The sequence below is a fragment of the Apium graveolens genome, chromosome 1 (assembly GCF_009905375.1).
Source record: "Apium graveolens cultivar Ventura chromosome 1, ASM990537v1, whole genome shotgun sequence".
Classification (NCBI taxonomy): Eukaryota; Viridiplantae; Streptophyta; class Magnoliopsida; order Apiales; family Apiaceae; genus Apium; species Apium graveolens.
Window position 1 is genome coordinate 153,430,588 of NC_133647.1, and position 72,089 is coordinate 153,502,676.

General features: G+C 36.0%; 1 protein-coding gene and 1 non-coding gene across 5 annotated transcripts; both read right to left on the reverse strand.

Annotated features, from left to right (window-relative positions):
• Positions 1–44,430: 44,430 nt before the first annotated feature.
• Positions 44,431–54,377, reverse strand: LOC141668369 (ATPase family AAA domain-containing protein At1g05910). Of its 4 annotated transcripts, none has more exons than XM_074475231.1 (11): positions 54,198–54,377; positions 53,064–53,323; positions 52,407–52,508; positions 50,226–52,061; positions 49,955–50,143; positions 49,644–49,786; positions 47,822–48,067; positions 46,832–47,018; positions 46,283–46,348; positions 45,938–46,187; positions 44,431–44,985 (listed from the first exon to the last, which is right to left on the reverse strand). In XM_074475231.1, the coding sequence occupies exons 2-11, from the start codon at positions 53,274–53,276 to the stop codon at positions 44,609–44,611; spliced, it is 3,609 nt and encodes a 1,202-aa protein (XP_074331332.1). In that variant the 5' UTR covers positions 53,277–53,323; positions 54,198–54,377; the 3' UTR covers positions 44,431–44,608. The 4 variants fall into 4 exon arrangements, with proteins under 4 accessions (XP_074331332.1, XP_074331341.1, XP_074331348.1 ...); XM_074475240.1 differs by having other exon boundaries at positions 54,193–54,377; XM_074475247.1 differs by having other exon boundaries at positions 54,235–54,371.
• Positions 54,378–67,620: 13,243 nt separating this feature from the next.
• Positions 67,621–67,727, reverse strand: LOC141679771 (small nucleolar RNA R71). The gene has a single exon (XR_012558180.1). It is a non-coding gene; the product is annotated as a small nucleolar RNA R71 (small nucleolar RNA).
• Between the last annotated feature and the right edge of the window lie 4,362 nt (positions 67,728–72,089).

Here is a 72,089-nt window from a genome sequence, read left to right on the forward strand (position 1 = left end):
TGGGAAGCGTCATGCGTCTTCCCGTTGATGTTGTAGCTGTTATAGCTGCAGAGGTAGATCTATTGTAGATCAGACCATCTACTTTTGAGAATCAATTATGTATAATTATAACTTGTGGCAGATAATGGCAATTAACTGTAAATTTATCAAGTAATCATTTTGGGTTGTAATAACTTTTAAATTGTGGATTCAAAGACTTGTACTTATTTAAATTTCATCTCTGAGACTATAACGGGTTGTGGTGTGTGTTAGTGTGGGGTCACAGCATAAGGTTAGTTGTTATTAATTAAGTGAAGTGATATTGTGGAAAGAAAGACCGTGACGACCCGGATCCCCGACCCCGGATCTGGGGGTGTTATAGAAATGGTATCAGAGCTAAGCGTTATAAACCTCAGAGATGATGGGACGTTAAGATAATAAGTTCACTAAGATAATAAGAACTCTTGCCAAGTTCATAGTCGGGCTACCTAATGTAGTACTGACAGTTAAAACCCTTATGGGAACCCTTATAAATATCGTGATAGGAGCGTAGTTCGTTATCGTATATGGTAGCGGGACTCCGAACCCTGAGGTTGAGGAGCAACATCGCGATGATATTTTATTACTAATTGGAGATCGGATTGTGGATCCGATAGAGTGTCCTAATGCAGGACCGGATGATGTTGATATTGAGGATTTAGCGTTTGAGGATGTTGTCCTAGAAGGGATAGTTGTTGAGGAGGATCCCATGGAGGATCCTGACAGGATTGGATAAAGGACCACTGATGAATTGATGACCATGGTTTGGTCGACTACCAGAGGTAGGATTGGCCGGTCACTACCGGAGGTTCGTTCAAGTTGTAAAGATAGTAGCCCCTTTAACGCGGCTTACTCGTAAGACTGAGAAGTTTGAATGGACAGAGAAATGCGAGAACAGCTTTCAAGAACTGAAGCAGAGGTTGGTGATGGCCCTTATGCTGGCGTTGCCGGATGGAAAAAGAGATTTTGTGAAGTATAGTGACGCTTCGCACAAGGGCTTAGGGTGCGTGCTTATGCAGCACGGTAAGGTAATCGCGTACATGTCAAGACAATTAAGGTAATATGAAATTCGATATCCCCGCTCATGAGCTTAGGCTCGTGGCAATAGTTTACCCTAAAGATTGGAGGCACTACTTGTATGGAGAGAAGTGCGAGAATTACCTAAGCCATAAGTGCTCTAGTACATTTTCACGTAGAAAGAGCTCAACATATGCCAGAGGAGGCAGTTAGAGCTAATCAAGAATAATGATTGGGAGATTCTTTATCATTCGTGGAAAGCCAATATGGTGGCTGATGCCCTTAGTAAAAAGGAGAGACTCAAGATGATAATGTCTTTTGGAGAGTTTATAAGAGATTTTGAGAAAATGGAAATAGAAGTGAAGGTAACCGGAGCCGGTACCGAAAAGCTGTTTGAGATTGCAATACAGCCCGAATTATTGGAAAAGATCATATTGTGCCAGAAAAAGTTATGAATGAAGGCAGAGAGCCAACAATTAGATAAAAGATTAATATCGAGAAAGATGATAAGGGAATAATGAGGTATTCCTATAGAATTTGGGTTCCGAAAGTTCAAGAGCGTAAGGATGAGAACTTAGATGAGAGCCATAGTTTAAGGAATAAGATTTAGAGCAAACCCTGAACGTGATAGTCAGGGAGGTCGCCATCAAGATAGAAGGAACCCATGACATAATGGAGTGGAAAATGAGGATTTTAAATTAAAAGATGACCCCAATTATGGGGAGTAGGATGAAACATTTCATACTAAGGAAACAGAAAGTCGAGTAAGGAAAGGAGACCCGAGACGGTACTCCTATACGGCAATTCATGGACCTGTCTAAAAAGAACTTAGACTATTATCCCCAACCACCACCCTGAGGAGACAGTGCGGTGAGAAATTCTTTCAGGACCTTTAAGTCGCTAAGCTCTCTGAGTTCTAAGGAACAAGCTGACCCAGCCGAGGCAAGAGCCTGGCTAAAGGAAATATAGGAATCATTTAAGATTCAAAATGATTGATGAACCACAAAAGACTGTTTTTGTCACGTACCCTCCTAAGAGAGAGACCACCCGTTGGTGACAGGACAAGAAAGGCAATAGAGTTTGAGGAATGATAAGGAAGTTGGGTATGAGGAAACCCTAAAGACTCGTAGTAATAGAAATAGAAAAGTATGTAATCGTCAGGATGAGGGTGATTCACCATGAGTTAAAATTGATGGTTGAGGGCATAAGAGATACATATATATTATCCCCTGTAAGTTGGGAGGATTCGAAGAAACCTTGAGATAGTTCGAAGGATAAATAATGAGACGCGGATAGACTGAGGAGACAAGAAAGTAAGAAATTAAGAAAATTGGATGAAGGAAGTGACCTTCAAGAAGGTGAAGTGTAAGACCGGTGGCTTGATACCCAGGAAGGGAGACGCCAGGTATGAAAGATATCCCAACATTGAGATGACTGTTGAGATAAACAACAAAAGTAAATAAGGATTTATTAAGAAGAAGTTCACGTTGAACATGACCAATATCTTCCAGAACATCCATGTTATCATTACCAAATCAGGAAAGAAAAGCGGATGACCATTGTTATCTTTTGGAGGCCATATGGATTGACCTCAATTTGAATAAGGATGCTATTATGAAGTTAGGTATAGACTATCGAGGTGGGAATGATGAATAAGATAATCTATCAAGGATATATGACTTGATTTATCCATGGAAGGATGCATGTACCTTTTAAAGGTAGAATTAAGAATAGAACATCGGTAACTTAAAATGAATCCTAGGGGAATGCATAAAGGTTGGCATTTCACCCTTAATAGGGACAGTATGAGTTTTGACAGGATGAATTGGAAAGGATTAAGGTAATAACAACCTTTAAGAATCAGTGGAGAATTTTTCAGAAGTATATAGACAATGGTTCTAGTAGTAGTAAATGGTATTTTGATATGCCCTGTATCTAAGGAATACAGGAGGAACGATTCAAGGATAACCCTAGAGGTTTTACAAGGAGAAAGGTAATATTCAAAATTTTCAAGAATAGAAATGTTGATAAAGGAAATATGACGTAATTATATTGATGCCAAGTGAGGCACGTGTTAAACCACGAGAAGGTATGGATCGAACCAGTAATGGTCGAAATTGTTCAGGGCAATTAGGACTTAAGATAGAAGATGCTCCAAGTATAATTGAGAGTCAGTCATGACAGTGATTAACCTCTAAAGACTGAGGCAATAACTTATGGAAAAATGGTGATTTTTTTTTTACTCATCAGATTTTAAGGAAAACATCTTCACATAAGCTGTGATTGAAATGAGGTAGAAAATTATTTGGAGGTGGTTAAAATGACATTGACTATAAGGAAATTGTACTATCAGGAAAGGCCAAAGAGGTGGCCGAAACTTTAAAGGTAAGTGGATAATTATAGGCGCGTGTGCCAAAAGAATACAGTGATGATGGTTAAAAAATGTGAAGGTTGAATTATGGTTTGGAAGATTGACATTCCTTCTGATGACTGTGCAATACCCAACCGTAATAGTAGTTGGTAAAGGTTTAATTTGTGTAATCGCCATGAACGGGCTATCTATCTTAGAAGGTCCTATCTTGAGATAAGCCAGGACCATGTTTCAAAAAGGACCAAACAAACCTTTGAGTTAAGTCTTCTATTGAAGGCATATGATTAAGAATGGTATTAACCTGCTATCGTTGCTTTGATTGAAACTCTTCTGCATTTTTATCTGCTTCATGTCATGTATGTATGTCAGGATCAGGAGTGTTCTTCATGAATCAGGAATGGTGATTATGTTACCTCCTTAGAAGGATTTGATACGAGATGTATGGACTCTGTATGGTTAGCTATTAAGACATCAGGGAAAATGAATGACTACAGTGGGTCAGTGGTGGACCATAGTAAGGCAGCAATGATTCTGCGAGTAGTGAGCTGATTACAACCATAAGAGTTGTATTGGAATGGGTGTTGAGATTGAGTACCACTAATCAGGTCGTGGTAGTGTATAAGTTATCATTGATAGACTAATTAAGTAGAGTATCTACCTGTTGAATAATTATTCTTTCTTATCAATAGAGAGTCGTATTATTATACGAGGAAGGTTGCGGTGCAAGCATAGAATTCTAGTAACGATGATGTATAGAATGAGATCCCAGATTCGATTTTCGATGTCGAGGGAGTTTCAAAGGTGATTATGTATAAGCTCGAGGAAGAGTGTGGGTCTATAGAATGATGGACGGGATAGCGAAAATATTTAGGCATGGGAAATACGAGGCTATAATGCTTAATGTTGATTTAAATACGTATATGTTTTGTTCTCCTATGACAAACCTCTATAGTTCAGAGGTAGGTTCCAAGCCAGATATTTTGTGGCAGTATATTTTTTTTTTCATATATACAATTCTCTTCAGTTCGTTCTTTTCTCTTCTTTTCATTTCATGTAAGCTGAGAAGAACAACCCTTCCAGAAGGGGAGGTATTGCCGAATGACTATCTATCTTTGTGATAGAAGCCTAGTAGGATACCACATGTTGTTTAATTGCTTGTCAAGTACTAAAGGCTGGCCACCTTCTATACTAACTATGCGATATAACAAGTGTTCATGATCATAGTGATCTCTCAACAAATTCCTTTACTTCTATTTGATTGATCAAATTTTGGAAAATAGAAACAACTGAAAAAGGAGTAATAAAGTGGTGGTAGTATGCGGAATGGGAACACATTCGTGATACTAAGGTTGACGTGGTTATTAAAAGGTTATAGAACGCTAACGAGCAAAAGTATAACCAGTATAATATTAGGAACGGAAGGTAGTAGCGATTACGAACTGGAAAAGAAGGGGTATTGAGAAGCAAAAGCTCTAATGCTAAAAGCTATAATGAGAGTCTGTGCAATAGACTTGAAAGAAATTGGAATGATCACTTAACACGGATTGAGTTTTCTTACGACAATAGATCATATGTCAGTATTGAGATATCGCCTTATGAGATCCTTGAGGGAAGACAATATCGATCTCCCTTATGTTAGGATGAAGTTGTAGAGCGCAAGATGCTCGGACCCGCAGTAGTCCAAAGGACCAGGGATATAATAGATCTAATCAGAGGACGGCAAGTAGTAGCCCAAGATGGACATGATAAATATGTTGATTTGACACGAAAGGACAAAGAATAGGAAGTAGGGGACCTAGTGTTGTTATAGGTATTCCCTTGGAAAGGAAGGATGAGGTTCGGAAAGAAATGAAAGCTAAGTCCACGAATTGTTGGACCCTTGGATATATTAAGACATATTGGGAAGTTATCATATGAGCTAGCCCTAACCCCGAACATGTAACAAGTTCGTAACGTGTTTCACGTATCAATGTTAAGGAAGTGTAATTCAGATGCCAGATAAATAGGGGCATATGAGCGCATAGACATGCAACCCGACGTAACCTATATGGAGCAACCAGGAAGGGTTATAGAGTGAAAAGGAACAAGTGCTTAGGGGAAGGATTATCAAACTAGGCAGAGTTTGGTGGCAGGACCATAATGTGGGAAAATTGACTTGAGAGTTAGAAAGTGCAAGATTAAGAAGGTATCCCTATTCATTTCTATCTGATTCCGGGACGGAATCCTTTAAGGAGGGGAGACTGTAATAACCCCAATTTTTGAGAAATTTTGAAACCCTTATGAATAGTGTTTTTGCTGAACGAGAAAACTTTTCATGCCACACTATGTAGGGGTTCTGTTATGGATATTCTGAGATTTTATTAGTACTCTATATGGTATATAAGTGTATGTAAAGATCGTCAGAATCCAATTCCGAACACTTTGATTTTTCCCGGAAATCCACTAGATACGGGAAGAATTGAGAAAAAGGTAACAGGATAAAAAAGGATTTAAATTAAAGGATTATAGGAGAGGATGATAAAAGGAATATAATATATTGAGAAAGGTTAAGGGAACCTAAGTAATAAGATCCCGGGTATGATCCCTCAAACGATAAACGAGAACGAAAGATAAGCGAACCGTAAAACAAATAAGTGACCAAGAGACAAGCTTGTACAAGAAGCCAGGGATTGTGACATCATCAAACCACAAGGTGTGGACAAGTGGGAGCATTATGACATGTGCAAGGTGACATAGGCATGACAAAAAAGGAAGGAATTGTTGGATGATTGTAAACCACACAAAGTTCAAGGTTAGAAGGGTAATTAACCAAAAACAAAACCAAAACAACCTAGCTAGCCAAAACAAATCAAAGCAAACACAAAATTTTTCATTCTTCAAGCATTGCTCTCGGCTTTTCATCTTTTTTAAAGGAAGAAAAATCAAAAATCAAGTTCCAAGCATTGTTAAATCACAAGGTAATTATCTAAGCTTCCTTGTACATAGATATGGATATGCTATAAGTTTAAGCTCCTAATTCCTTCACAATCTCTTCCAATAAATCAAGGAAGAAGATGGTGAATAGTAACCTTCAAGAAATAACTTTAGTTTTCTTGAATTTTTATGAAAGATTAAGGTTATACAAGCAAGGATCAAGGTTCTTTAGGCATTCAAAGTTCTTGTGTTGTGTTAAAAAGCTTCAAGGAAGGTATAATCTCTTAACCAAGCTTTGTTATTGAATGTTAAGAGCATAATATGAGTATTGTAGTTCATGAGAGGCTTGATGGTTGTGTATGTAGAGATTAGTGAGTTTTGGGATGTTGTTGGATTGGTAAATGTTGTTGTTTTGATTAAAAGAACTTAAGTATGATTAAAGTTAAGCTTAGGCATAAGTATGAATGATTAAATTGAATTGGTTGGGGTTGTTATGATGTGATAAGGATGGATGTTGGTTGTATGTTGGATTTGAGGTTGATTTGGGATGGTTTTGAATGGTTTAAAATATTGGAAATCGCGTAAACATAGCCGTCGTAACGTCCGATTTTCTTTAGACTGTTTTTGTGCATAACATTAGGACCCGAGAACCCCTGCTAAATTATGACAATTGCCATGTCTAGATAGCTCATGTTACGAGCTTCGTTTTGATATGTAGTTCGTTCGATTCCGATGCACGGTTTAGGAGAAATGACCGTTTCAAGTAACGGCGTTTCGCGAACGAAACTTTTCCCCTCGCCTTACTTTGAAACATAGGTTAAAGACCAAAAAGGGTTAATTAATGTATGAAACATTTATGGTAAGTGTGTTAGGCAGTTGGTAAGACACTCGCGAAGGAATCGCCTTAAAACTCGTAAAGGTTAAATTATTAAAAATGGTGGAGCCGAGGGTACCCGGGTGACTTAAGCGAATCAGTGAGCGCAAAACAAGCGTTAGAGTCTAAGTTAGTTAAAGTATAGATTTACAAGTGATTTTGGTTTAATTCCAACTTACTTGTTGTTTATAGGTTACCAGACTCGTCCGGAGCCTTTTATCACCCCAAGTCGCTCAGGCAAGTTTTCTACCCGTTATAACTGTTGTGGTGATGAATATATGTATTTGCATTATCTGGTGATAGATGCATGTTGGTTAATTAGCAAATGTTGTTATATATTGAAGCATGCTGCTATGGTATATATATATGCATGCCTTATGACTTATGACTCCTTTATTTTATTATTGAATATTATTTCGAATATTCATCCGAGGACTTATGACTCCTTTTATTTTATATTAAATGAATATTATTTTGAATATTCATTCGAGGGCTTATGACTCAGTTTATATTGTTTAATGAATATTTTTGAATATTCATTTGAGGATCTATGACTCCGATTATTTGCTGAGATTTGTTCTTTATTTTATTAAAGAATAAGGTGTAAATAATCAAACTTATTTTCGATTATTCAAATAAAGATAGTACTTTCATATGAGTATATCTTTGGTTATTTAATACTCGTTTCAAGTATAAGTTTTAATACTTTTACTTCAATTATTTTTATAAAGATTATTCTTTATGGGAATATTATTTAAATAATAATATTCAGTTATTTTCTAAATATTCTGGGGACTGATTTACTTCATTAAATCAGCTTTACTCCAAACACTCTATAAAGTGTTTTCGAGTCTTCAAAATGATTTTTAAAAGATAAAGCGGATCCCAAAACTCATTTTTATATTTAAGATCTTCCTTTTAAGGGGATTTAAATACTCGCTCAAAACCTGAGGGATCCGGCTCTGTGGTGTGTTTTATATTCGCAACAAGGTTGCTGTTTTGTTAAATGAATCGATTACTTACCCAACACTCGGGAAGTAAAATTCTTGGAACAAGTTAATCCATTAACAGGCATCGCCTGGGAAATATCGGTGAGTTCTCCTTTCCAAATAGATACGACTTCTTGGTGGAGCCGTATCAACAAGTTTCTACTTGGGGAAAGTGGGGACGAGCTTTACGTTTCAGAGTCATGGATTTCATCTGAACTAGGAGTGGCGTAAGTGGCCGAGTAGCGCCGGCCCAGCCTTATTATATTGGCCCAAATGGCCTGGAAGTTCCGCTAAGGCGGTCCATTCCTTAGGAGTTCAGTGTTCGGTTGACAAGTAAATCCGACAGGTTCTCCTCTACATGTAGAAAATGGTGGGGTTGTACTACTACGACTGATCATCGTAAGTGGTCTTCCTGGTGTGGCAAACTCCCGTAATGAGTTCATCATCCAATTGGATAATTTCTGCAACACTACCCAGAGCACTTCGATAGAAAGGCTACGGTTGGGCGATTGTTGAGTGTTGGCAGGGTCAAGTTTTCAAAATGATGTTTACATCAAATGAAGTATCTCGTAACTTCATTTTATTTTGATGATATTTTAAAAGATTTAATCTATTCAAATCTGGTCTTGTAGTCTCATCTATGTGATGAACTTTTGAACTAATTATAACTTGAACGGTGGTAGTTCAAGTAGTATTTGGAAAAGATATAAGTATATTGGAGTATCTTGTAACTTCATCTTTTAAACTTAAATCTAGTAAATGATTATCTTATGCATGACAAAGATTTTCAGAAAAATGTTGAGACAAGGTTAGATATATGAGATCACCTTGCAACGATATTTTTATACAGTTATACACTGGAACTCTGTGTGTATTATGCATGGAAGAGGACTTCCCATATTTTGAAAAGTATATATATATATATATATACTGAATATTTTGCGACTTCATCGCATTAAGATATCAACTTGGTTCATTTCTTTTGACCAAGACTTTCATGAGTGCTATGAGAAGGCTCATATATTGTTAATCATTATTCATATTATTTTGGTGGGCTTGCTGCTCACCCTTGCTTTATTTCTTCATCACACAACAACAGTTAGGAAAGATGGCCAGACTCCAGCAGACCCAGCGCAAGCGCGTGGGAAGCGTCCCGCGTCTTCCCGTTGATGTTGTAGCTGCTATAGCTGCAGAGGTAGATCTATTGTAGATCAGACCATCTACTTTTGAGAATCAATTATGTATAATTATAACTTGTGACAGATAATGGCAATTAACTGTAAATTTATCAAGTAATCATTTTGGGTTGTAATAACTTTTAAATTGTGGATTCAAAGACTTGTACTTATTTAAATTTCATCTCTGAGACTATAACGGGTTGTGGTGTGTGTTAGTGTGGGGTCACAGCATAAGGTTAGTTGTTATTAATTAAGTGAAGTGATATTGTGGAAAGAAAGACCGTGACGACCCGGATCCCCGACCCCGGATCTGGGGGTGTTATAGTTGATACACTAAAGGAACATGCTGATAAGCTAGATCTACAGATCAAGCTTGACAAGAACAGATATATCAGACCTACTCTTGAGAAAATTGAAGCCATTGAGAAGATTCAAGAGAAGCAACAGGCTCAAATTGCTAAGGTCCTGGCTAACCAAGTTTCTCAGAAAGCTCAATTGGAAGAAATCCAATCTTCAGTAGAACTTCTTCTTTCTCTCTTACTTACTGATGATGCCAAAAAGGGGGAGAAGGTAGTTAAGTCCAAATAATCACCTACTCAAATACTGAAGATAAAGGATGATAAAGGTGATGACCAGGGAAACTCTGATAAGAGTAGAGGTCAAGGAAAAGTTCAAGGAAAATCTTCTACACAGAACAAGTCAAGTTCTGATGCTGTGAATGCTAAAAGTCTGAAGTCAAGTTCTGATAAGCAAAGCCTGATGTCAGGTTCTGATATTCTAATTCAGTCAGGATCTAAAGACTCCCAAAAGTTTTTACAAACTCTGAAGCTAAAAGGGAAGCAGACTACTGTTTATTACAAAAATCCTAAAATCCAGACACTTGATGAGGAGATAGCTAGAAGATTATTTCTGAAACAAAATCCAGGAATGGATTTGGAAACTCTCAAGGAGGAAGAAGCTAGATTTGTAGCTGAGAAAAAAAATCTTAAGTCTAAAGCTTCTGATGCAAAGAAACCTCCAAGGCCTAAGGAAAAACGCATTGTGATCAGGGAAAAGTCAAATTCTGAGACTTCAAAGTCCAAGACTAGATCACAAACTAAGATTGATCCTAAGTCAAAAGGAAAAGAAAAGGTTGGTGAACCTTTTAAGATTGAGAAAAAGATAAGTTCTTCCATTCCAGTCTATCAAACTACAATGCATGATGATGATTTGATAGAAGATGAAATTGTTCAAATTCTGAAGAGAAGAAAGATAATTGAAGAATCTAAACCAACCTCTGACACTGCTCAAGTTGTTCAGAATGAAGAACAATAAGTTACAGAAAGATGACAATTGCTGATAAGAAGAAGCTGTTATGGAAGAAAGCTACTCCAGTTAAACCAAATCCAATCTTATGATAAATCAACTCGCAACATTTGGGTTGAGATCCAAGCAACCTAGAGATAAAGCTGGATTAGGTTTCGATGAAGAGAAGATACAAACAGGAGTAGAAGTTACTCTAAGAGATCCTTTCATATTGACAGACAAACCATATGAACAAATCAAACAAAAGCTGTAACGCCCTCCAGACCCGGGGTATAAGTCTGGGGGTTACTAGCTAATCACCAAACCTGTACAAATTGATTAACAATTAATAAAGAAATGCAACTAAGCCCCTTTAATACTAACCAGGATCTTTTTAGGTTGAAGTATGAAAACAAGAACCACTAACTACTTTATTACAAACCAAATTCAAAATCTCCCAAACTCTTTTTATTACAAACCATTTGTCTAATCAAATTTAAACTAAGTTCATCTTTTATTCAAACACACACACTATCTAACAACACTCCACCTGTTCGGGCAACTCAAATCTTTCTTCCTGGATCGGGATCACCACTTTAGGTATGAGAGGATCCCGAGGCTTGACCCGCTTCTTTACCACTAGAGTCCTGATGGGTTTCATATTCCTTCTTAACTTAAAACAATAAGGTGAATAACAACAAAAATGGTGAGCCAAAAATTGCTCAACAAGTCCACAAAATATACACAGTGTTAAAGTATTTAAAATGAAACCGTAATCCCGGGTATATCTGCAAAGATATAACCCCACGAGAATAGAAAGAAGGCCATTACTGGCGAGTACAAATGAACTAAACTGGACACAAGTTCGCATCTATATTCTGCTGATCAGTCATAATATAATGCAGATCTATATCTCAATATATAGATCCAGTCGGGTACCCAGGAACTACGGCCCATGTCGAGGCATCAGTCATATCCCGGTCCTCAGGAAAAAGACACACTCAATCCCCAAAATATCATTATTCAGTCCATCGCTTAGCAACCGGAATAATCGGTATGCTTTGATATATTCTAATCACCAGAATATATCAATCTCAATGTATCACCAATGGAATATGAATCAAGAATCCAAAGAAATGGAGAAATCAAGAATCGAAATGAAATATGAACAAAGGAATAGCAAGTGCGTATCAGTGATTAAGAACAAAAATCGAAAGAGTGCAAATGTGATAAGCATCTGAAGAAATATCACTATTTTGAAAGTAGAATAGGGGAAAAACTTGCCTTCTGCACGACTCACTGCAAATATGTCACCTTCGTCTATTACCGACTCAACCTGCCTTGCTGGCTTAGCTTCTGTTAGAGAAATAGACTGATTTAGTCATTTCATGCTTCAATTGCATCTTGAATCGACTTCACACCGTTCCTAATATCTACCAATGCGCTTATGACAGACTCATGTATTACATATTAGCAAGTAAGACTCAATTAACCACATAATACACACAAGCACATAAGCACATAATCATTTTTATATTTAAAATAATTTTTAGAACCAAAATCGACTCGTTGATCGCTCAACCGATCGTTATCTGACTCGTTTCCTATTTTTTCAGAATTTTTTGGACTCGTCTCGGCACGCATTTCGACTAATAATCAAACAAGTAACAAAGTCAACTAATTTCTAGAAGAAATTAAGCTTTAATATTATTTTTAATGAAAAGAATTCATTTTTCTGAGTAAAAGGGCTTTTGTTTCGCTCGAATCGGACTAACGGTCTAATTATTATCAATTAAACACTGATAATTCAATTTATTATTCATTATAAATAATTATTACTAATTTTTAAAACCTAAAATAATTTTTAAATAATTATTTAAGAAAAATCAGAAGTAAAAGTGATTTTTCTATAATTTTTGGAATTAAAATAAATTTATTATGATTTATTGAAAATTATTTGATTAATTATCAAAATAATTAATCATTTTTAAATAATTAATAAATAATTAATAACTAATAAATAATTAAGAAAATAATTCAATCTGATTTTTAGAAAATAATTCAGAATTAATTATAATATAAATCAATTAATTAAATAATTAATTAATCAATTTATAAAATCAATAAATCTGATTTTTAAAATTAATAAAATTAAATTTAAAATCCAGAAACATTTGTCAGAAACCAGACATCTGAAAAAACAGATCAAAACCGGGTATTTTATACGGGTTAAACGGGTCAAAATCCGGGTCGTGAAGAACACGCCGGATTTTGCCCAGAATCCGGTCACCGGTGCAGATTACGGTGAGCCATTTTCAGGCCAAAAACGGAACCGTTTGGTTCATTTTTCGCAGGGTTTCAATCCCAAATCACTTCACCAATCTGATTCAGACCACAACATACTAAAAACATCTCAGAATCTTCATCTCCGATCAAAACCGACTTCAACTCCGGCCAAAATCCTATCTTTTGATTCTGTAAATCAAACTCAACGTTCTATAGTGCAAATCAAAGCTAAGAACACATACAATCAAAGCCCTAACCTTTCAGAAACCAAAGATTCACAGAAATCATCGAGTTGTAATTTGAAAATTCGGTATAAACCCTAGAAATCATGAATCGCTATACAAACATCGTTTGTTCAATTAAACACCATGAATCGACTATAAATCATCTAAAAAAACTATATCAATCATCAAAACATCAAAATAACCCTGAAATCAAAAAATCCTAATTCGAACATAAACCCTATATTTTGAAAATCAAAAATGATGCATTAAAATATGAAATTGATATCAAAAACCGAAAGAAAAGATCAAAACCTTCGATTTGGTTACTGGAATCACACGATTTGATGAAGAAATCAGCTGGAAATCACAGTTTGATTCTCGACCCGATTCAAGTTCTTCCCGACCCGATTTGCAGAGAAAATATTTTAATTTCTGATTTTTAGTTTATAATTAATAATAATTAAATAAAAATTAGGCTATTTATAGTAGTAAAATTAATACCCCTAAATAAAATTAAGGCCCTAATTCTACACTTTTTAAAATTAATAGGCCCCTAATTTTATAATTTTTGAGTATTAAAATTTAATTTATAAATATTTTATATATGCAATATATATGCCAAAATTTCTCAAAATTGTGAATATTGCAAAAATGCAAAGAAATAATATAAATTAAAATCCTATAATTTTATAAAAAATAAAATATGATTTTTGTGGGTTTTTAACACCCAATGGGGCCCGGAAAAGTCATTTTTCGTAAAACGAGAAAATTTATAAAATGCTTAGATGTTCAGAATAATGCGATGGTAAAAGTCGTTTGATGAAAAATAAGGCCCATTATTTTATTTGAAATACTGGCTTTAAAATCATGGTTTGGGTCGTAAAACGTTTGAAATGAAAGCGATTAATGCAAAATAAAATATCAGAAAAATATCTTACAAATACCGGAATGACACAGAACACACACATAGCACGTAACAATTAGGGTTTGACAGATAAGTACACATAAATGACATATTAATACACATAATTTATTATAAATATGATATAATACAGACGTAGATTTCCCAGACGTTACATCCTTCCCCTTTAATAGGATTCTGTCCTCAGAATCTTACTATGGATACAAATGTGGATATTTCTCTAACATCTCACTCTCAAGTTCCCAGGTTGATTCTTCAACCATAGGATTTCTCCACAACACTCGCACTAAAAATACAAACTTATTTCTCAATATTTTCTCTCGCCGATATAAAATTTTTACCGGTTGTTCTACAAAAGACAAATCTGGTTGGATATCTATCGGTTCATACTCGATTATATGTCTAGAATCAGGATTATATCGCTTAAGCATCGACACGTGAAACACATTGTGAATATGTTGCATATGAGGCGGTAAAGCTAATTCGTACGCAACTTTTCCCACTTTCTTCAAAATTTCAAACGGTCCGACGTATCGTGGTTTCAATTTACCCTTGTTACCAAATCTGGTCAATCCTTTACATGGCGATATTTTGATAATACGTGTACCTTCTCGATAATCCATATCCTTCCTTGCTTGGGTTGCATATTTGTGTTGCCTGTTTTGTGCTGCTTCTAATCATTTTCGAATAAGTTCAATCTTTTCTTTAGTTTGCTGGATTAATTCTAGACCCAAAATCTTGTGTTCTCCAATTTCATCCCAATGTACTGGTGATCTGCACTTTCTTCCGTATAATGCTTCGTACGGTGGCATTCCAATGCTGGCGTGATAGCTGTTATTGTTGGAAAATTCCACCAAAGGTAAATGCTCATCCCAACTGCCTTCAAAATTAATCGCACAAACTCGTAGCATGTCTTCAATTATTTGGATAGTTCTTTCACTTTGCCCATCGGTTTGCGGATGATAAGCGGTACTCATGTTTAATTGTGTTCCAAGACATTCTTGAAATTGTCTCCAAAATCTTGAGTTGAAACGGGGATCTCGATCCGACACGATAGATATTGGAACTCCATGTCGCATCACAATTTCCTTAAGATACATGTGCACTAGCTTGTCGAGCGAAAATCTTTCGTTAATCGGTAGAAAATGTGCTGACTTCGTGAGTCTATCAATAATCACCCATATCGCATCATGATTTACTTTAGTCCTTGGTAGTCCTACCACAAAGTCCATTGCTAAATGTTCCCATTTCCATTCTAGAATGTCTAACGGTTGTAATAATCCGCTCGGACGTTGATGTTCCGCTTTGTCTCTCTAGCATGTGTAGCATTTACTCACCCATTCTGCTATTTCCTTCTTCATATTCGGCCACCAAAAGTTTTTCTTCAGATCGCGATACATTTTTGTACTCCCTGGATGAATGGAATACTTCAAACTGTGCGCATCTCGCAATATTTCTTCTTTTAGTTCTGCCACCTTAGGGATCCAGATTCTCGATGTGAAATGTAAAATTCCTTCATTATCCTTTTGAGTTGTGATTTCTTCTCCCGTTAAGTCGTCATCCTGATTCATCTTTTCTTCTTGACAGCGGCGAATTTTCTATAACAACTCTGGTTGAAAAGTTATAGCGTAGATAGCTTTTGTAGATTCGTTGGGAACACGAATTGCGATTTCCAACTTGTCAAATTCCTGAGCTAGTTCTTCGCATGAAGTTAACAAATTCAATCTTTTTTTCCGGCTCAGCGCATCGGCCACAACATTTGCTTTCCATGGATGATAATTGATCATAACATCGTAATCCTTTATCAATTCTAGCCATCGACGTTGTCTCATGTTCAGTTCCTTCTGCGTAAAGATATACTTCAAACTTTTATGATATGTGTAGATTTCGCACTTTTCACCGTAGAGGTAGTGTCTCCAAAATTTCAACGCAAATACGACCGCTGCTAATTCCAGGTCATGCGTAGGATACTTCTGCTCATGAGGTTTAAGCTGTCTCGAGGCATATGCAATGACGTTATCATGCTGCATCAATACACATCCTAGTCCACAATACGAAGCGTCGCTGTAAATGACAAAATTTCTATGCTCGTCTGGAAATACCAGTACCGGTGCGGTTACTAACCGATTCTTCAACTCTTGAAAACTTTCTTCACATTTATCAATCCATACGAACTTTTCACTTTTTCGAGTTAACTTGGTCAACGGCGTTGCTATTTTCGCAAAATCCTTGACAAATCTTCGATAATATCCTGCCAATCCCAAGAAACTTCGAACTTCTGTCGGTGTCTTTGGTCGTTCCCAATTTAACACAGCTTCAATTTTCGCTGGATCGACTTGGATGCCTTCTCTACTGATGATGTGTCCTAGAAATTGTACTTCCTTTAACCATAATTCACATTTTGAGAATTTCGCGTACAGTTGCTCTTTCCTCAGAATTTCCAAAGCTATCCTCAGTGCTCAGCATGCTCTTCTTCTGTCCTTGAGTAAATCAAGGTGTCATCAATAAATACGATCATGAATTTGTCCAAGTATTTCTTGAATACTCTGTTCATCAGATCCATGAATGTTGTTGGCACGTCAGTCAGACCGAATGCCATTACAAGAAACTCGTAATGCCCATATCTCGTGCGAAACGCAGTCTTGGGAATATCTTCAGCTTTAATCTTCAATTGGTGATAGCTTGATCTCAAATCTATCTTTGAAAACCATGCGGATCCTTTTAGTTGATCGAACAAATCATCGATTCTCGGTAAAGGATACTTGTTCTTAATGGTGAGCTTATTCAATTCCCGATAGTCAATGCATAATCACATGCTGCCGTCTTTCTTCTTCACGAACAACACCGGTACACCCCAGGGGGATACACTAGGTCGTATGATGCCTCGGTCTAGAAGATCTTGCAATTGCGTTAACAATTCCTTCATCTCCACTGGAGTCATTCGATATGGAGCTTTCGAAACTGGTTATGTACCTGGTGCTAAATCAATCGTGAACTCGATTTCTCGATCTGGCAGTAACCCTGGAAGCTCGTCTGGAAAGACGTCCGTAAATTCACATACAATTGGAATGTCTTCTATCTTAGGACTTCCTTTTTCAGTATCTAACACATAAGCTATGTACATCTCACACCCTTGTCGAAGCAATTGTTTGGTCTGCATTACCGTGAGAAATTTCTTCCGCTGTTTTTCGCCCTTGAACATTACCGTTGCATTTTACGGAGTTCGCAATTTGACTTTCTTATTCGCGCAATCTATCTGAGCATTATGACAACCTAACCAATCCATTCCCAAAATGACGTCAAACTCTCCTAGCTTAAAAGGAATCAAGTCTACAGAAAAATGATGTCCGGCTATTTCCACATCACACGCAGGACATACTCGATCTACTGGAACTTGGTCGTCATTCGCTAATTTTTTAATTAACGTCTCGCCCAACCATTTGATTTCGCAATGTAATTTATCAAGAAATTCTTCAGAAATAAATGAACGAGTAGCTCCAGAATCAATTAATACTTTTGAACTTACGGTATTCACCAAAAGCGTACCTGCGATTACACTCGGACTCTACACTGCTTCTTTCATTGTCATGTTGAAGGTTCTTGCTCTGGGTTTATTAGGCGACAACGGAGGTAATGCCAACGCCCTTGGAATACTGGCTACCATAGCTGGTCCTTTGCAATTTCTGGCGATATGCTCTATCTTCCCACACTGGAAGCAAGTCATTTCCGTTGTTCTTCCCACTGAACATTTGTTAGAATAATACCCTTTTTGCTTACATCGATAGCACATCATATCCCTTTTGATACATACGCCGGTATGTTTTTGATTACATGTCTTGCAGTACGGCACTGGAACTCTGACCATTCCCTGCTGATCGGGGGCTTGGAAACGATTACCTGTTTTCTGTGTACCTTGTTCTATCCTTTTAAAATTCAAATTTGTCCGGGCTTGAAATCCCGGCTTTCTACTGGAGCGGTTTTGGAAACTTCCCTGTCCTTTATCTTGCTGAGATCTTTCACTTTCCCCTTCAATAATCAAAGTTTTCTAGACTACAGCGGTATACGTTGTCAATTCAAAAACTGCAACTTGGCCACGAATCCATGGTCGTAATCCTTCTTGAAACCTTTGAACTAGCTTCTCTTCAGTATCAACCAGTTCTGGGACAAACCTAGCCAACTCAGTAAATTTGGCCTCATACTCTGCTACGGACATATTTCCCTGCTTTAGTTCTAAAAATTTAATCTGCATTTGGTTTTTCACATAGCGAGGAAAATGCTTTTCTAAAAACAACTCTTTAAACCTATCCCACGCAATAACATCTTCACCCTCTAAAGCCGTTTTAGATTCCCACCAATAATTTTCCTCTCCTTTCAACAAATAACTAGCAAAGTCAGTCTTCTGGTCTTCACCTATCTTTACTAGTGCAAACGCTTTCTCTATCTCTTTCAACGAGGTAGTAGCTTTAATAGGATCAGTAGACCCCTCAAATTCTGGAGGTTTAACTGACTGAAACTGCTTAAAAGTAACAACAGGTAATACTTGTGGTAATTGAAGCTCAGGACGAGGTGGCCGCTGTAACATTTGTTGTTGAATCTGTTGTTGTTGATGTTGCATCTGTTGCTGCATCATTACCATCTGTTGTTGCATCAGATGGAACATTTGGTTCATGGTTTCATTAGTCTGACCTTCAGAATTGCTGTTAGAAGTCTCAGCCCTAGTCTTTCTTTTTGGAGTCATCTTCTGATAATAAAACAAGTGATATTTCTTTAACAGTTTAATAAACAATTGACAGGAGGTAAGAAAACAATTTATCCTGTATTAACATCATGATTTAAATTAAGAAAACAGTTGCTGAATATAAAAACAGGAAATGTAAGTTGTTAAATAAAATGGTTGTTCTTTCTTTCTTTCTTTATTTCTTTTTTTAACAGGAATTATAATACGAAAAGCTGTAAAACAATAAAGTGAAAGTAAATGTTATAAAACTGTAAAGACTGAAATTTAAATAAAAGAAATTTGAAAAAGTTCATTTTATATATATGACACCAGCCTCAGGTGTAAATGCTTGATACAAAAAGTCTCGCTCTGCTGGTAATCACCACGGATACAAGTCATATTACCAGTACAGGTCAAACTACTACTACAGGTTAAGCTACTAGTACACACATACACACTACTCACTATGTTATACTATGCTGCCTCTATATACATCTGTACTCTGAAGTCACTGTCTCAAAACCCAGGCGGAATACGCCTCAACTCCTCCCTAAGTGCCTGGACCAAAGTCTGTGCTAAGCGGAATATCCTGTAGAACTCTGCGAAAGAAGGTGGTCCTTCATGGGTCAAATCATCGAGTTCCCAAGTGGCACTCATCAAAACTGACTGTAATCTCTGTCTCATAAAGTAATCCGGCTGTAGGGCCGCTAACGGTCCTTTGTCCCTCTAGTCAAATAAATGCATGATCTCTCGGCACTGTGCTCTCCAATACTCCACATCATCCCTCATAACCCTGTACTCATGGTATGATACCATATATGGCTGTGCAACCTAACTTACTGACTCCTGTGAAGGAACCCTCGGTATACCTGCACCCTGCTGTGGTAATCCTAACTGTAGATCCACATCATGCTCTCCCATCCCCTCGACTGGAATCATCTGAAATATGTCCGGCTCTGGGGCATGCACTGGTATAGGAGGTAACACTGGTGGTGGTGGTAACTCTGGCTCAATCCCTGGTATAAACTGATGCTCAACTGGTAAAGGAACCATCGGCTCAAAGAACTCAAATGGATCAAACATCTCTATGGGGTCATGGACTATCCCCTGTACTGGTGGTACCGGCTCCTGTGGCAATGGTGGTGGAGGTGGTAGAGGAGGAAACATGTACTCAGATACTGGAGGTATAACTGGTGTTGCTGGCCCGGTGACTGTCCTCTCAGAAGACGCAGAATAACCAGAAGATGCCATCTGATAATATACCAAAGAAAAGAAAGGTCACTAAACAATCCTAAGATTTATACTTCCCTATTCTAATCTGACCTAAATCCTAACACTACTCTTCCTATTTGACTATTCCTATCCTATGTGATCTCCTTATCCTATCTTAACCCTAATGTTCTTGTTTTTAGGGACCAAACCTACAGCTCTGATGCCAAACCTATAACGCCCTCCAGACCCGGGGTATAAGTCTGGGGTTACTAGCTAATCACCAAACCTGTACAATCTGATTAACAATTAATAAAGAAATGCAACTAAGCCCCTTTAATACTAACCAGGATATTTTTAGGTTGAAGTATGAAAACAAGAACCACTAACTACTTTATTACAAACCAAATTCAAAATCTCCCAAACTCTTTTTATTACAAACCATTTGTCTAATCAATTTTAAACTAAGTTCATCTTTTATTCAAACACACACACTAACTAACAACAATCCACCTGTTCGGGCAACTCAAATCTTTCTTCCTGGATCGGGATCAATACCTTGGGTATGAGAGGATCCCGAGGCTTGACCCCTTCTTTACCACTCGAGTCCTGATGGGTTTCATATTCCTTCTTAATTGAAAACGATAAGGTGAATAACAACAAAAAGGGTGAGCCAAAAATTGCTCAACAAGTCCATAAAATATACACAGTGTTAAAGCATTTGAAACAAAACCGTAATCCCGGGTATATCTGCAAAGATATAACCCCACAAGAATAGAAAGAAGACCATTACTGGCGAGTACAAATGAACTAAACTGGACACAAGTTCGCATCTATATTCAGCTGATCAGTCATAATATAATGCAGATCTATATCTCAATATATAGATCCAGTCGGGTACCCAGGCACTACGGCCCATGTCGAGGCATCAGTCATATCCCGGTCCTCAGGATAAAGACACACTCCATCCCCAAAATATCATTATTCAGTCCATCGATTAGCAACCTGAATAATCGGTATGCTTTGATATATTTTAATCACCAGAATATATCAATCTCAATGTATCACCAATGGAATATGAATCAAGAATCCAAAGAAACGGAGAAATCAAGAATCGAAATGAAATATGAACAAAGGAATGGCAAGTGTGTATCAGTGATTAAGAACAAAAATCGAAAGAGTGCAAATGTGATAAGCATCTGAAGAAATATCACTATTCTGAAAGTAGAATAGGGGAAAACCTTGCCTTCTGCGCGACTCACTGCAAATATGTCACCTTCATCTATTACCGACTCAACCTGCCTTGCTGGCTTAGCTTCTGTTAGAGAAATAGACTGATTTAGTCATTTCATACTTCAATTGCATCTTGAATCGACTTCACACTGTTCCTAATATCTACTCATGCACTTATGACTGACTCATGTATTACTTATTAGCAAGTAAGACTCAATTAACCACATAATACACACAAGCACATAATCACATAATCATTTCTATAGTTAAAATAATTTTTAGAATCAAAATCGACTCGCTGATCGCTCAACCGATCATTATCTGACTCGTTTCCCATTTTTCCAGAATTTTTCGGACTCGTCTCGGCACGCATTTCGGCTGATAATCAAACAAGCAATAAAGTCAACTAATTTCTAGAAGAAATTAAGCTTTAATATTATTTTTAATGAAAAAAATTCATTTTTCTGAGTAAAAGGGCTTTCATTTCGCTCGAATCGGACTAACGGTCTAATTATTATCAATTAAACACTGATAATTCAATTTATTATTCATTATAAATAATAATTACTAATTTTTAAAACCCAAAATAATTTTTAAATAATTATTAAAGAAAAATCAGAAGTAAAACTGATTTTTCTATAATTTTTGGAATTAAAATGAATTTATTATGATTTATTGAAAATTATTTGAATAATTATCAAAATAATTAATCATTTTTAAAATCATTAATAATTAATTAATAACTAATAAATAAATAATAAATAATTAAGAAAATAATTCAATCTGATTTTTAGAAAATAATTCAGAATTATTTATAATATAAATCAATTAATTAAATAATTAATTAATCAATTTATAAAATAAATAAATCTGATTTTTAAAATTAATAAAAATAAAATAAAAATAAAAATCCAGAAACATTTGTCAGAAACCAGACATCTGACAAAATAGATCAAAACCGGGTATTTTATACGGGTCAAAATCCGGGTCGTGAAGAACACCCCGGATTTTGCCCAGAATCCGGCCACCGGTGCAAATTCCGGTGAGCCATTTTCAGGCCAAAAACGGAACCGTTTGGTTCATTTTTCGCAGGGTTTCAATCCCAAATCACTTCACCAATCTGGTTCAGACCACAACATACCAAAAACATCTCATAATCTTCATCTCCGATCAAAACCGACTTCAACTCCGGCCAAATCCTATCTTTTGATTCTGTAAATCAAACTCAATGTTCTATAGTGCAAATCAAAGCTAAGAACACATACAATCAAAGCCCTAACCTTTCAGAAACCAAAGATTCACAGAAATCATCGAGTTGTAATTTGAAAATTCGGTATAAACCCTAGAAATCGTGAATCACTATACAAACATCGTTTGTTCAATTAAATACCATGAATCGACTGTAAATCATCTAAAAAACTATATCAATCATCAAAATATCAAAACATCAAAATAACCGTGAAATCAAAAAGTCCTAATTCGAACATAAACCCTAGAATTTTAAAATCAAAAACGATGCATTAAAATATGAAATTGATATCAAAAACAGAAAGAACAGATCAAAACCTTCGATTTGGTTACTGGAATCACACGATTTGATGAAGAAATCAGCTGGAAATCACAGTTTGATTCTCGACCCGATTCAAGTTCTTCCCGACCCCATTTGCAGAGAAAATAATTTAATTTCTGATTTTTAGTTTATAATTAATAATAATTAAATAAAAATTAGGCTATTTATAGTTGTAAAATTAATGCCCCTAAATAAAATTAAGGCCCTAATTCTACACTTTTTAAAATTAATAGGCCCCTAATTTTATAATTTTTCAATATTTAAATTTAATTTATAAATATTTTATATATGCAATATATATGCCAAAATTTCCCAAAAATTGTGAATATTGCGAAAGTGCAAAGAAATAATATAAATGAAAGTCCTATAATTTTATAAAAATAAAATGTGATTTTTGTGGGGGGTTTAACACCCAATGGGGCCCGGATGAGTCATTTTTCGTAAAACGAGAAAATTTATAAAATGCCTAAATGTTCAGAATAATGCGATGGTAAAAGCCGTTTGATGAAAAATAAGGCCCATTATTTTATTTGAAATACTGGCTTTAAAATCATGATTTGGGTCGTAAAACGTTTGAAATGAAAGCGATTAATGCAAAATAAAATATCAGAAAAATATCTTACAAATTCCGGAATGACACAGAACACACACATAGCACGTAACAATTAGGGTTTGACAGATAAGTACTCATAAATGACACATTAATACACATATTTTATTATAAATATGATATAATGCAGACGTAGATTTCCCACAAAAACACCTTGACAAAGTGTTGTCTGCTTAAATTGTGATAAATGATCATGATAAGGATAATCTAAAGGAGAAATTCATTTTATTTCTCTATGATGGATTAACTTACAGACTAGCTGATACTGATGTGCTAAAGAAGTCTATCAGAGAACTTCAACTTATTCAATATCTTCTGGAAGTAAAATCTGATGTTACAAGAAGATGGTCAGAATACATTTTGCAGGTTATAAGAGATCTATTGATAATCTCTGGTACAAAGACTTCTCAGTATATACCAATGATTACTGAAGGTGATGGAAGAGAAATTCCTATGCTGAAGAATTCTGCTAAGGTGGAAGTTATTCTGAAAGGAAAATGCTTATATTATAATGAAAACTCTTCACATCCTAGAGTTATCAGACTTGGTGATGGACTTGATAGAACATCAATTCAAGCTCTCAGAACAGCCATTTATCAAATTGGTGATAGTAAAGATGAAGAACTGATGCAGGTCAAAGCACAGTTAGTTGAAGTTCTGAGGACAGCTAAAGACAAGCCGGTAAGAGATTTTGTTAAGAATCATTATAGATTCAGATTGATCCAGTGAAGTTGGTAAAGCTACAAGGAATGTAAGTTGTAGTTAATAGTCTTATTAAACTCTCATTGCATTTGAACATAAATATTTTTGACATCATCAAATCTATTAACTTGTATATTTTTGCACAAATTACAAGTTGGGGAGATTGTTAGATATATTTGAGATGTCATGTCTAATATGTTTCATGTTTAGTTTTCAGATCTTAACAAACAGGAAATATCAGTACTTACTGGAATCAATACTTACTGGAAGTCAGGACTTAAGGATATCAGAACTTAGATTATCAGAAGATAAATATCAGAAGATGGATATCAGAACTTAAGTACGAGAGGACTTACAGTTAAGGAAGGAAGCTGATTTACAGGAAAGAAGATCAAGATTAATACAAAAGAAGATATGCATGGAAAGAGTTAGAAGATAAGAAGACTTGTATAAGATATCTGATTGATATATTTTAGGAGACAGAATTATATTCCATTTCTATTAGAAGTTATCTTGTAACTGTGTACTATATAAACACAGACATAGGTTTATACTATATGTGTTATCATTAGCGAGAAGATCATACATTGTAACCTAGCAGCTCTCGTGATATTTGTTCATCACTGAGAGAGAATAGTTCCATTGTAACAGAGTTTATTATATCGAATATATTTGTTTACTGTTACTAGTGTTCGAAATCGATTTGATTGTATTCTACATTATATTCAACCCCCTTCTACAGTGTTGTGTGACCTAAAAATCATCATACTTTGCTTCCAATTCAAGATAAGCTTTATCCTTCTTTGCTTTCTTGGGTTTCCTGCATTCTGTAGCAAAATGGTCCAACTCATCACAGTTGTAGCACCTTATCTTAGATCTGTCAGCAGATCCAGTTTTATAGCCAGTTTTGCTTTCAGAAGTGTACTTCCCTTTTCCTTTCCAGCTGTTGTCTTTGTTAAAAGACTGTCCTTTACCCTTTAAGTATCTTGGCTTCTTTACTCTAATGTTAGAGAATTTTCTAGCCAAATAAGCCACTGACTGATGTAGCTCATCCAGTTCATCAAGAGTGTAGAACTCATCTTCTTCCAATTCCAGAATGGCTTGTTTCTGTGAGTCATTTGTTCTTTGCTCACTTGTTGAGGCAACTGAAGTTTGAGATCTTGGCTCATCAATAGATCTTTCGCTTTCATTAACAATTAAAGCACTTGATCCATCTACAACATGTCCCTGACCAGATCTCAATGATTTCCTTTGAATCATTTTTAGTTCATATGTTTTGAGAATTCCATATAAAACTTTCAGTGTTATTCTGCTCAAGTCTCTTCCTTCCCTGATTGCTGAGATTTTATGCTCCAAATTATTAGGGAGAGTAAGCAAGAACTTCAAATTCACCTCTTCAGCTTCATAGAATTTTTCATGGAGCTGCAAATCATTTATCAGCTTGTTGAACCTTTCAAACACATCTGTAATACTTTCCTTAGGCTTGGCCATGAAACCCTCATACTGTGAAATCAGTATCCTTCTTTGATTTGATCTAACTTCCTCAGCTCCCTCACAGAGTATTTCAATCTTTTCCCATGTATGCTTGGCAGTGTCACAGTTGACAATATTGTTGTACATCACATTATCAAGTGACTCAATCAATATCAATTGCAAGCCACTATCCAGGGAAATTTTCTCCTTTTCAGGCTCAGAATACTCAGAAGGATCTTTTGGAGCATAATGAGATGGAATGACCATATCACCATCTGTTAATTCTTCAACTCTAACTATAGGAATGAAGGGCCCATTTTAAGTATCTGAATATAAAGTGAATTGGTCGTCCTGATAAACAGCAACATTTTCTTTTTCTAAAGAGTGTAGTTAGCTTTGTCAAAGGTAGGAATTTTGATGCTACTGATTTTCTGTGTATTCATTCTTCCAAGATCTTGAATCTGTTTACTTTCAGATTTTGCTCTGATACCATTTGTTAGGAAATGAATAACACACAGAGGGGGGGTGAATGTGTTTTACTGTTTTTGAGCTTTTCTTGAATCTTTTATGGTTGAACAAAGTAAATTAAATCTTGTAATAAAGATGTGTTCATGCAGAAATTAAGCTTGTAGAAAATAAAGAACACAAATCTTCAAAACTCACTTAATTTTATATTAAAATTAAGAATGTTTTGCTACAAAATTTCTAGGCTCTTTTTTGATAGAGCTTAGCTTCTTCTTGAAAGAGTTACAAGATTTTCTTTCTAAATTGTTACGACTGACTAAAGGACCAGTGTTAACTTTATAATTTAGTTAAGTGCTGGTTTACACAGTGTACAATAAGACATTCACTTATAAGTATAGACGTTAAGATGAAGACCCTGATGTCTTGCGTCTTGATATTCACTTATAAGTATGGTTTGTATATTTAAATTTGAAAGTTAGGTATATCTATATCATTCCCTCCCTTACCCCATCAATGCAACTGTTTCTTAAATACTGTAAATGGGTATGCTTTGTTGGATGGGTCATAGTTGTTTCTTCGTGTCAGCAAATTTCTGACAATATTTATCATATATTCCAACTTGTCATAACTTTGTAAAATTTATGCCATCAATGGAGGATAATGAAAATGAGAGCAATCTTAAGTAGTATGCACATACTGTTCATTAGGGGTGTACAGACAAACCGCTCAACTGCATTAACCGCTCGCACCACTCGCAACTGAATCGTATTTTGTGGATAATCGCTAAACGCAGGTTGGTTGCGGATGAAAATTTTAATAATAGCTTACTTGCGGTTTAGATGCGGTTTGAATTTTTAAAAATCGCAACCGCAAACCGTAATATATATATATATACATAAAGAATATATTTTCTAGTATATAAACTAATAATTAAAAATATTTATTTTTTTAAGATTATTATTATTAAATATTATAAGATTAATAGATTACCACTCCTTTTGTTATGATTTCAAGCCTAGATCATTACTTCAAATCTCAAGTTTCAAGTTCAATTAGTCGATTAACAACCCGTCTATTACCTCATTTACACTTTATTAGTAGCAGTGCCTCTCAAGGCTCATACTCTATTTTTAAGACTCTCATTGTGCTTCACTAATATCTTTTCTTAACGCACTGAGAATCTAAATTTATCAACACAAGATACTTTGCATATTTATTTTTTAACGGTCAGTTATTAAACATTTAGAACCTAAATTTATCAACATTTTGATTTTATTTATTTTTTTGTGAATCTCAATATTTTATATATGATGGTTGAACTGCAAATCAAACCGCAAAACCCGCAAATTTGCAATCGCAAATGATGCGGTTGCAAAATTTTATAAAACCGCTCTTCGCGATTTGGTTCGACTTTTACCTCAAAACATATCTAATCTGAACTGCGTACACCCGTGTTGTTCATGTTAGCCAGTCCCAAATATTTTACGTTAAAAGGATGTATTAGACATTTGATGATGTGTTGTGGTGGCACTTCGTGTGTTTCTATCTTAGATATCTTCTTCCTCTAGAGCATTCTTCTCGACCCTCACCAATTTCAGTTATCAAATTCCTCGTTTATTTTTCTAGACTTTCCAAAGTCCAGTATTCTATATTTTCATTTTATATTAATTTTGATTTTAAAAAAATAATTTGGTTAGTTTCTATATTTTTATATTTATTTTATTGTCCTCACCATATACTAGCCGTTAAAATATTCTCTCTTTTCTTTGAACGGAATAGCTGTTAAAATATTTAATCGCCAAAATTTTGACAATTGAAAATTTAAAAGCAATGATGTCATGTACATGGATATTATGTGAAACTCTGTTAGGCACATTGTTAAATTCATGGTCAGATGCAGATGGTAACAGAATGAAGAAGATAATGTATTCACATTGTAGATAATTGAAATGTTGCAGAAAGAGTAATTATAAAATATAAGAATGAAAGTTAGTTACAAGAGACTGGTGACTCTATATTTATATCCTAACAGACTTGGTCAATCATGCCAACTGGACAGTTGACTCTAGTGACTAATAGTAGATATAACAGCCTCCCTCAAGTTGGAAGGTTGGAAGTAATCACGGACTTGTAACTCGGGGGGGAGAGAGAGGGGGGGAGAGCGAGGGAGAGAGGGGGAGCGAGGGAGGGGGAGCGAGGGAGAGGGAGCGAGGGAGGGAGGGAGAGAGCGAGGGAGCGAGAGAGAGAGAGAGAGAGAGAGAGAGAGAGAGAGAGAGAGAGAGAGAGAGAGAGAGAGAGAGAGAGAGAGAGAGAGAGAGAGAGAGAGAGAGAGAGAGAGAGAGAGAGAGAGAGAGAGAGAGAGAGAGAGAGAGAGAGAGAGAGAGAGAGGGAGGGAGGGAGGGAGGGAGCGAGGGAGGGAGGGATGGATGGAGGGAGGGAGGGAGCGAGGTGACTAATAGTAGATATAACAGCCTCCCTCAAGTTGGAAGGCTGGAAGTAATCACGGACTTGTAACTCGGGAGGGAGAGAGGGGGGGGAGAGCGAGGGAGAGAGAGAGAGTGGGGGGGCGAGGGAGAGGGAGCGAGGGAGGGAGGGAGGGAGAGAGCATGGGAGCGTGGGAGCGAGAGAGAGGGAGAGAGGGAGGGAGGGATGGAGGGAGGGAGGGAGGGATGGAGGGAGGGAGGGAGGGAGCGAGGGAGGGAGGGAGCGAGGGAGCGCGGGAGAGAGAGCGAGGGAGGGAGAGAGGGAGGGAGGGAGCGAGGGAGAGAGAGAGAGAGAGGTGACTACTGTATGAGTAGCTGGAAAACCAGTAAAGTCTGTACATGGCAGGAAGTTGTTTAGTTCTTACAGGTCTGGCTTGAGGCATAGACACTATGGAGTCAGAAACAAGAGAGGCGATAGGCTCAGATAAAGAATTAGGGTCGATAATATTATCAGGAGTTTCTTATGACTCTGACTGATGAACAGAGGATTCAGTAATAGGTGAATCAGAAGAAACATCAAGTAAAGCCGGAAACAAAGGTGAATGAGAAACATCAAATGAAACAGAGACTGATTTGAATGGAAAGATTGATTCGACAAATACAACATTTCTAGAATAGACACATTTTCTAGAGTGTAGATCAAGTAGTTTTTACCCTTTTTTCCAAAAGGATAGCTGAAAACACCCCTTTAATAGCTCTAGACTCAAACTTGTCATGAACTTGAAGTTTGGTGGCATAACAAAGGCAACCAAAAGCCTTAAGAGGAAGATAATTTGGAGAAGTATTATATAAAAGTTCAAAAGGTGTTCTGAAATCAAGAGATTTGACAGGTAGCATATTAATAATATGTGTGGCAGTTAGAACAAAATCTCCCCAGAAAGAGGTTGGTAGATTTGATTGAAATTTCAAGGCTCTGGCAAAATTTAAAATATGTTGATATTTTATTTCAACTTGTACATTCTGTTGAGGAGTAGCTGGACAAGAAGTATGATGAATGATGTAAACTTATTTGAAATAAGATTGTATGTTAGTGTGGGTAAATTCAGTACCATTATCTGACATTATAACTTTGACAGAGTTGGCAAATTGATTATGCACATAAGAAATGAAATTTTTAATGAGAGAAGGGACATGAGTCTTAGTGCTGAATAAAAACAACCAAGTAGATTTGGAGAAATCATCTAATACTGTCAAAAAATAATTGTAATTATTGTGAGTTGCTTGTTTATAGGGACCCCAGACATCCAAAATGTATGAGTTCAAATATAGCATTACTATGATGAGAACTATAAGGAAAAGGCTGCCTATGTTGTTTAGAAAAGTGACATGTATGACAGTCTATAAAAGCATTGGAATGAGCTGAAACAAAAGGAATTTTATTAAGTATGGCTATAGAGTGATGTCCCAATCTACAATGCCACAAATGTGCAGTAGTCTCTGTAACAGCATTACAAACAGGTGTAGGAAAAGAACTACTTGAGTTATAATTTTGAATAGCGGACTTAAACTGATTATACTGAAAGGAACTAGGTACGGTGAACTTGTAAAGACCATCATGTAGTTTACCAATCTATCTCCCCTTCTTCAAGGTAAGGTCCTGCAAATAACAGGTAGTGGAAGAAAACACAAGAGACTGTGAAGGGTGAAAAAGAAGTTTTGCTACAGAGATGAGGTTATAAATAAAATCAGGGACACACAATACATCATGAAGAACAATATCTTTGGTTAACTGTAATTTCCAGAGTGAGTAATAGATACTGTCTTGCCATCAGGTAAGAACAATTCAGCTTGTAATGATGTTGAATCATGTAGGATGCGTTTATGACATATGATATGATTTGTGGCACCTGAATCCAAAATCCAGGTGTAAAATTTTGAATTATCAGGTGTAGTAGCTGAATGCACACTAACAACAGAGCAATAATAAGGAGATTTAGGAGTGCACGGAGCAGTACCAGTCATCTGGGAAGATGTTGAGTTTAAATTCCAATTACTTGTCTTCCTGATAGACTCATGAATAATTTTGGACAACTGCTGACATTGTGTATCTGTAAATGTCATTGCGGAAGACACAGGAAGCTCAACATTATGTTTAGAGGAAGAAGCATTTGCTGGATAGTTAGACACGTGAGCTACAGTTCTATGAGGAGTAGTAGTGGAAGAAGAGTTGAAGCTCTTCCTTGGCTTTGGATTTGGTTTACCATAAAACTTATGCCAGTCAGGATATCCATGAAGACAAAAACATTTCTCTCTGACATGGCCAGTAGTGTGACAGTAGTCACAAGTAACGTCAGTAGTTAATTTTTTTGAAGTAGTTGAAGTTTGGCTTGATTTGAACTTTTCCAGATTATTGTACTTAACAGTTAAAGCCATATTATTAGTAAGTGGAGACTGACTCATTTTATAAAACTCTCTTTGAGATTCCTCTTGTAACAACAAAGAAAAAACTTGACTGATAGAAGGTACTGGTTGCATCATCAAGAGTTGACCTCTAACTGAAGTGTATTGATCATTAAGCCCCATAAGAAACTGACTGAGCTTAATTATATCCATATATGTCTCAAGTTTTTTAGCACTTTCACAGGCACAATTGCAGGATTCACGTATGCACTTAGGCATTGGATTCAAAGTGTCAATCTTAGCAATCAGTGTTCGAAATTTAGTAAAATAGGCAGTTATGCTCAATGAACTTTGAGTTAGAGAACTGAACTCCTTCCTTAAGTAAAAAACACGTGGCATATTTGATTGAGAGAATCTAACAGCAAGATCATCCCATATCTCTTTTACAATGGAAAAATAAGCAACGCTATTACGAATTTCAACAGTCATTGAGTTTAACAAACAGGATAATACCATATCATTACAGCGAGACCACAGAGCATAATGGATAGACTTAGAAGCCGAGTTAGGTAAAGTTCCATCTATCATACCTAATTTCATTTTAGCAGATAGAGCAATTCTGATGGAGCGACTCCAGTGATAATAGTTTTGCTCAGTAAGAGGTTGAGTAACCAATGGAATACCTGGATTATAGATGTTTGCAGAAAGTATGGGTGATTAGCATCAATAACACTTGAAATAGTGGAAGAAGATGTTCCAAATGTGTTTAATGTATTTCCAATTGTAGTTGCTGCATAAGAAGCCATAACAGTAACAAAATAACAAGGAGATAGTAGACCGGTGGACAAATTGAACACATTGTTATGAAACAAGCACTCGAAAGTAAGAGAGAGGTCGATGTGAGAGAGACACAGTCGAAATAGATCGATATAAGAGAGAGATAGAAACAGCCCCAATTAGAATAAAATCGATTGAGCAAGAGATCGAAATCAGTAAGCAGGGAAAGAAGGAAAAAGGAATGATTGAGGCTCCGATACCATGTTAAATTCATGATCAGATGCAGATGGTAACAGAATGAAGAAGATACTGTATTCACATAGTAGAGAGATGAAATGTTGCAGAAAGAGTAATTAAAAAAGATAAGAATGAAAGTTAGTTACAAGAGACCAACGACTCTATATTTATATCTTAGCAGACTTCGTCAATCATGCCAACTGGACAGTTGACTCTAGTGACTAATAGTAGATATAACACTCAACGTGCCACCAAAGCTTATACAATATGCTGGTTTAAATCTGTTATCGTCCTTGTATTGGTCTTTTATTCTTCCCAGTATGTCTGCTAATGTTGCATACATCTGTATCTGTGAAATTTCATGATTAAGTTGTTCATTTATGGTCAATGGACAAATATAGCCGATTATTAAATAAATATGACGAAAATAATCTGTTTGTGAAATATGACAAATTTTAGCCGATCAAATACGCATATGGCAACGAAGTAATTAGATATACGCATCTCCAATTGGAGTAATCGATAATACGCATTTCATGTAAAGGTAACAAAATATATAATACAAGATACACATTTAGTATGATGGTATATAGTCCTAATATGCATTTATCAAATGCGTATTGTTCTTATTATATATTATTAATAGTTTATTTACATTCATTAAACTAAATACCATCGTACAATCTCACGTGAGAACTCATCATGTCCCACCACTTTTCACTTTATTATGCTTTTGTTATTACTTATTTTCCGTCTTTCTTTTTTGCACTCAGCAGCACCAGCACCAGCAACAACGAAGACAAATGCACGTAACTAATACGCATTCGCCCATCATGTATTAGATCGGCCATAGTTGGCCATTCTTTTGAAAGTAGCTATTTTTGTAAAAAAAATCTTCAAAATTAAGTTATTTTTGTCATTCTTCCTTCAATTGTTCCACTTGAATAGAAGTTAAGTTGCATAGCGCATTCTTGAAAAGAGATCCAGGGTTCATGAAACACATGAAACATTGCAAAAATTTGGGGCTTTTCCCAAATTATGATTGTGTTCATACTAAAAGGGGGTATTGTATCGGAAGGTCGTCATGATCAGCTTGTCATTTCATACCGAAGGATTATCAAATAAAACTTATTCTTTTACTAATATAGAAGCTTAATTTTTGCACTCCACTACCCCAAATTATAAAAAGAAAAATTGATAATCTCCATGATGATCTATTTAAGGGAAAATAAATTTTTCATCACTCAACTATATACTTTTTTTAAAAAAAACTTTACTATACTAAAATAGTATGCTGAAAGGCATGTAGCCTTCTTGAAAAAAGAATGGTCTGACTGTAATCTACTAAGCACCTTACGATGACTACTAATTAGTCAAGGAAATATTTGTATCACACATATGGGATTTCTTAGAACTGTGAGAGGACCTTCCAAGCGCCTTCCTACATTCCACTTCCAAATCCTTAGGGTTCATTTGGATGGGGTTAGGAGGGATTGGGTTGGGGAAGGCCGGTGGTGAGAGAATCATGTTTGGCAAAAAAAAAAATCGAGGGTTGGGTTCAAGAGGTTTGAGTCAGGTGTTGACAAGGGTTACCTTTTATATCAAAATCATAACATTTATAACACCCCAAATTGGGGTGTTTAGAATCTTTTTTTTTCTTTCTGGTTCCCGATTTCTTTTCTTTTACTCCAGCTCTTCCTTGTTTCAGCTTGGCTTTTCAAATATTTATTAGTTTGTAATCATTTTTTAATTTGTTATTATCAAATATTTTATTTAATAATAAAAAGGTCAATTTAGTTAATCGTTATACTTTTCAAATTTTAAAATTTTATTTCTTAAAAATATTATGCAAAATTCTAAACTTTTTAATAATTTTATATTAAAACTTTTAACATTTTCAATTTTTATTTTCCACGAATTTTTATTATTTGAACCCTTTCTCTGTTCGACCTTGCATCCAAATAAAGTAGGGGTTGAAACCTATCCCATCTCATCACAACCTAACATAACCCAACTCAACCCAACTCAGTCCTTCACATCTCAACCTCCCATCCAAATAGGCCCTTGACATTCTAATACAGCAAATATACATTCGTCATGCCTGATTAATAATAATGTTTTGTTCGTTGGGTATAAAACCAATGGTGAATACCTGCATTGTTCCTGTCTATAACCTCAATGACAATATTCATCGAGCTTCTGCCTCAAGACATGCTCATTCAATTACTTCAATGCCTTCCTGTCAAGTCTTTGCTCCGATTTAAGTCCGTCTGCAAGTCATGGCTATCCATTATTTCAGACCCCGAATTCGTTAAAACACACTCCAACAATATGGCCTTTAAGAAGGCTTCATTCCTTATGATCACCCACGATGAACGACCTAATCTACTTGTGCCATCCTCTGACTTTGATTTCTATCTACTAACACTATGCCTCTTCACTGTTATTGGTTCATGTAATGGAATTATTTGTCTCATCAAGGGTTACGATTTTTACCTCTGGAATCCATCCATTAAGCAGTGGAAGATGTTGAATAACTCACTAACAAGTATAGCAACATAGAGGCAAGTGTATAAAGAATTTAACAAGTTTAGGCCAAGACCACAGTTAACAAAACAAAACATGCAGGTAAACAAAATCAGTAACTGAAATAACGAAGAGAGAAAGAAAGATGTACCCGAAACCATAGCTTTCAACAGTGACTGAAACAAAGGTTTACAGATACAAAATGCCAAGAAAATAATCACAGCTGAGTCACCAGGCCTTGCTCGAAGTCCTGGCTGCTCTTGAAGAGATTATTGCCCCCTACCTGCTGCGTTTGGGATGTGCGCAATATCTCCACCAGGATAAAACAGCTCGGAGTTTATGTTAACAGCAGCAACAAAACCTCCACTTCGACCAGCACCTCAGTCGCCGGAAAATATCAGCACTTCAGGACTTATGGGAGAGAAATGCAGAGAGGTTGAAGAGAAGAGATGAGAATGTAGTGTGTTGTGTTCATTCAGTTTAGCCTCTATTTATAGGAGAGGAAAATGAAACTGTCCACACACTTAATGTCTGAATTAAACTGCTCCATTAATGAAAAAATCAAAAACTGATCAGATTTTGAATTCATAAATGAAAAAATCAAAACTGAACAGCTTTTGAATTTAAATTATTTGTAACAGCTTTTCACATTAACACCCACATTATTATCAGAACTTAAGTTAAATTCTGATTTGACTCATCAGTACTTAAGTTCTGATTCGACTCATCAGTACTTAAGTTCTGATTCTGATATCAGAACTTGTTAAGTTCTGATTTTATTCATCAGTTCTTAAGTTCTGATTCTTATATCAGAACTTGTTACAGATCAGATTATTTGCAGGTTCAATATCTTTAGACTACTTAGCCTATTTCAGAACCCAGCCCAATAATCCAATCACCGATAAATAAATTCGAATTAAAATAATTCTCAAATAAATAAAATCCTCGCCCAGGTCGCCTCGCGTACGCGAGATGCCGAGACATTCGCCCAAATCGCCCTTCGACCCGACCCGACCCGACCCGGTCCGGTCCGGTGCGGTGCGGTGCGTGGCGGGGCGGGGCGCGCGTGTGTGTGTGTGTGTGCGCGTGAAGCACACAACAACACAATGGACCATCACACACCTTAGTAGTTGTATACTACTCATGTGGGTAATACCATATAAAGCACACAACCCCCTTAATTTATTTCAATGTGGGACAAACATTCTCAAATTTTCCAAGCTTTTCCAAGCTACTTTCATCTCTCATTTCATATGGATTTCATTAAGAAAATTCTTAAAACCATACATGAAAATTTAAGTTCAAATATCATTGAACAATTTCCAATCATTAGATTTTAGGATTAACATCAAGAACATAATTAAATTAAGCTCTAAAATCCTAATTTTCTAACAATCCCCCACAAATCCATACAGAAATGTGATCAATTTCCCATCATGACTTGTTTTTCAGAGTCGGTACCCTTCCGGGTTTGAACCCTCCTAATTCCTCTACTTCAATGGCTATCAGACTCAGATGGAATGTTTCACCTTGAATCTTAATCCGTTTAGTATAACCATATTCCATAGACGACGACAAGTCAAAGGTTATGGTGCCAATCTACGGCTTTGAGACATTAATGGTCATGTCTCGATCCTGTTCGTCGAATGCTTCAAGGATTAACCCTATCCTCTAATTGCGACCATACAATTACATTCGCTTAGTTGGGCATCTCCAGAGATATACTGCCTCTATCTCGTCAAATGACTTGATCCCATTCAGAGTTTCAACACTCTTGCTTTTCTGGCAGTGTCAGTACCTTCTAGGTTTACAGGGGATAGATTCAGATACTGTAGTATCATCTATGTAGCAAAGGTACTACCAACTCATCCTTACAGCTTGTTATTACCCATTGAATACACTTCAAGGGATCTCCTCTCATGTGTATTGGGTTCCCACTGTTGATGAATTATGATGGGTTGACAATCCCATCCCCAACCTTGACTTAAGGACCACTGCAGGTTCCAGTCCTTTAGTAAGAGGATCAGCTATATTATTCTGAGTTCCTATGAACTCTATAGCTATGATCCTATCAGTCACTAAACCCCTTATAGACTTGAGTCTAACTTGGATGTGTCTCTTAGTTTTAGCATTATGCTTTTTACTGCTAATCTTGTCGATAGTTGTTCGACTATCACAGTGAATAGCAATAGCAGGAAGCGGTCTGCTTACTACAGGTATTGCAGACATAAGTCCGTGTAACCATTCAGCCTCCGTCCCTGTGGCATCAAGTGCACACAACTCAGCCTCAAAAGTAGACCGAGTAACAATAGTCTGTCTGCTTGACTTCCAGGATATTGCTCCACCAGCCAAGGTGAACACGTATCCAGTCACTCCATTGGAACCAGACTTCTTAGCTATCCAACTTGCATCACTGTACCCTTCAAGCACACCAGGAAATCTCCTGTAGTGTAAACTAAGGTACATTGTGCCTTTTAGATATCTAAGTACTCTATCAAGAGCATCCCAATGAGTTCTGTTTGGACAGCTTGTATATCTCGCCAATTTAGACACAGAATATGAAATATCTGGTCTAGTACAGTTAGCAAGATACTGCAAGCTCCCAATAATCTGAGAATACCTTAACTGAGACACAGGCACTCCTGAAGTATTCTTGACAAGGGCAACTTTCGAATCATAAGGTGTACTAGCGATTCTACACTGTGAATAACCATATTTCTCAAGTATAGATTTCTCTATATAATGAGATTGAGTCAAGGTTATTCCTTCAGTGGACTGAATCAATTTGATTCCAAGAATCACACTTGCCTCACCCATATCCTTCATTTCAAAATGCCTTTTCAAGAATTCTTTAGTCTCGTTAATAATCTCAATATTGGTTCCAAACAATAAAATATCATCCACATATAGGCACAAGATAACACACTCATTACCTTTAACTTTAGTGTAGACACACTTATCACTTTCATTAATCTTATAACTGAAAGGCAATATAGTTTCATCAAACTTTTTATGCCAATCTCTGGGAGCTTGTTTCAAGCCATAGATGGACTTGATCAACTTACTTACTTTCCTTTCATTGCCTGATGCAACAAATCCATCAGGCTGATCCATATAAATCTCTTCCTCAAGTTCACCATGAAGAAAAGCCGTCTTTACATCCATCTGATGAATGATAAGACCATGGACTGAAGCCAATGCTATAAGCATTCGGATTGTTACCATTCTTGCAACCTATGTATCAAAATAATCAATTCCTTCCTTTTGCTTAAAACCCTTAGCTACCAGTCTAGCTTTGTACTTATCTATTGAGCCGTCAGGGTTCAACTTCCTTTTAAAGACCCATTTGCACCCAATAGTAGAACACCCAGGAGGGAGATCAACCAACTCCCATGTTCCATTAGAAACAATAGAGTCAATTTCACTCTTGATAGCGCCCTTCCAGTGCCTTGACTCAGAAGAATCCATAGCTTGCCGGAAAGTTAAAGGTTCGTCCTCGATATTGTAAGTGATGAAATCACCTCCAAAATCCTTGACTATTTTTGCACGCTTACTTCTCCTTGGTTCCTCTAATTCCTTAGGAATAGAGCTACTACTAGGTTCCGCCCCCACATTTGTCATCTTTTCCACATGATCAGGAATAGAACTTGATGTGTGAGTAGGATCTTCCTCAGAAGTCGTTTCAGGTATTCCAATCTTCATAGGGTAGACATCCTCAAAGAATGTCGCATCTCGAAATTCAACTATCGTGTTTGCCACTATACCATCTATGTCAGATTTTAACACTAAAAATCTCATAGCTGTAGTGGTTTCAAGATAGCCCAGAAAGATACAGTCAACAGTCTTTGGACCTAGTTTCTTTCTCTTGTGTTCAGGAACAAGCACCTTAGCAAGGCACCCCCACACACGAAGATACTTAAGACTAGTCATCCTGCCTTTCCATAACTCCAAGGGTGTTTTATCCATGTGTTTCAGAGGGACTCTATTCAAAATATGGCAAGCCGTATTTAGAGCCTCTCCCCACATGTATTTAGGCAACCCAGAGTTAATAAGCATACTATTAATCATATCTTTAAATGTTCTGTTCTTTCGCTCAGCAACCCCATTAGACTCAGGTGTGTATGGTGGAGTAACTTCATGAACTATACCATTGTTTGCACAAAATTCATTAAAAGCATTACTCGTATACTCACCACCTCTATCAGATCTCAATCTTTTAAGTAACTTACTAGTTTGTTTTTCTACTTCAGTTTTATATATAATGAATTTACTAAGTGCTTCATCCTTATGTCTAAGTAAATAAACATAACAATATCTACTACTATCATCTATAAAAGTAATGAAGTATCTAAACTGGTCCTTGGTCAACACACCACCAAATTCACAAATATCAGTGTGTACTAAATCTAACAAGTCTGAATCCCTAACAATGTTATGAAAAGGTTTCCTTATTTGTTTAGCAGACACACATACTTGACATTTAGAATTCTTTTCTATGGTATATTTTGGAATCAACTCTAAGTTCATCATGTTCTTAAGAGCACCAAAGTTTAAATGACCTAGTCTAGCATGCCATATATTTGAGGATTCAATACAATTAACAGTAGGAATAACATTATTATTCAAACTTCCCAAAACGGGATCCGCATTAATAACAAATAAACCATTTGACAAGTAACCCTTGCCAAAGAATGTACCAGTGTGAATAAGAACTACTTTATTACACTTGAACGAAATTTCAAAACCACTAGAAACTAAACAGCTTCCACTTATTATATTTCTACGCATGTCGGGAACATGATGCACTCTCGTCAGAGATAGAATACGTCCTGAAGGGAACTTCAGATCCACGTTTCCAACTCCATGTACTTGAGCAGCACTAGCATTCCCCATCTTCACAGTCAGGCTATGACTCTGTTGATAAGATACAAATAAACTAATATCAGCACAAATATGTACATTAGCTCCAGTATCTATCAACCATTCATTTGACAGATAGGTAGAAAATATCACAGGGTTGTAGGATACATACCGGTCAACGTTGGTTTCAGAAGCCGTAGCCTCACCAACAACCATGTTCACTACAGGCCCACTTGCGGTTCCAAGCACAACATTTGCTTGTGCTACCTCGGTTTTCTTCGCTTTCTTCGTAGGGCAGTCCTTACTCCAGTGCCCAACCTGCCCACAAGACCAGCATGGTTTGTTTGCCTTGGGTTTCTTGGCCTTGTCCTTGTCACTCTTTGGTTTATTACTGTTAGCTTTCTTAGCAAAAGCCTTCCTCTTTTGTCCTACAGTTGCTATGTTTACCTTCGAGGTACCGTGTTCAGTTGGCATCACATGTCCCTGTTTGGACTTGTGTTGTTCTTGCACTGAGATGTCCAGCATAAGGTTGGTCCAGGTGATCTCTCCTTTCTGTCTTTTCAGGGAGAGAGAGAACTCTTCCCAAGACTTAGGGAGCTTTTCAATCACACTCATCACCTTGAACTTCTCCGGGAGATTCATTCCAGACTCCTTCAAAGCATGCACTATCATCTCGAACTCATGCACCTGCTCAGTCATGGACTTATTGTCCACCAGCTTGAACTCGAGGAACCTTGCCACAGAATACTTTTCTAGACCTTGTGAGTCAGTATTATGTGTCTGGTCCAGCTTCTCCCATAAGAGTTTTGCAGAGTAGGCATCAGAAGAATAGACATCAAACAAAGTGTTTGTTAGAGCCGCCAGAATGGCCGCTCTAGCCACTCCATCCTTCTCAGCCCACTTCGCAAAAGCCTTAACTGTGTCAGCCTTCTCTTGATCCACTACTGGTTTCTCATATTCCACAACCGGCCACAGACCCTTTATAGTCAACCACAGCTTCATCCTTTTCTGCCAACGAGAAAAGCCAATGCCACCGTTGAATTTCTCCGGTAAACCGGTTAGTTCAACAGCCTGTGGGAAACTATAGGTGGTCCAATCAATGGCCCCAGCAGTTACACCCGAACTGCTACCACCACCAACGATAACCTCACTTTCGTTAACCATTATGCTAAATTCTAAATAACTAATAATCTCTTCAAGAATGTTGAATAACTCACTAACAAGTATAGCAACATAGAGGCAAGTGTATAAAGAATTTAACAAGTTTAGGCCAAGACCACAGTTAACAAAACAAAACATGCAGGTAAACAAAATCAGTAACTGAAATAACGAAGAGAGAAAGAAAGATGTACCCGAAACCATAGCTTTCAACAGTGACTGAAACAAAGGTTTACAGATACAAAATGCCAAGAAAATAATCACAGCTGAGTCACCAGGCCTTGCTCGAAGTCCTGGCTGCTCTTGAAGAGATTATTGCCCCCTACCTGCTGCGTTTGGGATGTGCGCAATATCTCCACCAGGATAAAACAGCTCGGAGTTTATGTTAACAGCAGCAACAAAACCTCCACTTCGACCAGCACCTCAGTCGCCGGAAAATATCAGCACTTCAGGACTTATGGGAGAGAAATGCAGAGAGGTTGAAGAGAAGAGATGAGAATGTAGTGTGTTGTGTTCATTCAGTTTAGCCTCTATTTATAGGAGAGGAAAATGAAACTGTCCACACACTTAATGTCTGAATTAAACTGCTCCATTAATGAAAAAATCAAAAACTGATCAGATTTTGAATTCATAAATGAAAAAATCAAAACTGAACAGCTTTTGAATTTAAATTATTTGTAACAGCTTTTCACATTAACACCCACATTATTATCAGAACTTAAGTTAAATATTCTGATTTGACTCATCAGTACTTAAGTTCTGATTCGACTCATCAGTACTTAAGTTCTGATTCTGATATCAGAACTTGTTAAGTTCTGATTTTATTCATCAGTTCTTAAGTTCTGATTCTTATATCAGAACTTGTTATAGATCAGATTATTTGCAGGTTCAATATCTTTAGACTACTTAGCCTATTTCAGAACCCAGCCCAATAATCCAATCACCGATAAATAAATTCGAATTAAAATAATTCTCAAATAAATAAAATCCTCGCCCAGGTCGCCTCGCGTACGCGAGACGCCGAGACATTCGCCCAAATCGCCCTTCGACCCGGTCCGGTGCGGGGCGCGCGTGTGTGTGTGCGCGCGCGTGAAGCACACAACAACACAATGGACCATCACACACCTTAGTAGTTGTATACTACTCATGTGGGTAATACCATATAAAGCACACAACCCCCTTTATTTATTTCAATGTGGGACAAACATTCTCAAATTTTCCAAGCTTTTCCAAGCTACTTTCATCTCTCATTTCATATGGATTTCATTAAGAAAATTCTTAAAACCATACATGAAAATTTAAGTTCAAATATCATTGAACAATTTCCAATCATTAGATTTTAGGATTAACATCAAGAACATAATTAAATTAAGCTCTAAAATCCTAATTTTCTAACAGAAGACACTTCCTAGATTCTTCGGGATTGAAACAACTACTGGATACGCAAACTCCAGTATTAGACTAGCCTTTGGTTTTGATAGTATCTCCAATGACTACAAGGTTGTTAGGTTTGTATTTCCAGTCCCCGGTACTAATGTTGTTCCAGTTGTGCAGCTATATTCTGCAAATACTGATTCATGGAAAGAGATTCGTGTTGATCATCCCTTCGTATCAAGTTTTCTATGTAACCACAAATACAAATTAGATCATGGTCCTGTTATAAAAGGAGTACAGTACATGAGTTATAGGGGATGGCTAGTATCTTTCAATTTGCACGATGAGGTGTTTAAAATAGATTCATTCCCTAGTTATATGTTAAGATACTCGAGAGTTCTTGATTTTGAAGGTTCTGTTGCTGTCATTAGTAAATCCGGTGGTGAAGGATCAGGGATTAGTTTATATACACTGGACAAATATCACGGAGGAGTCTCTTGGTCTAAGAAGTTTGATGTTTGCGATGACATACGTTGAGGGTACTCGTATTTGGGTGGTGGAATGCTTTTTGCAAGAAAAGTAACTGGTTTTAAACACCTCGTGTGTGATTGTAGGCAGAAAGACTTCAAGTGTTATAAACCTCCAAATGCGGATGTTAGGGTCCTTAAATACACAGAGGCCCTTGTTTCGATCAAAGGGTTCGGAGCTCTTACCTCTGATTTGGACAAGAGTAAATCCTTATCTTTCCAACACATGTAGCTTCAAGACTGTCAATAAGTGTGATCCGTTCAACATACAGTCAAGTTTCATTTTCAAGTAGTCTGCTGGAGATCTAGTTTGGGTATTTGGTACCTACATTTTCATCTGAGAAGCAGGGACACTTGGGTCACTCGAGTCCCCATATCGGATTCTCGGACATACCTATCCCCATATTGACACACCTATCTCCATATTGGACACATGAATTCTTCCATGATACTAATGTGAAATTTTATTTTTAAAAATTGTAGTTAAAATCTATTTTAGCAAACTACATTTACAAAATTTAGTATCCATGTTTATTACTTACTACAAAAATATTGATTATCATATTCATTTTTGTATAAACTAAAATATTTGTGTTTTAAATTAATAAATGATGCATTTGATTCATTTTTCATGCAATTTTTGGTTTTGTTAGTAAGTTTCATTATATTTAACTTAAAATATATGAATTTTTTGTTTATTTTTCTCGTGTCCTCCGCACCTGTATCCCCATATTTTTATATTTGTCGAATTCACGTATTCTCATACTACGCACTCCCGCACCCGTGTCCTTGCTTCCTAGATTTTTATAAATTTATCTATACATTTATAATCTCATCAGAAACCGTCTAAGATTGGCTCTGCACTAATCAATATAATTTTATATATATATATATGTGTGCGCGCGCTATATTATCATTTGCCTGCAATAACACAGAAGTTCATCCTAGTCTGTTAAGGTATGTCAATTGACAGTATTAAAAGGAAGCTGCTAAACAAGGTCTGCTGACTGAGCAAATTATGGGTTAGCCATTCTTGTAGTATTCTAGGTTTAAAGAATTAATCATGACCTTTTACAACTCATATTTAAGATTCGATTTTATTTCTCCAGATGAAATTTTGGGGTAAGAAAGGATTTAAATCATCGTCATCATCATCAGTCACTTGTGGTATAGACATTAAAATTTATATATGCCTCTACCGTGCTCTCTCTGTACTAAAACTCAAGTCGCTTTAAGGTCGGGTTCAAATTCCTTTACTTACCAAACACATTTTCTTATATAAGGTCAGGTTCTCGAGTTTGAGTCAAGCGGGTGTAAAGTTCAGCTCAAACTCCTTTACAGCACATTTTCATATTTAAGGTCAGGTACAATTTGTAAACGAAATGATTAGAATATATCTAAATGAGCCGAACTTGAGTTCTGTTCACATTGATTTGTAAACACCCCACAAAAAAAACTCTATCCTAAAGAATTCTAGTCCGTAGAAGAAGAAATTTACTTGAGTCTTTAGCCCCATAGGAAAAATCGTTTCGAAAGATTGTATAGCTTGAGGGTATATCGTATATGGAAATAGTGGTTGGTTAACTTCATTAGAGTTTACTACTGCTTTGTTGTAGAGGTTCAAACTTTATGCTAGCTAAGTGATCTATGGAAAAGGATTACGAAATTGTATCGAACTGTTTATCTCTAAAGCTTGATTGATTATAATTATTAAACAAAGAATTTGGACCATGATAAAGCAGTAATCCAATTTGTTCATAGAAATAGAAACAGTGTTCTGTGAGGATATCAACTAGTGATGAAATTTATGCATGTTTCAGGAATTGCCACCTGCCAATATCCATCTTAGTATTAGTAACATGTTCGATTATATAGTAGACAAAATGTGTATTCACTTGTGTACAAACTCTACAATATTTAGTCTAAAATTCACTAAAAATCTGAACAGTTCTCATCAAACCCTTTCGACTTTAATGTTAACAATATTAGATAGGCAGATGCCTCACCACTGAACACCGTAGAATTCTTCAGCAAGTCTTTCTGACACTTTTCATACGGCCAAGTAATAATTTGCCAATGGACAAGATCAAATCTTATCATTTTTTAATCTTACTATTTCTGAATTTCATATGAAAAAGGAAAAACAATATTGCCCTCCATTTTGTAGCCACTTTCAATCCGTTGGTCAAATACAGATACAAATCACTTGACCGCCAGATTCAATGAATATGATATAAATAAATTACTAATAATATTGAAATTGTTGCGCCATCAAAAATTTGCCTCATCCTCAACAAACTTAGACAAATAACTCAGAATTGAATCCTTGATAATATCCTTACTCTTTCCAGCTTTACTGTCAAAGACACCTTTTATAACCCGAGCATAGAGCCTTTCAAGCTGTGGAATGCCATAATCTTTACTACGCTCCACCAAAAGCTGTTTGAGAGGCTCTATTTTGCTGGTATCCTCGGCTTCTGACATCGTAACATCAGGAGATCTGGATTCACTTACTTCACGAGATGCTTCCATGGGACTCCTGTCAGCGACCGGGCTCTCTACTCTTTGGTTCAAGTCAACAATTTCAGGTTCTTGGGATTTCAGATGTGTTGGTTCTTGGAGCACTAAACTCTCTTCTCCATTTTCAACTGTTATTCAAAGAAGAAGTTCCACGTATTAGAGGACGTACCTTTTCACAATACTATGTAGGCCCGTGTAGGCTTTTTACATGAATGTAAAATTTAAGTCCTGATCAGAGTGCACTTCCTAAGAAACTCTATTTCAAAGAAACATTTTTTTCCATTACAATATGTATCAACTATCAGCCTTGCTATGTACCATTACAGAAAAAGATCAAACAAAAACTACCTACATCAGTAATCATATTTCATTCGCACAAGATAAGTACATATATTGGTTACGTATTAACGTAATTGTATAATGTCAATTATTCTTTACTTATGATTTGTTGTGATTTTTCACAGGAAAGTAAAATAAATAAACATTTGCATCTCATTGCTGTTTACCTACTGTTACGAGACCACAATTAAATTTCATTTCTGTGTCACAAGACTAAAATTTTAGGTGTGTAAATTGCATCCAAAAATGAAAGGTGTCAAGTAAGTCTTGTAAATGAAATCTCTCTCATCACTATACTATTTCAAGTTGGTGAAAATCAAATCCCTATAAGTGAATTTAATATTGCCATTTGAGAACGCATTGATATTTGTAACCTATACGGCCACTAAGATGTCGAAGCAAATAAGACCTTCATGTAATTGCTGATAAAAGGGTGAAAATACAATTCTCTTAACTGGCAAAAGTCGAAATAGAGCCTGGACCATCATTTTTACAAGTTGAGATACTGTCACTATTTCTAGGAGATTTTCTGTATATATACTTGCTGTTGGCAACCTTTGATTCAATTAGATACCTTTTCAAGTGAAAAATCAGGTCAAAGAGCAAGTTAGACGGGCCACACATATTATGGGGTAGAAAGCAAGTTAGACGGGCCACACATATTATGGGGTAGAATAAAGCAGTGGCTGACCAAATTTATGAGTTTTTATACAATATGAGGAAACAGCCAGGGAGCAATACCTGTTTGTGCAGCATCAGAACTTTTCTTTGTTCGTTTCAGAGCTTCATAGCTCTGATCCAGATTAACCTCTGGCTGCACATTACGAAGACGGGCACTTGCTCTAGTCATAGTTGCCATCTGAACAACAGGAGCTTGATAAATTAACGAGTCTCCCAAGCCATCAGGCAAGGAAAGTGGGCCCCCTTCCGCAGCTATCTTCTCACAAAAGGCAGCCAGCGCAGGGTCCACCTGTGATAACATTCCATGCACCTGAAAAAAGATGAAGGCAATAAACAATCTTAATAGTTGATACAAAATAAATCTAAATTCTGAAAAGAGAAAAACAGTCTATATTGTGAACGTACTGTATCCCGAAGCTCACAAGCTCTACTGACAATTCTAGCACCGTTGTAATCATCTCCATTATATTTCTGCACAAGAGAAAAAAATTCAAAGAATTCCCAAAGAAGAATATCTCGGTATAAAAAGATAGTGTAGATTTACATGATTAACAGCTGAATGAGAAAACCTTAATATTATTTCAGAGAAACAAACATTCATTGCAGAAAAACAAGGAATGGTCGTTACTTAGGACCAGAGACAAGGATTTGATCGTATAACCACTGTCTGCAGACTAAATTGCTGCCAAGTTCCTATTATTAATAGTTTGAGGATAAAATATTCAAGGTATGGTGGCATATCAAAATTTTAAAATAAATCTGCCTATTAAAACTTATTTCGCGCATATTGATGGTTCTCGCTCGTAATAAAAGAAAAGACTTAATAAAAATAAAGATAAAAGATCCAACAAAAAGTACTTCATTTCCTATTATACAATATATGATAAGTGTACAAAGAAAGAGGCAAGAAGACCCTAAGACCTGATGCATAATCAATATAACACATACACACACCTTTGCGTTAATCAAAATAAGGTCAAAATCCTCCAAAAATGCTTTGCATGTGATATATTTCCCACTATCGACATGCTGCAACAGAGTTGACATGTCCATTGGGATCTGAATTATTGAGCGATAGTTAGGTGCATCCTCGTCCATGACTGGATAATGAAAAGCACTAAATCGTTTGTCATACAAGATCCTGCATAGTAAAAGCAAAATATCATGATAGCTACAAAACCGTATCGAGTAGCATGTCTTCTGCAGATTAATATAATAACAGGTTCTTTATCATTAATCCATTATAAATGCTGCCGTAACTTTGGCTCTTCATGCTATACTTTCTCGGTCTTGATCATGAGACCCTCCAGAAGGTTTTAATAAAGTTTATCCTCCTAGATATTTATTTTACTTCTATTGGCGGGGTGTCGAACAGACATTGAGGTTAATTTTATATAAGTTTGGCAGAAACACTAAATCTCTTATTTCAAAGTTTTGGTTTGGGAGGGTTGGGGGTGTTAATAAAGTCTAGTAGGACCTAAGAATTAGAGGTCTAATTTTTATGTGCTTCTCTTTTTCTCTGTTTTTATGTCTTATACCCTTGCGCACATCTTCACCTATAATATTCTTAATCAGAATTTCATCCAATTTAAACAACAGAAAATGTAGATGTCATGTTGCACTATTTCTAAGATGTAAAGTTATGCCAATACTACAGCCCATGATGAATATATAAATAAAGAATAGTTGAAACTTGAAATTTAGTAACCATGTCCTCAGTATAGGCTATCACGAGATTCTCTTGCACACATATTAATCTTGAATATGAAGTTGTTCAGTTACAATATCAATACCATCTCATGTTAAGGAGAATAATATAGAGACTCATTATAACATCACATTGCAGCAAATTTGCATGAATGTGTACCACCAAACTAGTACATAAATAAATGATCAAGTATAGATTGTTTTATCAGAAAACTTGTAATGTCATAATAAGCTCACCGATTGCAAATATCGCGGAGACACATCCGCAACCGGCGAAGGGCATGTCCTTCAGTTTCAGCCTTGGTTTTTAACTCAGAGACCTTAGGGCCAGTGTCCACTTTTGGTGCCTTGGGTAGTTCAGGCAAGGACGCTGATTTTTGAGAATTTTTTGTTTTGCTATCATTTGATATTGACAATGCAGATTGAATCAAACGATGAAAGAACAAAGACCTGTCCTCGGTTGATGGTTTGGGCACAACATAGCTGTTAAAAATATACAAGTTCAAATATATAAAAAAAATCGGTCTAAAGAGTAAAACTATCATAATAGGTAGTGGAGTAAGTCTACATAAATAATTTCATTTACAAACAAATGAAAGATCTGGGTGAATTCTGTATGCAAAGTGAAATCTAAAACCTTCAAGGATATTCAATTTCCTAAGAATGCGGCCTTAATACACAAAAAGCCATGTAACCCACAAATATACAACAGAACAGTTGGACTAACAAGCACTCCAAAGGAGAATCCAAAAGAGGGATTCTCGAAGACACCATCGCACTATAGACTCTTGCCAATAGTACCACTACCCTTTTGCTTCTTAAATGTAGTACCTTTTTACTGCTTTATATTTATAATACCCTTTTGTCACTCACACGTAAATGAAACAATGTCAAAAAAGACAGCAGAACCATGGCAAAAGTAAATAGTTCCCAAGTACTAACTAGTTGCACTTATGTTTCTAAATATGATTATTAGTACCTATTATTTGAAGGCATACATTTCAGCAAGGAAAAAGGCGACAAACGTCAGTTTAAAAGGGGTACAGAGGTCATTTAAACATGTTTCCACTAACTTTTGAATAACGGAAGCGTACTATGGAAACAAACCTCAGGTACAAGGGTACAAGTAGTAAGAAGCCAAAAGGCAGTGGCAATATTGGCAAAAGCCAAAAGTAGGATGGTACTATTGTGAATATCACAATTTAAAAACTAAAAATTACAAGAAAAACAGAAGTACTTCTAAAGAAGAGCAATGCATAAAAGGTAATAAGAATGGAGGATTAGAGCCTGACATGTAATTTAACCCATGGTTCTAGAATATACATTGAGATTTTTTAAGGTAAATTCAAGATCCATCATACTCTAAAGGTAAGTAGGTAACTATTCCGCAATGAAGAATTATGAAATAGATAAAGACATTATAGGCCAGTCTGAAATTGCTATCCCAAACAGCGTTATGGAAAGCAGTAGTGACTGTACCAATAACCACATAAAACTGACAAGGCTGCAAAAGGTGTTCTTGGGTCTGGGAAAGCAGCGCGGCAATACCGATTGCCAAACGGGCTTTGTATTGGATATTTGGATCAGGTAACAAATAAGGACGGTCAAGGTGACTCAAACCGGTTATGCCTCTCCTGATGCTTTTGTCAGTCAGCTCAATTATCCATCTATTTAGATTGAAAAAAAGAAAGCCATGCACTACTGTAGTTGCACAAGTACAAAAAGTAGATAGTTGTCAAAAACAGGCAGGAGTACCAGATGTACCATACATGATACAACCCTAACCAATCCTGTATGCATATACAGACAATGAATAAATAGGCTTCATGCATTTGAGTCAAGAATTCATAGTTTTACTAAACGCATAGGAAGAAGTTAAGAACACATTCATGGATAACTTCATTTATGACTTATGAGCATGTGGACAAAATCAATTTCACAATTTGTCATCAAGATGTGGGTTGTGTATTGTTTATAAACATATAAAATGCAGTGAAAAGGTAGAGAACACTAAATTACTGCAAAAAAAAAGATGGGAGTCAAATTGGGTAAAACGTACACATTATGCAGCGGAAATACTGAGAGATGATCAGTATCTAATTCATCAAGTGGAAGTGAACAGGTTCCTAGTAATAAGATAGGAAAATCGGATGGCAATTCCTCCAGCAGTGTCCATAAGACAGCCTTAAGCTGCTCATGTGCCTGACAGTATGAACATATAGAAGGATTAAATAAGATGTAGTCAATAAACTTTGCAATGGACTGAAAAATGCCAACTTAGGACTGTTCAGTGTACTAAGATTTAACAGCATTTTACAGTAAAGAAACCAATCAAACTTCAAACCATAAATCCCAAAAGGGTGAGCTCACATTCTGCACCCAAAGATGGAATTGAGGTAGATACAGTATTGACGGTGTAGTTCTCCTTGCTTCTCCAAATATGTGCACTAATGCCTCTTCTGGTGTCTTGGCGCTAGGATCGGAAAGTAAAGAAGGAAGACCAAGAGAATGGACAGGAAATTTCTCTAATTCATGTAAAATTGCTGGTCCCAGATGATCCTGAAAATTCAATATGATGAGAAAATTTTAGTTGCCAATTCTAGGAAGGATAATTAATAGCTTAAATTCATGAAAATTGTACCAGTCCAACACCGTCACCGCCACATAGCAGAAGCCTAGGCCTGTATACAAGAGGAACACCAGAACCATATGAGAGCTTAGAGAGCTTGCTTAGCTCTGAAGAAACAGATACGACTGGAAAAATGTCTGATATGGTACTCATGATCTTCTGGAAGTGTCTCTGTAGACATGGGGAAACAACTGATGACAAAGGGCGAGACTGCACTATTGAACCTCTGTGGGCAGCAGGGGTAATTGTTGACATGGCTTCAATAAAGTGAAATTTTTCTACCTCCACTGAATCAACATCTATAACGAATTTGTCATCACTTGTATAAACTTGGGGATATTTTTCACGGAAAGCACGAATGGCAGCTTCAGTACACAAAGCCTTTAGATCAGCACCACAATATCCTACACAACTAGCTGCAAGCTCCGATTTAAGCTCATTTGAAGGAGGCTGTTTCCATTTCCGAGTGTGAATGTCTAGTATTTCAGCACGTGCATCACAACCAGGCAGTTGAAAATTAAATTCACGATCAAACCTACCTGGGCGCCTCAAGGCTCCGTCAATGGCATCAATCCTGTTGGTTGCTCCAATCAAAACAACCTGTCCGCGAGAGTCAAGACCATCCATCAAGGCAAGCAGAGTTGACACAATGGAATTGTGAATTTGCTCTTGCTTGCTGGATCTCACAGGAGCTAGTCCATCTATCTCATCGAAAAAGATAATAGAAGGTTGATTTCTTTGTGCTTCTTCAAAGAGTAGTTTCAATTGTCTTTCAGCCTCACCAACCCATTTGCTAAGCACGTCAGCACCTTTGCGCATATAAAAGCTGACCTTCTGCCCTGCTTTTGAAGCGGCACAAGCTAATGCTCTTGCGATAAGTGTTTTTCCTGTACCAGGGGGTCCACAAAGCAGAACTCCCCTTGGGGGTGTTATGTGGTAATTCGCGAAAAAATCTGGATACAGCAGTGGAAAGAAAACCATTTCTTTCAAAGCATCAATATACTCAGAGAGGCCACCTATGTCATCAAAGCTTATACTTTCATCAATTTGTAATGGTTGAATATCAGCTCCTCCCTTGGAACTAGGCCCAGCTGTTTGAATCCCAGATGTTAAATTTGTAATAGCATCATTCTGATGACTCCAACCAGATGCAGCAGCATTCAAACCCCAAGCAGATGTCCCGTGCATGTCTAGTCCCCCCAAAAGCCAAGGCGGCCCAGCTCTGTTTCCACCTCTTCCCCAAGGTATGGAGGGACCTTGGTCCAACTCATCCACAAGAAGAGAGTCATCTGATTCTTCAGCTCGAGTTGAACGATGCCGTTTATGAACTCTGGATCCACCTCTCCTTGCATCCCTGCTAACTTTAGTCCCCATTCCTTGCTGTAGAACTCTTCGAGGCGATCTTGGCCTCTGTTTACTCTCCTCCAAATGCCTGCGTACATCAGCCCTATTGCGAAGGTCATATCTTCTCCTGCCATCCTGCTCTTCTTCACCCTCTTCATCATCACCATCTTCCTCGCCTTCATCCTCATCTTCACCCTCACCCTCACCTTCACCCTCACCCTCACCATCACCATCATCTTCGCGATCACCATCTCCGTCAACCTCATCCTCACCATCATCATCATTATCCTCCGAATTCCTATTTTCTTCTCCATCTTGGCTGGCCTTTTCCTCCTCTGAAGAAACTTCTTCATCATCAACATATTCTATATTTACCTGTTCTCTAGGAGCTGATCTTCCACGTCGGGGTCTTAGTCCTGCACGGCGAGGTTCACGGCGAGGCAATGACTGATCCTGATTTTCCCTATTTTTGCTCCGGCTTCTCGACCTTCTATAACCTGGAGTCTGAAGAAACATCATAAAGAAAAATTGATACCCAAACATTATGATTATCAATAGTGATGCTGTGACAACCTTCATTCCTAACTTTAATAATAGCACAAGACAAGGCCTGATCTATGATATGCTTTGTCAATACAACCCACAACACAGAAATCAGTATGCACAGTTGCATCAATGCTGCTTTAAGCCAGCCACAAAGCATAGGTTCCACTTCCACACCTTGTCAGAAGAAAAACCTCATACGTGCAAGAGCACAGAATATCAGCACAATTTCCATGTGATCCAGACTAGATGTAAGACCTATTACCTATAGAAATAATATAAGCTTGCGAAAAAATAAAATCTCACCATCATGTCATTATCCTCAGTTCCAGAACTATCAGTGTAGTCTTCTAAATTAACAGTCATCCTCCTTTTTCTTGTAGAACGACGAAGATTGGTTGCAGATGACTGAAATAGATAGGAACGGTATTTTTCAGTCCATAATTATCAACTAATGATAAGCACAGAGACTGCACAATGAAAATATATCACCTAACTAGATGTGTACAGAAATTACACCATGAAAAATTATCGCTGTACTGGAGAGTGAGAAACCAACTGAAAAAGATTTAGTGTTTAAACCTGAAAATGGCAGTATTTGCTACAACAAAAAGGCATTAAAGGGAAGTAATTATGCAGTAAAAGTAATACCATGCTTCCAGAAGGTGGCAAGCACTACATGATTAAAAAAGATGATGATTCTGCCAAATATGACAACACTCCTATATGTAATGACAAACAATATATACCTCAAGCATAGAATTGCAGCAACTACTACTTTTAGAGAATGCCTTGACACACATGTAGCATGCTCTTAATTTGTTCTATATTAGCTAGATATCTAGACCAAAAAGATGGTACCAATATATAAAGCAAATGACGATATACATTAACAGTGCAAGTCCCATAAGATCAAGATGATACTGTTTTTCAAGATGACACCAGAAAGAGAAAGAAGCATACATTTGCTGATAAAGCCACCCCAGATCTATTCCCACCATAAATGATTTTCGCAATCTGAGAAGCTGCAGTCCTTGTTCTTGTCTGCTTTCGCTTGGCATGTTTTTTATGTGACGTATAGAAATTAGCAAAACGGCTATATTGTTTTGGACTTCTGCGTATTCTATCACTTGTGCGTACTGGTCCATCACCTTGACCAGACTCTTTCGGATACATTGGCAGTTACGGGGCTTGTTAACTATGTTATATCATTAACAAAAAACCTACATATCATTCAGACTCAGACAGGTCATATAGGGTACTTACTCAGCAGGTATAAAATTAACAATGCACATTACGCATTACACCAAGTATACGAAGAAAAGAGAGAGAAAACATTACTCCATTTACAAAGAAAAATATCTTATTCATTTCAAGAGATTTTTACAGCATCCGGTTTATCTGCCCAAGAACCCTAAAAGCACCACATTCACCTTATAACGAGTACAGAGAATGATGAATAACATTATCGTAAACCACCAATCCTATCTGTAACAAATCACATAGGTACTTTAACGACAAACTCCAAATTTCTAATGATGTAAAACATGGTTCATTTTAAGCCCAAACACACAAATGCTACCATCTCCCAGAAAACCCCTTCAAATTACACAGTACACAGACAAAACAAATGCAACAATCCCAGATGTCGGAAAATTAGACAGCCTATTTCAAATGAAGCACTAAAAGACAGTTCGGCATTTTATCCAATTCAGCACTCAGCAAACGATTCTTCCCTTGAACACAAAAGAAATTAGTAATTGCTGATTCATTATATATATAATTAATTTCATCTAACATACAAATCACTTACTATCTGATTAGCGAGTAAATAAACAAACAAAACAATACAGCTAGCACAAAAACAGCAGAAATGCCTCAATCGAATTTAGCTTACGAAACTCGAAAACAAACAATCTATAAACAAATATAATTGAGCACAAAACAATCACAGAGCTAAATAAAAAGAGCCAGAATGTAGTTTAAATACATATATATAAACAAACATAAAAAATCAAGGATCAAATTAAATTTAAAAAATGAAAGGGTAAAAGAGAGAGAGAGGGAGAGAGAGAGAGAGAGAGAGAGATACAATACAGAGTAGAGAGTAAAGCGTGCCCTGATTTCTTCTTACAATTCCTCGATTCTCTCAAAAAAATTCTGGATAGTGGTGGTGGTTGATACAATACACGAGATTTTGCACCGAGAAAGACCACTCTCTCTCTCTCAGTCTCTCCAGAGAGTTAGGGCTTTGACCGCAGTTTTATAGAGTTTTAAACTTTCATTTTTCGCCCTAAATATCTTTCTCTTTTTTCCATTTTCGCGCTATGGCTTTCATTTATTTATTTATTGAGTAACCGGAAAATATATATTTTGGTCATTCAAAAAATTTAATTTTTAATTTAAAAAAGCTCGATGAGTTTTTTTATTGGTAACCTTTTTTGTAAATGTCTGAGGTTTGTTGATTTGAATTCATTTTGGTTCCAAAGTTTATTCCAAAAAAAGTTAAGGTTATAATTTGGTGAGGATTGGTCACGAAAATAGCATTAATTTTCATTTGGAAGTATGGTTTGAATTGCTGGATGCAACAAGGACGTTTCAAACATGTGGTAACCGAACATACTGTAGCATTTTCTAATATGGAAATCTCGATAAATTAATAATCTTGTGTCTATAAAAAATTATTAATTAATCAAAATATTAATTAATTGATAAATTATTATTTTATATTTAATTAATATATTAATAATTTATTAATTTATTGATAAATAATTTTTTAACATATATTTCCAAATATATATACCCAAAAGGTTATTGATTATCGTGATAAAATGGATGTCGAAAATTATTAATTATTCTTGCAAACCCAAAGAAGTCGTAGAATTATTTAATGATAGAAAAATAAATAGCAGCATTATGAGAAATTAGAAAGAAGATAAAGCGAAATATGGCATGAATCATTAAAGTTTGAGTCGTTCTCATGAAATGATGTTCTTAAAGTAACAATGACATCGCATAATTTTTTTCTTGCAAGAGGTAAATAATATACCACAACTCCGTAATATACAAATCGACTTCAAAAAAAATTAGTTACACTAAAGTCTTATTTTGAAATAAATCTTAAAATAAATATATAATTTTGATGTATAATGAAATTATTCATTTATATATTATATGGGACCTATATGTTTTATAAAAAATATTATTATCTTATAAATTTAGGAAATTATTAATTTATATAAAAGGTGCTGAGTCGGGACTTCAGAAAATTATTAATTAATTGAGACTATTAAATTATCGAGTATCAATTTATCAAGATTTGACGGTAGTAGATTCTGTACTTTAACATGTGTGACAACCGTGTTCAAGAATTTGATTACTATAATTCATTTTCTTATGAACAAGCTAAAGATTTATTAAAGTATTAGAATTCAGCCGAAACAAATTGTCGAACTGTCAACTATAATCTAAATGTGAAACCAAAAACAATCTAAATAAATAATTGTTTTATCGGTAGATCACTTAACACATGGAATACACAAATTTTTCAATTTAAAAAGTATTACAATGATATCTCTCGTATTCCAAAATACACCAGTTGCGAAACTAGCAACATCACAACCTTCACATAAGTATCATTTGTAACCCAGTATTCAAAACTATCAGTTATATTAACTGATATTAGAGTAACAAATAACTCTAAAATATGAATATTTTTTTCTTGTAAAAGGTGAGATTTTGCGATATCCACCATCGTCTCAAATTCGATACAATATTTCATCCAAAAATGATTAAATCTCGATTTTATCGGAAAAAACTGATAAATAGAAGAGAGTATGATAAAGTGAAGGGAAAGCGGGGACGAAAGATCGAAAAATGGATAAGAACGGCCAAAACCTAGATTTGGGATTCGACTCCCAAAACTTTTTTTTTCTCTGTCGTGTGGCGAATTTTCGAATTGTATTCAATATATATGGGGGTTTAATTTAAACTAGCATAATAACCCGTGCAAGGCACGGATCATTTTCTAGAGTTTTTTATGCATCATGCAATTATAATGTTCTTAGAGCAACTCCAACATTATCCTTGTATAGACTCTGAAGTCAAATTTTGAAGAAATGGAGATAAAATTTCTCTCCAACAAGCTCCTTATCCCCCTCTATAACACTAGCTTTATACCCATGCAGATTTATACCCATGCAATGCACAGGAAATTTTTAATAATATTTTTAATGTGTTTGTTATATATTTATTTTATTATTATATTTTGTTTTGAATTTTTAGTTAAAATTTTATATAAATTTTCATTACACAAATATTTTTTGTCATAAATGGTGTTATGTATTGCTTATATAAATTATATTCCCTTGTATTTACTAGATATTTTATTGAATATACGGTTTTCACTTGTATTTAATATAAATAGTGTTATTATTTCTTTTTGTTAATTAATTACAGGCACATGATGTCTCGCACTCCTATCACCGCACCAATTTTTTTAATTGTTGTCAACTTTTATACAAATTTCTAGTTACAGTTCTATTTACATGAAATTTAATTATGTGTTATTTGTTTTACTTGTATTATTATCCCAATTTTCTTACACATATAAAAATAAAATCATATAATTTATATTGTTGTAACTTTTATATATTCCATATTTAATATAAATAGTATTATTATTTCAATTTTTTTAATTGTTTGCCAACTTTTATATAAATTTCTAGTTGTATTTCTATTTACATGAAATTTGATTATGTGCTATTTCTTTTACTTGTATTATAATTCCAATTTCTATACACATATAAAAATAAAGTCATATAATTTATATTGTTGTAACTTTTATGTATTTCAAGTGGTGTCCTTTTTTCATTTTTTTAAATTTAATAAAAAATTCTTTCTTTGTTTTTATTTATACAAAATATATCTTCCTATTATTTTTCCTTTATTATACAAATTTCTAGTTACATTTCTATTTACATGAAATCTAATTATGTGCTATTTGTTTTACTTATATTAGTATCCCAATTTTCATACAAATATAAAAATAAACTCATATAATTTATATTGTTGTAACTTTTATGTATTACATATTTAATATAAATAGTATTATTATTTCAATTTTTAAAATTGTTTGCCAACTTTTATATAAATTTCTAGTTGCATTTCTATTTACATGAAATTTGATTATGTGCTATTTTTTTTACCTTATTATAATCCCAATTTTCATACACATATAAAAATAAAGTCATATAATTTATATTATTGTAACTTTTATGTATTCCAAGTGGTGTCCTTTTTTTCATTTTTTTAAATTTAAAAAAAAAATTCTTTCTTTGTTTTTATTTATACAAAATATATCTTCCTATTATTTTTCCTTTATAACCAAATATTAAAAAACATCATTGACCAAATTATAACTTTTATCTAAGTTGTTATATTATAATTTTCCGTATAAGTTAATAGCATACATTAAACATATTAAGGAATTAGTTTTATTTTTTCAAAAGAGTGTTAACAAACTTATAAAAATCTTAATATAGTAAAGATACATGTGGTGAGCCTTTCTTAGATGTTAGATAAGTTTAGTTGTTTAGTTAATGTGGGACTATGATGACCAAAACCTTCACATATATCCCACACCGTACCATATGATCACCTTTACTCTAATTATACATAAGGATATAATTAGGAGTTTAGAATGGTTCCTCACTTTTAGGAGTGAATACTCCCTCCTCAACTATTATTATATTATATTTTTCTTATATGTCTATTTAACATAAATGACTTTAATGAGTAAAAAGATAGATACAGAGTGAGTTTAAGGAGAATTGTTGCAAAAATTATTTAAATTTGACTTCTAAATAATTAGGAGCTCATTTATTTATATGATTTGTAGTGAAAATGCAAGGAGGTTGTTGGAATTGCTCTTAGTTATTTTCTTATTTGTAAATGTTGTACAATGTCTTACGTATACTCCCTCCGTCCCGCTGGGAAGTTTACATACACTATTTACACACATTTTGAGGCTTCTATAAAGTATAGTTTCATACTATTTTTTTATTTTTTTTTTGTATAAAAGTTTAAACATAAAACTTTTATTCAGAAAAAAAAATTAAAAAAATTATGGAATTATTCTTTAAAGGAGCATTGAAAAGCGTGCTGAAAAGTAACGTAAACAATCTAGTGGGACTGAGGGAGTATCAAATACAAATTGATTGTTTATCAATGTGTATTATTTGCATACAAGACATTACCAAATTGCACAACATTTCTAACATAGCTCATTAAGCAAAATATATATATTTTTGTTTGTGTTGTATAATTTGTATTTAATGAATGAATATAAACATGGTAGTCAATGTACATTTAAAACGAAACGATTAAACTTAATATGTAGAATGTCGTTAGTATGTTTACAAAAAAAAACTAAACATTAACATATATGTTGAATACACAGTTGACCAAAAATTTTGAATTTTATTTAAATAAACTATATGTATCGGTTTATATTATTACTGAGTTCACTACTAACTTACAATTAACTTACTCAATTTAAAAAGATAAAAAATGCATAACTGAAGACAGAATGACTTGCAATCATAATATATAATAATGTAAAATTTACATTACTGTTAATATTAAAATTGATTTTAATGAAAAATATTAGTTTTTGAAATTCAACGTATGTATATATGGGAAAATGTTAGTTTTTTTTACACAACTGTTAACAAAGTAAGATTAAGTTATATGTATGTGTGTGTATTAACATGTAAATCATTGTATCTTACATTTCTTAGTAATTATGATGGTTTCCATTATTTATATGCTAAATATCTGATATATGTACATGTATAATCATTATTAATATCTAGTGAGATAATTGATTACTTAAATAACATGCATTTATAATTATTCAAAAATTAAAATTATGTAATAAATAAATTGTTATAATTTATATATGGTATTTGTAATATCCGGGATATATCGTGTAATTATTTTTCTATTAAATAATTATTGTATGTGTTCAATATCTATTCTGTGAGTTAATTGTTAAATGTTATCTGTATTTGAATATTCAAAAATATTATTAATTGAATATTTTAATTTTTATATGTCCAAAATAAAACATAGATAATTGTCATATCTTCCTAATTATTTTTATGTTAATTTATGGATTTATAAGGATCATATGAAATTTATAAAATCTTTTTCCGAGTATTTAAAATCTATTACAAAAACGGGAACCAATCGACGTCATCCGTTGTTACGTTTTTGGAACCCGAAACTCTTCCGAGAACTCCTTCCTAACATAATTGTAATATTCCGAGCATATTCCATGTTTCGACTTTTTCGATCCGGCGTACGGTTTGTTCTGCGCGGGTCCCGGCGCAACATTTTCGATACAATATTCGTTTCGGTAAATCAATAAAACCCGTATTTTCGATAAACGGGAGCTTTTTATTAAACTATCCCAATTATCACTTCGTAGTACGTGTAACCAGGCGCTGAGACCAAGACCACAGTACAAATTGTACTGATTTGGATAATTATCCCGAAAACCGATACCGTTTGGATCAGTTTTTATAAATAAACGTATCGTTTTATATCCGGAATGATCCAACGGGATACTAATTTTTCGTAATTATAAATAGCCTTTTTCCGTATTTTATTTCGTATCAAAATCATTTGCAGATAGTTATTTCTATAATTTTCATAGAAAAACCCTAATTACAAAAAAACTGTTCTAAGAATCAAACAGCAAAACGAAGGCGTTACCGATCTCTGTTTTCAAAGCTTGAGTAACCAAAACGAAGGATTTGAAGTGTTCTATCAGATTCTGAGCTTTGTTTCACTGCAGAATCAAAGGTTTATTTTCTAGGAAATTTATTTATTTTCGAATTAAATTTATTAAAAATATGAATTTTTGTTCGGATGATTGTTTGTATGATTTGATGACTGCATGTTGTAGAACTTGTTTTCCTGATGATTTTGATATATTATACGTCTGATTTGGAGTTCAATAACATGTTTAAATTTGAGTTTGATTTTCGAATTTTAAAATTAGGGTTTATAACCCGTATGAATGTTTTCAATTGAAATTTGGGGGGTTTTGATTTAGGGGTTATTAGCTGTTGATTTATAGTGGGTTGTGTTCCTTATGAAATTTGCAATCGATTGGTATATAGCTCGTTAACAGAGGATGTCTGAATCGAAGGGAGTTGTGTTTTTTAAATTCACGATGTTCGCCGGAAACCGGCGATGTTCTTGGCCAATTTCCGGCCAAGTTTGGGGTTATTGATGAATTTTGATTGCAGATATAGATTCCTGGTGTTGTGTAGTATTGATCTAGAGCTTGTGGTGGTGGGAGGATGCCGGAGTCGAGTTCTCCGGCCACCCCGACATTTTCCGGCCACTGGAACTGCAAAATTGCAGTTTGGTCCCTATACTTTTGAAAACGATGAAGTTTGGTCCCCCAGGTTTCCAGACTTTGCAAAAATTGGATTCCTATTTTAAAAATGTTTAAAAATCATATTTCGTATTTATTTTATTATAAAAAATCGTTTTTAATTTCTGAAAATTCTAAAAATTAGTATTTTAATTCCGAAAATTATTTTTAATTCAGAAATAAATCTGAATTAATTAGTTAATTAATTTCAGTTAATTTTAATCGATTAATTGGTCAATTAATTTGGAAATTAATTGATTAATTGATTTAATTAATTATTAATTGATTTTAATTAATTATTTAATTAGATATAATTACTTAAAAATGATTTAAAAATTCCAAAAAATAATTTCGAGCTTTAAAATATTATTCTAAATTATTTCCAAGGCTCGATAATTAGTATAAAATTGTTTCGGAGCCAGAATTGGCCAACCGAACCCTGTTTATTAACCCGAAATTGATCCAACGACCCGTTTTAATTCCAAAAAATGTTTTAAAAATCATTTTAAATACCCGAAAGCCTATTTATGACCCGAGACTTCTTTATAAATAATATATCATTGAGTACGTGATGTATTATGTGCTATATGTGACTTGTTAATTAACTATCAGTCTATATATTCAGTGTTTACTTGATTATTACATAACTTTCAATCCGTTAATCGAATTTCAGTAAAACGAAGGGTAGATAGAAGTATGTGTTGAATAGAACTCTATGAGTCGATTATTGATAGATGTTTATGATATGTGAGCAGAAGAGGCAAGGCGTAGGAAAGGGAAACAGGTAGTTGAGGAGTAAGACGATTGTGATTGGAAGCGAGTGCAGTGTAGTAAGCTAATACCAGGCAAGTGTTCTGAACTTTCTCGAGATATTGTGGTACTTGATAATCCTGTGATATTGCAAGTGCTTTGAAGCACAGAAATCTAAACCCTGATTCCAGTTATTGATCTTGAGCCGTAACCTGATTCTTTCTAGACCATTGATTGTTGTATACCCAAACACGAACCACGAATCTACGATACTACTCCACAAATACATACAAACTAAATACCAAACGCTGAACTGAATTACTTATATACTCAATCCATGATATCTTATGCTTTGAAAGACCAAATCCTTGAAACCCTGAAATATTGATTCCTTTGTTATCCAATTCTTTTATTACCCAGCATCCAAGCTTTGAAATTACTTTATTGATCCTTACAAGGATTGAAACCCTTTCATTGTTAAACACTCATTATTGTTAATGATTCTGGTTATTGTTTATTATTGCTTATTCAGTTATTAAGTTAGAATTGGATTGTTTTTATAAAATTGTGGACCAGATTCGTGGTCAGACCATATAATGGTCAAGTTAGGCCAATGTGTGCCTTGGATCCAGTAGTTAGAGCAATGTTGTGTGCCTTGCTCAGGGTTAGTGCGTGACTGATCAGCAGCCTAACCTTGATTTTTAAATTAAAAGTATAATATCCAATTCTAAATCATAATCCATTGTTCACTTGATATCATAATCATGTTCTATGGATGATCATTATTCTCAGTTTTGTCATTGTGACTTGCTGAGCTAGTTAGCTCATTTGTGCGATGTTGTTTATATTCTTTTCAGCTAAAAAGGAACCAGTTGGTAACGAGGATCCCTAGTCCAGCACGAGAGCTTGGGGTTCAGGTTGAGAAATCTGAGCTAGTAGGCTTCTTTTGGAATAATTTAAGTCTGTAAAAGTTTGTAATAAAGTTTAATACTCAGTTTGAGTTTGAATGATTGGGATTTGAACGGTATGTAATATAAGTAGATGTGTGGCTTGTGTGCATACTTTAGCCTGTTGCGATCCATGGTAGTTGGTAAATAGGGTCACTGCATATTATTGTTATCTTTATTATTGTTATAAGCAGGTTATAAATAAGGTATGTGTATGTGTGTGTGGACCCCAAACTTCTGACCCGGGTTTGGAGGGCGCCACAGTATTCACATTATCATGAAAAATATTCCATATCTACTTTTACACAACCGTGTATCAATTAATATGTTAGATATATTTCATAATGTCATGGCTAATATGATTTATGTTTAGTTTTCAGATCTTACTTAAACAGGATAAATCAGTACTTACTGGAAGTCAGGACTTAAGGATATCAGTACTTATATTATCAGGAGATAATCATCAGAAGATGGATATCAGAACTTAAGTACTGAAGGACGTTCAGATAAGGAAAGCAGCTGATTAAAGAAAAGAAGATCGAGATAAACATAAGAAGAGATATGCATGAAGAAGGAGTTCTATGAAGAATAGAATGCTTGGAAGAAAAGATATCTGATTGATATATTTTAGGAAGCAAAATTATATTCCATATCAGTTAGCGATTATCTTGTAACTGTGTAGTATATAAACACAAACATAGCGTTTACACTATAAGTGTTATAATATTTGAGAAGATAATTCATATAACCCTAGCAGCTCTCGTGATATTTGTTCATCACTGAGAGGTAACAGTTCCATACTGTAACAGAGTTTATTGTTTCAATAAAGTTTGTTTTCTGTTACTTGAGTTATTAGAGTTCGATTTGATTGTACTTTACACTGTATTCACCCCCTCTACAGTGTGTGTGACCTAACAAGTGGTATCAGAGCCCTTCTGTTAACGCACATACAGTTTAAGATCCAAACACAATTATGTTTGACACAGAAACTCCAACTAAGCCTACCAAAACTGAAGAACCTCCAACGACACTTACTGCATAGTGCCATTGATAATGTAATGTCAAACAGGGTAATTAACTGCAAGACTGCAAAGGAGATATGGGATGCTCTGAAAACAAGGTGTCAGGGAACTGATACAATTAAGAAGAACAGGAAGACAATACTCACTCAAGAGTATGAACATTTTGACTCAAAGGCTAATGAGTCATTGACTGATTTATATGATAGATTTGTCAAACTCTTGAATGATTTGTCATTGGTTAATAAAGAGTATGATCTTGAAGATTCAAACCTTAAATTCCTGTTAGCTCTTCCTGAATGCTGGGATTTGAAGGCAACAACAATAAGAGACAACTACAATCTTGATGAAACAACTCTTGATGAAATTTATGGAATGCTCAAGACTCATGAACTTGAGATGGAACAAAGAAGCAAGAGGAAAGGAGGAAAGTCAAGGACAGTTGCTCTTAAGGCTGAAGAAGAATCCCCCAAGGCAGCTACCTCAAGGAAAGACAAGGGTAAAGCTCTTTTCACAAAGTCTGATACTGAGTCATCAAATTCTGAGAGTGATGATGACTCAGATTCTGAAAGCTTACCTGAGACTGATGCTGATGAGGAGATGATAAAGTTGTGTGCTCTTATAGTGAAAGGGATCATAAAGATTGCATACAGAAAGTTCAGGAAGGGAAAGAAGTTTTCCGGGAAAGAAGTTTTCCAGGAAAGGCACAAGTTCTGATAAGAAGAATTTCAGAAGATTGAGGGCAGAGGAGGAAAGTCTGATAGAGGAGATTATACCAATGTCAAATGCTATAACTGTGGAGAGAAAGGCCACATATCTCCTGATTGCAAGAAAGTGAAGGGTGACAAAGGCAAGGCTCTTGTCACAAAGAAGAAAAGATGGACAGACTGTAACACCCCCAAATCCGGGGTCGGGGATCCGGGTTGTCACGAGTTCCATTTCCTTTAATAACACCCAATCTTAATAAATAATCAACTATTCTGTACTATGACCCCACCATAAACACACACACCACAAGTTATAGTCTCAGAGATGAATACCCAAAAATAATCACAAGTCGTTTTATTCCACAATTATATGCCAATACACCTTAAAAGGGTTTTTGAATAAATTTACATTTCTTTGCCATTATTACAATTCATAATTATACATAAATCTGGTTCATCAATAGTTGAAAACCTAGCCTATTGGTAGCTCCTACCTCAGCTACGGCGGCATCAACGCTTCCACAAAACTGTGGAACATTTTCTAACCGCTTGCGACTTGGAAGCTTGGTCCTGTTCATCTTGTCTATCTGATGTTGTGTGATGAAAGAAGGAAGCAAGGGTGAGCAACAAGCCCACCAAAATAATATGTATAATGATTTACAATATATGAGCATTCTCATAGTACTCATGAAAGTCTTGGTCAAGAAGAAATGAACCAAGTTTGTTATCTTAACGCGACCAAGTCACAAAATATTCAGTATATATATACATATATACTTTTCATAATCTTTGAAATCCTCTGACATGTATAATATACACAGAGTTCCAGTTTACAACTGTATAAAAATATCGTTGCAAGGTGATCTCGTATATCTAACCTTATCTCAACGTTTTTCCAAAAATCTTTGACATGCACAAGATAATCATTTACTAGATATAAGTTTAAAAGATGAAGTTACAAGATACTCCAATATACTTATATCCGAATACTACTTGAACTACCACCGTTCAAGTTATAATCAGTTTCAAAAGTTCATCACCCAGATGAGACTACAAGATAAGACTTGAATAGATTCAATCCTTGAAATATCAATATAAATAATGAAGTTACGAGATACTTCATTAAGTCCCGATATATATATACACCTATATATATATACATTCCATACACTCCTTGAAAACCTCTGTTATGAAAATTATAAACAGAGTTGCAATATCCAATGAATTTTGGAAAGGAGAAAACCTTGGCATAAACCTGATATCTTGCTGATCAGGCAAAGATACCAATAAGTAACCTTTTCTACTAGTAAATGGATGAATCCCCCACCGGTCATCACCCTGGCCACATAAGGACCTTGTACTGGACCGCCACCCGGCCTCTTACGCGCTGATGGACTGCCACCCAGCCACTTACACTTTGATAGACCGTACCCCGGCCTGTCGCTTATGCCGACTCAATTAGATGGGCTTACTTCCCGAACGTTGGGCAAGTAATCAAATTGTTTTCTCAAAACAGCAATCTGATAAGTGGCATTTTATACCACTTAGAACGTCTTAAAATGGCTTAAATTGGTGTCTTGAAATCAAGTATTTTGTGTATTTGATGCGTTTTTCTAGTGTTTATGCATTTCAGGGTATTAGTTGCATTTCGGAGGAGGAATCATCAAGAATAAGCCTTGGCATGTGTTCACCATTGCGAGAGGAAAAGAACGGGCAGATTACGGCGAAGAAACGGAGCAAACCTGGAAATTTTCTAGTAGGGTCCTGCGCGCCCGCGCAGCAATGCTGAGCGGCCGCGCAGCAGCCTTGCGCGCCCGCGCAGAAATGCTGAGCGGCCGCGCAGGGTCGGGGAAAATAATATATTGTTTTAGACTTCTACTTCTGTTTGGCTTCCAACTTCTATGTAATCTGAGTTTTATGGGACTATTATATAAGTAGATTTGAGACGTTTTTCACAGAGTATTAAGAGGGGATTATGTTTTAGATTGTGTTTCGCAAGAAGCGAAGGAGATAAGGAAGAAGACCGATTTAGCACACAGCAACGAAGAGGAAGCATATATTCTTGTGATTCTTGTTTCGTTGTAACGTTGGATGCTAGTTTTCTTGCTTTGACTTATTTACTCTTGTGACGTACTCTGTTTTAATATAATTAGTTTAGTTGTTATTTTTTTGTGTTCGTTTATCATGATTTCATATGAACCCATAATGGCGATAAGTTCTATTATGGGCTAATCGTGATCATGGGGTTGCAACGGATTTATTATGGAATTCTTTAGTTAATTGTTTAATACTTTAGTGTGTGATGATTGCATGATATCTAGTATTGGTTGTGCGTATTCGTCTTATGTGCGTCGCGAACATATAAGATAGGGTGTTAATCTCTTGTGAAGCGACAGTGGATCTTGAGATTTAGAACTTGCCATGCTAGCATAGGTTCATGTACGTTGTGCATGATTAGTGGGTAACTCTAACAGTTTTATTTGCCCTATATAATCAAAAGGAATAACTTGTGCTTAAATCGTTGTGTTGTCAATTTCTGTAGACATATAGGAACTCAACATAATTGATGACTATTCAATTTCTATCTTAATTGTGGATGTTTGGTAGAATGGTATTAGTACAATGAGAGTTGGCTTTTATCAGTTTTGTGTTATTCGATTAATATCATCACTGTCACATGCTAAAGGTAATAATTATGGCTATAGAAGGAAGTAATAATGAAGTTGTGATCTCATGAGTGTTTTATTATTGATAAATTGCAGTGTTAGTTAAGTGGTTAATTAAGTAGTTAATTATAGTTAATATTTAATCAACAATTTTAAGTGTTACTATCTTAACATTGAGAAGTAATCATACATTGGTGAGTGAGTTAAATTAGACAATAACTTAGTCTGAGTCTCTGAGGGAACGAACTAGAAAGTATTCTATATTACTTGCGAACGCGTATACTTGCGTGAATATTAGTGCGTGATTTCGCCCTAACAAGTTTTTGGCGCCGCTGCCGGGGACTCGGCGTATTTGTTTAGTTTATGTACTTACCATCATTGGTCATTAGGACTCAGTAATTAGGACGTAGTAGTTAATTACTCTTTTCGGTTGTGTTTCAGGTACTTTAGTGCGTTTATGCAAACTCGTTCTCGTGCTCGCAAGAGGACCTTAGATACAGCTGAGGAGAAAGACGAAGTTCTTGATACACCGGAGAAGTTAGATTTTGAGGATTCGGATTCAGGAACTGAGCAGAAAGAACCAGTAAACATGGGAGATCATATTGTTCAAGCTGATCCAGCTCTTATGGATTTTTCTCGGCCTAAAATTGATGACATTCAGTCAAGCATCCTTCATCCGGCTATTCAAGCTAACACCTTTGAAATCAAGCCGGGCACTATTCAGATGGTGCAGAATTCTGTTTCTTTTGGAGGAGCGGCAACTGAAGACCCCAACATGCACATAAGGAATTTTGTCGAGATCTGCAGCACTTTTAAGTATAATGGCGTGACTGATGAGGCTATCAAGTTGAGGATTTTCCCATTCTCACTGAGGGATAAGGCTAAAGACTGGTTACATTCTGAACCAGCTGGGTCAATCACTACGTGGCAAGATCTTGCGCAAAAGTTTCTGGTGAAGTTTTATCCAATGGCAAAGACTGCTGCTATGAGGAGTGCTCTCACTCAGTTTGCGCAGCAACCTACAGAATCTATGTGCGAGGCTTGGGAACGCTACAAGGAAATGTTGAGAAAATGTCCACATCATGGAATGCCGGATTGGATGGTAATCACTGGTTTTTATAATGGTTTGGGGGCTCAATCTCGGCCCATGCTCGATGCAGCAGCTGGAGGCGCCTTATGGGCTAAAAGCTATACTGAGGCGTACAATCTTATTGAGACGATGGCTGCAAATGAGCATCAAAACCCAACTCAGAGGATGACATCAGGCAAGGTAGCAGGTATTCTGGAAGTTGATGCAGCCACCGCTATTGCAGCCCAGCTCCAAGCGCTATCAATGTAGGTTGATTCTTTGGCTACGTATGGAGTTAATCAAATAGCTATGGTTTGTGAGCTTTGTGCAGGTTCTCATGCTACGAATCAGTGTTCTCTTGTCAACGAATCTGTTCAGTATGTGAATAATTATCAGCGACAACAGCAGCCTGTGCCAGCGACCTATCATCCTAACAACAGAAATCATCCAAATTTCAGCTGGGGAAATAATCAGAATGCTATTCAGCCACCATATCAGCAAGGAGTGAGTAAACAGTTTAACCCACCTGGATTCCAGCAACCACAGCAGTATGCTACAAGACAATCATATCCTCAACAGGGAAGTGCAGCTGCACCTACATGTCGCTACAATTGGCGGACCGTTCCATTACTTACCCAAGGGGCATAGTTGAGGATGTGCTCATCAAGGTGGATAAGCTCTTCTTTCCTGCTGATTTTGTTATTCTGGATTTTGAGGAAGATAAAAAGATTCCCATAATCTTGGGGAGGCCTTTCTTGGCAACTGGCCGTACCTTGATAGATGTGCAAAAAGGAGAACTTACTATGCTGGTTCAAGATCAGGATGTGACCTTCAACGTATTCAAGGCAATGAAATTCCCTACAGAAGATGAGGAGTGCTTAAAAGTGGATGTGATTGATTCTGTGGTTACTTCGGAACTCGATCACATGCTAATGTCTGATGCATTGGAAAAGGCCTTAGTGGGGGAATTTGATAGTGATGATGAAGATAGCAACGAGCAATTACAATATCTGAACGCTTCTCCCTGGAAGCGAAAGCTAGATATACCATTTGAATCTCTTGGTACTTCTGACCTCAAGAACGCTGAAGGGAAGCTCAAACCATCAATAGAGGAAGCGCCTACCTTAGAGCTCAAACCATTACCTGAACACTTGAGGTATGCCTTTTTAGGTGATTCATCTACGTTACCTGTTATTATTTCAGCTGACCTTTCAGGTAGTGAGGAAGACAAGCTCTTAAGGATTTTGAGAGAATTCAAATCGGCTATAGGATGGACTATAGCAGACATCAAGGGGATAAGTCCCTCATATTGTATGCATAAAATTCTGTTAGAGGAAGGTAGTAAGCCAACTGTGGAACAGCAGCGACGACTGAACCCAATCATGAAGGAGGTGGTGAAGAAAGAAATTCTGAAATGGCTAGATGCAGGCATCATTTATCCTATTTCTGACAGCTCGTGGGTGAGCCCTGTACAATGTGTTCCTAAGAAGGGAGGTATCACTGTGGTCGCAAATGAGAAGAATGAGCTCATCCCTACTCGAACAGTTACAGGATGGAGAGTATGCATGGATTATAGAAAATTGAACAAAGCCACAAGAAAGGATCACTTCCCTCTCCCATTCATTGATCAAATGCTTGACAGATTGGCGGGACATGAGTATTTTTGTCTTCTGGATGGGTATTCCGGGTATAATCAGATTTATATTGCACCAGAGGATCAGGAAAAGACTACCTTCACTTGTCCATTTGGCACATTTGCTTTTCGTAGAGTTTCGTTTGGGTTATGTGGCGCCCCGGCCACCTTTCAGAGATGTATGATGGCTATATTCTCTGACATGATTGGAAATAACGTCGAAGTGTTCATGGATGACTTCTCCGTCTTTGGACACTCATATGATGAATGCTTGAATAATCTGCGCGCCGTACTCAAAAGATGCGTGGAAACTAATTTGGTGCTTAATTGGGAGAAATGTCATTTTATGGTGCGTGAAGGCATTATCCTTGGGCATAAGGTCTCTAGCAAAGGTCTGGAGGTGGACAAGGCCAAGGTGGGAGTCATTGAAAATCTTCCCCCACCTAATTCAGTGAAAGGAATCCGTAGTTTTCTCGGTCATGCGGGTTTTTATCGGCGATTCATCAAGGACTTTTCAAAGATATCTAAGCCGTTGTGCAATTTACTTGAGAAAGATGTGCCTTTCAAATTTGATGATGAATGTTTGGCAGCATTCAAGACTCTCAAGGAGAGTTTGATCACGGCGCCAATTATTACAGCATCAGATTGGACAGAACCGTTTGAGATGATGTGTGATGCGAGTGACTATGCGGTAGGTGCAGTTCTGGGATAGCGCAAGAAAAATCTCTTCCATGTGGTCTACTATGCGAGTAAGACTTTAAATGGGGCCCAATTGAACTACACCACTACTGAGAAGGAGCTTTTGGCTATAGTCTTTGGCTTTGAGAAATTTCGATCTTATCTGCTTGGTACGAAAGTGACAGTATTCACTGATCATGCAGCTATTCGCTATCTGGTTTCTAAGAAGGATTCGAAGCCGAGACTCATTCGTTGGGTGCTTTTACTTCAAGAATTTGAGTTAGAGATCAAAGATAGAAAAGGTACCGAGAATCAAGTAGCTGACCATCTCTCTAGGTTGGAGAATCCCGATTCTACTTCACAAGATAGGACGTTAATCAATGAATCTTTTCCGGATGAGCAGTTGTTTGCAATTCAGGAGGAAGAACCATGGTTTGCAGATATTGTAAACTATCTTGTCAGCAATATAATGCCTCCCAATTTGACATCCGCGCAAAAGAAGAAGTTTCTGCATGAGGTGAAGTGGTATATGTGGGATGAACCATATTTGTTTAGACAGGGAGCTGACCAGATCATCAGGAGATGTATCCCGTTCTGTGAGACGGAGGGGATATTACGAGACTGCCATGCCACGGTTTATGGTGGACACTATGGAGGTGAGAAAACGGCAGCTCGTATTCTGCAAGCAGGTTTTTTCTGGCCCACCTTGTTCAAGGATGCTCATCAGTTTGTTTTAAGGTGTGATTGTTGCCAAAGAGTGGGAAATTTGTCAAGGAAGGATGAGATGCCATTAAATGTGATGCTTGAAGTCGAGGTCTTTGATGTATGGGGAATCGATTTTATGGGGCCTTTTATCTCATCTTGCAATAATCAGTACATTTTGCTAGCAGTCGATTATGTCTCCAAATGGGTCGAAGTTAAAGCTTTACCAACAAATGATGCAAAGGCAGTGCTAAATTTTCTTCATAAGCAAATTTTCACAAGGTTTGGAACACCTCGGGTAATCATAAGTGATGAAGGATCGCATTTTTGCAACCGTAAGTTCACTTCTATGATGCAGCGTTATAACGTGAATCATCGAGTAGCTACTGCCTATCATCCGCAAACAAATGGTCAAGCGGAAGTGTCTAACAGAGAGATAAAGCGCATTCTAGAGAAGGTTGTTTGTCCATTAAGGAAGGATTGGTCTTTAAAGCTCGATGAAGCTGTTTGGGCTTACAGAACAGCATACAAAACTCCACTTGGGATGTCACCATTTCAGTTGGTGTACGGTAAGGGATGTCATCTACCGGCGGAGCTTGAGCATAAGGCCTACTGGGCATTGAAGAAATTGAACCTGGATTTAGATGCAGCTGGTAAGAAAAGAATGCTTCAGCTTAATGAACTTGATGAATTCCGACTTCAAGCGTACGAGAATAACAAAATGTATAAGGAAAAGGTGAAAAGGTGGCACGATAGGAAGCTATATCCTAAGTTGTTTGTGCCAGGGCAACAAGTTCTGTTATTCAACTCTCGGCTCCGACTTTTTCCTGGGAAGTTGAAATCAAGGTGGTCTGGACCTTTTATTGTCAAAACTGTGTTTCCACATGGAGCGGTGGAAATTTTTGAGAATGATTCGGACCAAGCATTCAAGGTTAATGGTCAGCGGTTGAAGCACTACTATGGGGATATGGCAAACCGAGAGGTGTTTAATGCCATTTTGTTGACTACGTGAGAAAGGAACGGAACGTCAAGCTAATGACGAAAAAGAAGCGCTGCGTGGGAGGCAACCCATGAATTGTTGTTACAGGAACCCTTAGAAGTTAATAACCTATCCAAAAACACAAAAAAAATCAGAAAACAGGGACTGAAAAAAAAAAATCCAGAGACCCTCTGCGCGCCCGCGCAGAAATGCTGAGCGGCCGCGCAGGGGTCGAGTTCCAGAAATTTTTTTTACAGTTCAGAAAAAAAAAAAAAAAAAAAACACAAAAACCCATTACAGCCCATAAACCCACGAATTCTTTTCCCATTACCCCATGATTTTATCCCTCAACCCCACTCCTAATCTAATTTAACCTACTCCACACCCTAT

Excerpts from the sequence above, each read along its gene's own strand:
- LOC141668369 (XM_074475231.1), bottom strand. The coding sequence starts at position 53,276 with ATGTATCCGAAAGAGTCTGGTCAAGGTGATGGACCAGTACGCACAAGT. Across the intron at positions 46,349-46,831 it reads TTATTTTGATTAACGCAAAG|AAATATAATGGAGATGATTA; the intron begins GTGTGTGTATGT and ends TCTCTTGTGCAG. Across the intron at positions 44,986-45,937 it reads TTCTGATGCTGCACAAACAG|TTGAAAATGGAGAAGAGAGT; the intron begins GTATTGCTCCCT and ends TTTGAATAACAG.